Consider the following 72089-nt stretch of genomic DNA (forward strand, 5'->3'; position numbering starts at 1 on the left):
TATTCTCACAAAAGATATTCACAGAGGCCGTCAATTATTCACGGCGTAGACTGTAAGAAATTACTGAATTCGATGAAGTTAGTTGGTGCGAATAAAACTTCTCAAGTGAATACTAAATCCGTTGATTTTTCGACAATCTAGATCAAAATACCCCTGAAAGTTGTACTTGTATTATCACTTCTACCTGGATTGTATGGTATGTATTCATTGAGAGAGACAATATGTTTGCTGTTACAATGTTTTGATATGTTTAGATTTTGAAATAAAGACGTTTCATTAAAAGGGAGCGTGTTGCATTTTTAGAAATATATTCACAATCGAAAATAACATTTACAAAATAAAAATAATTAAAAAATGCATCTAGTCAATACTTAACCTAAAATTTTCTTTGAAAATACGTTTATAATCTTATTTAAACGGCGCCCTAGAAGTTCGTTTTTGCTGAAACTTTTGCTCCACCCAATCAATTTCATTATTTTTGGACAGCTCAAAGTATTCACTTATGCAGTAAACGCATATAGTGTATTTTTATGGCTTTTCACGATCACACACGATCTCAGAGAGTGACGTCCTGGCCTGGTTTAAGAGCTGTATTTTTAAAAGACAATGATCTGACAATAAATCTAAATTCTTAGCATCTATGAGGTTGGTTCGAAAATTAAGGTTGACCAGTTTTGAGTCATTTAAAAAATTTATTTTAAATTAAAACTATTGGGTGAAAAAGTTCACGGCAATCTGTGATCGCTCATCCGAACAAACTGTGGGCACTGAAAAACTATATTCATTTCAGGATTTGTAGTTAGGATTCTAGAAGTAGAACAAAAACGATCCTGTCCGCAATTCATTAAATAAAGTTAGGCCAGCTGAAAAACAATGTCCAGCATCATCAATTTGACGCAAACATATTTTGAATATTTTCCACTAAAAGGTACGTGAAGCAATCAAAAGACAATATAACGACAAAACCGGGTAACACGACAAAATAATCTGGGAGCTGTTACTCTGACAGCCCTGCTATCTATATCACGTGACATCCTATATCACGTGACATAGTAGAGGCTCTTACGGGCATTTACGGGCATTGTCTGCTCGATACGTTAGGGACCCCAGATACACCTTACTAGACGTATTTTTGACCGTAGAATCGATTGAAAGTGGTTTCAAGATGATTGGACTGATTGTTCTGGGGTAAAATCGCAAAAAACCGATTTTTGGGCCAAAAATAGGCCAAAAAACCATGTTTTTTGATATTTTGAGCAAGTTAATTTTGTTGGCATGTCGGCAAAACTTGCATAAAGATAGCTAAAAGACAGCCGCACAAGATTGTATAAAAATAAAACAAATCCCTCTATTTGTTCTGAGGTAAAAATCCAAAAAAGTGGTAAAAATTTTGACTTTTTTGCTTGAAGTTTGAATAATTTTTTGCAGTTGTATTAAATCAACCCAAAAATAGTCACATCGTGTTTGCCTAAATTTTTCCTTTCCGAGAAGTACCCACTTCATATACTTTATCGAAGTTTGAATATTGTCACTCCGCAAGCGTTTTTGCCAAATTTTCGACGCGCACTACGCGCAAAAGCATTTAGTTGTTATCAATTGGCACCCGCGCGTTCATCATAAATTTCAAACAGCTATAACTCAGCGAGATTATGTCCGTTCTAGCTCATATTTTCACACTAAATAGAAAATAATGTGATCTTATTGCTGACAAAATATGAATATAATTACTTTATTTGCCTTAGAGTAATAGACTGTCAAAGTTTAAAACGCGCATTGGTATAGCACGTGACTAATAAGGCCAAATTTATACTTCTTAACATATTATCGATCCTTAGACATCATACTATTGTGTCCAATTAGCGGTTAGGTCTCTAAACTCGTAGCAGAAAACTCGTCTTTTTGCCCGTAAGAGCCTCTACTAACATCCAATATCACGTGACATCCTATGTCACGTGACATCCAATATCACGTGACATCCAATATCACGTGACATCCAATATCACGTGACATCCTATATCACGTGACATCCTATATCACGTGACATCCTATATCACGTGACATCCAATATCACGTGACATCCTATGTCACGTGACATCCAATATCACGTGACATCCTATATCACGTGACATCCAATATCACGTGACATCCTATGTCACGTGACATCCAATATCACGTGACATCCAATATCACGTGACATCCTATGTCACGTGACATCCTATATCACGTGACATCCTATATCACGTGATATCACATTGCGAGGTTTGAGTTGCACGTGTAAAACTGCAACTAACCGATCAACGGGGGAGGTTTTCATCCCACATATAACTTAGAAATTTTCATCAAATATAACTATTAGCAATTGTTAAGAAGCAGATCAAATACAAGGTAATTGTCAGTTCTCTTCTGCGGGTTGCTCACTTTAGAGTGAGGTCACGTGAGCACATGCTCACTTTAGAGTGAGGTCACGTGGGTACATGCTCACTTTAGAGTGAGGTCACGTGGGTACATGCTCACTTTAGAGTGAGGTCACGTGAGCAGTGTCGTCAGAAGCTTTTTCTTGGACTATTCGGCTGCTTTATAGTCAGCGACACGTGACACGGTGTCATCAGGTTGAGTAAGATGGGAACCAGCAATCCCCGGGCTCGGGGACTAGGATTATGTGGCCGGCAGTTTTACTGGCTCCGGTTCGGGATGTCTCTCCGGTTCGGGATGTCTCTCCTTGGAGTTCATGGTTTTAGAGTTTAGGTTTCTCTTCTTGGAATGGCGTTGACGTTGGTCGGTGACGATGGACTTGGACGGTCCCCCGATAACGGCATACTTTTCGAACACGTCTCGTCGAACACACCTGAAATTGGATGTCTGTTAACCGAAGTGAGTCTGTTTGTGAGCTGTTCAGAGCTACGTTGGGTCAGATGGAGGACCTGTTACGGATACTCTAAACAAAAGGTCACTGACCCGGAAACTTTACAAATACTAAGCATTCGGAATTTTATTTATAGATAATAAGATTAAACGTGGTTCTTGCTTCTCGTTCATATCAGCTAAATAATATAAATTGACGATGTCAAAGTAGCCCTCGTACCATTATAGCAGTAAAACAGACACCCAATAGTCTGACGGCTGAAAGCAGTATTGGTCGATGGCACGTCTAAAGTCGTAACTTCACATACAAGTTTAAAATTTCCGAGTGCTAGTTATAGATAATGGAAATTAAATGTTTGTCCTTCTAGTCCGTCCGTAATCAGAGCTATAATGAGTATTTAAACAATGACCGCACTGTCCGTCAATGCTCGAATTTTCACAGCAATCAGGGCATTTTTGTACATATCTAGTGAAAAATTATTCTAAATTTAGCACTGCAAATACTTTTAGTAGCTGTGATCCCGCTGTGATCCTGCGACATAACAGACAAATCTCCTGCTCCTCGTCTTACGAAAAATTTAATTGACGGCTGACAAATTGCTGAATTTGTCCTTTTACTGACGGTCTTGATTGATAAGCAGATAAGAGGCAACAGATCCGGAGCTGTTCATCACAAGTGCTCTTGTGAGTTGCTAATTATCGGATTGCAACCAACGTATTCTGACAAATCAAAGCCGTCCAGAGAGAATTAATCAAGGTTTCTAAGGCTGGACTTATTTAATATCCTACAAATAATGTGGGAGCTGTTACTCTAACAGTCCTGGAGTTGTACTCTGTTCTTTGTAATATCAAAGGAGATTTTATTATCTTTCTAAAGAAAAAGGCAAAAACCGCATTCTTATGGATTTGTACCGGATATTTGGATAGACTACAAAAGTATAAATGCCGAGACTTGCTCCCCCACCTAAGGATGGAATCCAGCTAACGGAAGAAAGGGACTAAGGTGTAATATGTTGGCTGATGAAGTTATTATACCCAACTGTTAAAGTTACATACTCAAAGCAGCATGCTGGTTATCCCCAGCATCACTGTACAGTTCCGTGACAGCCTAACTTCCTTATATGGTAGTGTTACCATGGCGATATTACCGTATATGGTAGTTTAACTTGAGGCACAAAGCATGCTGATTATCCCGAGCATTACTGTATCGTTCCGCGACAGGCTAAGAGAGATTACCAAGCACTCAAGACCGAGAACGTTACCCATTATCGTATATCAAATATCAACATCATGGGTTGATAATGAGTTGGATAAGGGAGCTAAAGTACGAGCTGGATTAAGTTCCGTGACATTAAGTTCGAATTTTGCTCATAAATAAATGTTGTATTGGGTAAGAGATAATGATGTTATGGTTCGAGAATAGTCGCCGTGTAGGTTTGTCAGTTGCCAAAAAAGGGGAAAACAGAGGTCATCAACCAACACTCCTCCGATCTGTTTTAAAAAGCTTTCTCACCAGCAAACTAAAGATAAAACCAGTAAAGTCAAGATAAAACAGAAAATAATGTTTAATATCTTACCCGCAATCGCTGGCAATGGCCACATTGTGATATTGAAGTGATTCTTGATGGTTGGTGTGGTCCGTACACAGCATCAGCGTAGGGTGCATCTCCCAAGAAACCTGTAACATTTAGTCTCATTTAAATAATCTGTAATTTACTGTGGCAAACTTTTGAATTTTTTCAATAATCTCAGATTCATTATGGAATTAGATTTATCATTAATTTAATTATCAGTAATATCAAAATCACTGGTAATCGTTTAGATGGGTGGGTACCAGGTTCGAAAATAATAGGCCTCCCTGTTTTCTTAGGCTCAGGGCTGATGACTTAAGGCATGTTAAAATGTAAGTTTTTTTCCGATTTGAGGGCGGGATATACTTTAATATACTATAATATGGTCAGCCTCACCAGGATTAAAGGATAATAGCAATATTAGCACAAGAGAAACAGCTGTGAAATCAAATGCTCTTGTGGCCCAATATACTAATTCACTCTCTAAATGTTGTAATAATCATTGCGATTACGATATAGAGATTATATCAATTGATTTATCATTAACTTTAATATCAAAATCACTGGTTATCGTTTAGATAGGAGGGTACCCCGTACCGGGTTCGAAAATAATAGGCCTCCCCGTTTTCTCAGGCTCAGGGCTGGTGACTCTTGAGGCCCAATATACTAATTCAATCTCTAAATGCTGTAACAATTATTGCCATTACGATAAAGAGATTATATCAATTTACTTATCATTAACTTTAATATCAAAATCTCTGGGCCATTTAGTGGATGAATTGAGTAGTTGTAAAAGTGTAAATAATAAATATCAGATGCACTTGTGTCCCGTCTAATGTCTTATTACTGCAATAATTATAGCAATTATTGTGATTAAATTATCAGAATGTGAGCATAGAACATTGTAAACGAGGTAAATTTAGGATATTTTACAAAATAGGGGCTATTTTACAAATTAGTGGAGTCTAAATCAGGTCCCTTGAGGTGTTAAACTCGTATTTTTGACCATGTGATAAATTCCAGTCAAACTAATGAAATCAGTTTCGTTTTGACATCAGTTCAAGATTGAATACCCGGAATTCCTATTTATCGAAGCTACATATTTTTGGTTTATAATATTTAGTGGGAAGCACACAGCTAATACTAAAGAACCTACAAAATATGCAAGTTGTGGGAGTGTCCTATAACTACTACTACCAGAAGAAGAGATATGTGGGTTTAGATATCGTGAAAGCGCAAAAAAAGGGCGTGGTAAATTGCGCAAAACTGCCCCATACCCAAGCCAAATTGGTTTCTGAGGGGTCCCTTGAGCCGTTCCAGGGCTCAAACCTCGGGGCGGAAGACGTTTTCTACGGGAATATTCTCAGATCCTTGATTATAACTACTAAAACTATATATTTGGGAGTGTCCTATAACTACTACTACATATCTATAACTGTAAATGTTTATTTAACTTTACTTTCTTCTTTAACAACTCCCCTCTAACATCAGCCCCTAATATCAACTCTTCTAGCACAATCTGAGGCTACCAGTTACAGCTGTCAGAACTTTAACTTATGGTTACTTTATGCTATTTAGCGTGTCATGGCTTCTAAATTGCCGCATTCTTAGCTTATTTTGGTAGAAACCTACGACATAATGAAATTCCTCAGAAATGGAGGTGAATTACGTAAAAAGTAACTGCTGTCTGTCAAGAAGAGAAGAAGGAAGGAAATATCAGTATCAACAACCCTTCTCAGCTCTATACCACGTGCGAATTGTGCGACTAACTTAGTACACCCCCCCCATATACACATATCTTATATACGTTATCCAATAAAATACACAGTTTTCAGGGCCGGCAATTTTCATTGAACCTGGTGGATAATCTGTGGAATTATTTTACCATCCAGTAGAATTACAATTCTGATAACCAGTATCCGGTTACTGGTAACTATTTGCTAGTTACTGGTGACTGGTAACTGGTCATCAGTGACCAGTTACCAGTTACCAGTGACCAGTTACCATTTACCAGTTACCAGTGACCAGTTACCAGTTACCAGTAACCAGTCACCAGTCACCAGTTACCAGTTACCAGTCACCAGTCACCAGTTACCAGTTACCAGTTACCAGTTACCAGTTACCAGTCACCAGTGACCAGTCACCTGTCATCAGTCACCAGTCACCAGTCACCAGTCACCAGTCACCAGTCACCAGTCACCAGTCACCAGTCACCAGTCACCAGTCACCAGTCACCAGTCACCTGTCACCAGTCACCAGTCACCAGTCACCAGTCACCAGTCACCAGTCACCAGTCACCAGTCACCAGTCACCAGTCACCAGTCACCAGTCACCAGTCACCAGTCACCAGTCACCAGTCACCAGTCACCAGTCACCAGTCACCAGTCACCAGTCACCAGTCACCAGTCACCAGTCACCAGTCATCAGTGACCAGTCACCAGTCACCAGTCACCAGTCACCAGTCACCAGTCACCAGTCACCAGTCACCAGTCACCAGTCACCAGTCACCAGTCACCAGTGACCAGTGACCAGTGACCAGTCACCAGTCACCAGTCACCAGTCACCAGTCACCAGTCACCAGTCACCAGTCACCAGTCACCAGTCACCAGTCACCAGTCATCAGTCACCAGTCACCAGTCACCAGTCACCAGTCACCAGTCATCAGTCACCAGTCACCAGTCACCAGTGACCAGTGACCAGTGACCAGTTACCAGTTACCAGTTACCAGTCACCAGTCACCAGTCACCAGTCACCAGTCACCAGTCACCAGTCACCTGTTACCAGTGACCAGTTACCAGTGACCAGTGACCAGTTACCAGTTACCAGTTACCAGTCACCAGTGACCAGTTACCAGTGACCAGTGACCAGTTACCAGTTACCAGTTACCAGTCACCAGTTACCAGTCACCAGTCACCAGTCACCTGTTACCAGTGACCAGTTACCAGTGACCAGTGACCAGTTACCAGTCACCAGTCACCAGTCACCAGTTACCAGTCACCAGTCACCAGTCACCAGTTACCAGTTACCAGTCAATTATTTACTCGTGGTTACTTACTGCTGTGTTGATTTCAGCCACTGGGTCGTCACACTGCTTAGTACACCATGGGACTTCCACGAGTTCCATGGATTTACAGTTGTTGATACTGATAGGCTGGAACTGGAACTGAAGTAGAGTATTATTAGTTAATTTTACTGAATTTAAAGGATGTTCATATTGGTAAAGTGTTTATTATTGGTATGTGTGGCTGGTATTGGTATGTGTGGCTGGTATTGGTATGTGTGGCTGGTATTGGTATGTGTGGCTGGTATTGGTATGTGTGGCTGGTATTGGTATGTGTGGCTGGTATTGGTATGTGTGGCTGGTATTGGTATGTGTGGCTGGTATTGGTATGTGTGGCTGGTATTGGTATGTGTGGCTGGTATTGGTATGTGTGGCTGGTATTGGTATGTGTGGCTGGTATTGGTATGTGTGGCTGGTATTGGTATGTGTGGCTGGTATTGGTATGTGTGGCTGGTATTGGTATGTGTGGCTGGTATTGGTATGTGTGGCTGGTATTGGTATGTGTGGCTGGTATTGGTATGTGCTTAAGTGGAATATGTCATGTGACAGGTAAAGCCTAACAAGTTGAGCTATACTGCACTGTCATGATTGAAAGTTATCAGATTCCAGGCTAATCCTCAGATCCGTGCTTTGAACTTGTGGAAATCCCTGCCAGACAGTGATATCTGACTTGTGGCAATGTGATCGCTGGCAAATCCGTCACTCTGCATCATTCCATAAAAAAATCGCAAAAATGCAACGGAGAAATTAAAAATAATAATAATAAAAAAACTTTATCGGCCCTTATTTCGACGACCCCTATTTGAAAAATAGGGCAGTCCCAATTAAAAAATTGTAAAAACAATAATAATAATAAAAGTAGAGCAGTAAAAATAATACTCCAACCCTTCTGGCAAATTCTGACACATTCTACGTTCGGCACATTTCATACCATATCAGCAGTTACCCTCGATACCGTAAAGGTAGGTTTAAGATAAATGTTAGACGAGTGTTAAAAGTGAAAGTTTAAGAATCCCAAGTTATGTCTGAGGTATGTCTCCAGAGGTATGTCTCCAGAGGTATGTCTGTATACTCACTTTGGTTTTAGAGTCCCTGCTGCCCTGGTCGCACGGGGCATGTTGGCAGACTGCCAGCTGATGGAGGTTACTTTTATCCTCCTGGTGTCGGGGGTAAATCCTCTCCATCGTGCCTCCTCCACATTTAGTTGTGCAGGACGACCACGGAGACCAAACATCTGGAAAATAGAGATTGTGAGGGGGATACTGAAAATACTTAAATACAGAGCTCGTCCTACTCATCCTACATTTCAAATTCAGCTCGTGCTACTCAGCCTCCAACAGACAGACAGGCCGGGAAGGGATGTCTACCACCCTCCAACAGACAGACAGGCCGGGAAGGGATGTCTAGCAGCCTCCAACAGACAGACAGGCCGGGAAGGGATGTCTAGCAGCCTCCAACAGACAGACAGGCCGGGACGGGATGTCTAGCAGCCTCCAACAGACAGACAGGCCGGGACGGGATGACTATCAGCCCCCAACAGACATACAGGTTGGGAAGCAGCCTCCAACAGACAGACAGGCCGGGACGGGATGTCTAGCAGCCTCCAACAGACACACAGGCCGGGAAGGGATGTCTATCAGCCTCCAACAGACAGATAGGCCGGGACGGGATGTCTAGCAGCCTCCAACAGACAAACAGGCCGGGACGGGATGTCTAGCAGCCTCCAACAGACAGACAGGCCGGGAAGCAGCCTCCAACAGACAGACAGGCCGGGAAGGGATGTCTAGTAGCCTCCAACAGACAGACAGGCCGGGAAGGGATGTCTAGCAGCCTCCAACAGACAGACAGGCCGGGAAGGGATGTCTAGCAGCCTCCAACAGACAGACAGGCCGGGAAGGGATGACTAGCAGCCTCCAACAGACAGACAGGCCGGAAAGGGATGTCTAGCAGCCTCCAACAGACAGACAGGCCGGGACGGGATGACTAGCAGCCTCCAACAGACAGACAGGCCGGGACGGGATGACTAGCAGCCCCCAACAGACAGACAGGTTGGGAAGCAGCCTCCAACAGACAGACAGGCCGGGACGGGATGACTAGCAGCCCCCAACAGACAGACAGGTTGGGAAGCAGCCTCCAACAGACAGACAGGCCGGGAAGGGATGTCTAGCAGCCTCCAACAGACAGACAGGCCGGGAAGGGATGTCTAGTAGCATCCAACAGACAGACAGGCCGGGACGGGATGTCTAGCAGCCTCCAACAGACAGACAGGCCGGAAAGGGATGTCTAGTAGCCTCCAACAGACAGACAGGTTGGGAAGCATCCTCCAACAGACAGACAGGCCGGGAAGGGATGTCTAGCAGCCTCCAACAGCCAGACAGGCCGGGAAGAAGGGATGTCTAGCAGCCTCCAACAGACAGACAGGCCGGGAAGGGATGTCTAGTAGCATCCAACAGACAGACAGGCCGGGACGGGATGTCTAGCAGCCTCCAACAGACAGACAGGCCGGGAAGGGATGTCTAGTAGCCTCCAACAGACAGACAGGCCGGGACGGGATGACTAGCAGCCTCCAACAGACAGACAGGCCGGAAAGGGATGTCTAGTAGCCTCCAACAGACAGACAGGTTGGGAAGCAGCCTCCAACAGACAGACAGGCCGGGATGGGATGTCTATCAGCCTCCAACAGACAGACAGGTTGGGACGGGATGTCTAGCAGCCTCCAACAGACAGACAGGCCGGGAAGGGATGTCTAGTAGCATCCAACAGACAGACAGGCCGGGACGGGATGTCTAGTAGCCTCCAACAGACAGACAGGTTGGGACGGGATGTCTAGTAGCCTCCAACAGACAGACAGGTTGGGATGGGATGTCTATCAGCCTCCAACAGACAGACAGGTTGGGACGGGATGTCTAGTAGCCTCCAACAGACAGACAGGTTGGGACGGGATGTCTAGCAGCCTCCAACAGACAGACAGGCCGGGAAGGGATGTCTAGTAGCATCCAACAGACAGACAGGCCGGGACGGGATGTCTAGCAGACTCCAACAGACAGACAGGTTGGGACGGGATGTCTAGCAGCCTCCAACAGACAGACAGGTTGGGAAGCAGCCTCCAACAGACAAACAGGCCGGGACGGGATGACTAGCAGCCCTCTCCCCCCTAGCAGCACCACCTCATCACCACTACATCATCATCCTCTAACCGCGCTAACTCAACCAATTAAAATTGTTTATGTAATTCAAGGTACAGTGACAATCTGAAAGTGCTAAAGTAGACATTTGTCTGTCACCATATCCTCCCAGAGCCCTAACAATTGGATCCGTGCGAGGCAAATAGTTCTCATTCTCCGTTAAATAGTACTTATTCTCCGGTTTAATGGTTTGAGGTGCTGATCAGAGGGGAGAGGTCTGGAGTGATCACAGGAGAGAGAGTCATGTCTAGAGTGATCAGACGTATATGGAGATATACCAAGCACCTGCTGATCCAGCCGGCCTGACCCCTGAATTATCCCAGATAATCATGATTCGTGACACGATTACTCATTCACAGGCTAAATACCTAAGCTCGTAACTCAATCACCCATGAGGTAGAGGCTGTTCAAGTTAGATTAAGGGACCGAGAATTAGCTGAAACCTCGTCTCCCTATGTCACGACTAAAATAAAAAGAACATGGTTCATTTGATTCCATATATGGAAACATTGACAGTGCAGTGCAGCATGATATTTTCACATTCCCCAATGTTAATGCAACAACTATAATTTAATCAATAAACTTGTGCAAGCCCAAGATCGAGCATCTTTTGAAGGGATTTGTTGGGTACTGAAGACCGGCCCTTTTTTATACAGTTGTGTAGTATCCGGTGTAGTGTAAGGAGTACTAAAATGTCTTTACTCCTCTGGACAATAGATCACAGTAACCACTGCATCCGGTTTAACATGAGGTTAAAGTAGCTAGGTACAATCTTTATGAATTATAATGAGAACCCACGTACTGTGCTGCAGCATGTATACAATTGCTCCCTGCTGGATTTTACCCGGAATACTTACTGTAACAATGTCCGACAGGATTGTATTCCGTGATATTAACTGTAAGCTCTATAATACTTACTGTAACAATGTCCGACAGGATTGTATTCCGTGATATTAACTGTAAGCTCTATAATACTTACTGTAACAATGTCCGACAGGATTGTATTCCGTGATATTAACTGTAAGCTCTATAATACTTACTGTAACAATGTCCGACAGGATTGTATTCCGTGATATTAACTGTAAGCTCTATAAGTCGCTCCAGAGATGTTACGTCCATTTCTGGAACTGGAATAGGTGCTTGGAGGGATCTGAAAACGAAGCACAAAATTAGGGTTAATTAGCGCGGGCGGCAGGTATAAGGCAAGTGGGGGGAGGTGAGCTATTATCTCTTGACACGTGACGGTGATCCACCAATCAAGCCGCAGCGTCGTCCAATCAGAGCTGTGGAGCTGTGTCACGTGTCAAAACAAATAGGTTCACATCCCGTCCATAGTCTAGTGTGGTTACTAGGTGTAACCCTAGTAACCACACTAGTAACCACTATGTATAACAGTGTCAAACAGTCTACAAATGTCTTATCGGCCCTAATAGCGCCGGCCATCGTCTGCAGTATTCATGGCCGACCTAAATCCCACAAAATAACACCAAAATTTACTGGTGTTTGATTGATTAAGTTATTTTTATAAATAACTTTAAAAAATAAATAAATTTTATAAAATTATCAGATTAGGGCCGATTAAGTACAAAAAAATATAGAAATCGTTTCAAATCTCATTGTCCGAACTGTCTGCAAGCGGTATGCAAGCAGCCATGCTAGATTAATCATAATCATTAGCGAAAAGAGAAGAGATCATAGAAGAAAAAAAGATAGATAAGAGCAGAATTAGAATTAAGTATAAGTGGGTCAAAGTCTCTAATCAATCTTTTTTTGAAATCAGTGAAGAAGCTTTCCTTTTTTCTATAAATTTTCCACATTAACATATGCAAAAAAAGGCATATTCTGGATTGTTGGTATTGAGGGCACACTTAAATGATAAGCATTTAAGGAAAGTTCAATTGTTTTTCGGTGCATAAGCAAGAGAACGCCCTTTATCGCTTCATGTAAAGAATTCATTTCTATTGCTTCAAATTTGGAAGCCTATGTGTATCTGGAGCATACAGCAATTAAACACATATTTTGAATTTTGGTATTACATTCATGGCCTAGAAGAATCATAATCTAATCATACAATTAATCAAAGATGATTTTATTTGCGTTCGTATTTTTGCATCAAAGGCAGTTTTAGCAATCAAGCTAGATTACAAGTTACGGGCATGCGAATTCCATGCTCTACAATTTTACCATATGCATCCATATATGATAGAAATTATGCCTGAAAACGTACATATATTTCTTTTTTTGTTGTGACCTGCAAGAAAAGTAATGATAGACTCATAGCAAAGAAAGAATTAAAGGGCAGGAAACAGCCGCAAAAAAGGTCCCTTACGTTTGTTATAAGCTACATAAAGGATTAAACGGCAAATCTCACTGTATGAAAGGGACTCACGCTCTCACACGTACATACCTTTATCGACCCTAATCTGGTATTTTTAACTTTCATTTTTAGAGGCATTTTAGAGGCATTTTAGAGGGATTTTAGAGGGATTTTAGAGGGATTTCGATCTTGTCAGTATAAGTTTTTAAACCATTTTTGTTTTCACATCCATTATCTTTACGTCCAAATGATAAAAAGTGAATTGCGTCTCTACTTCACGATCGAAATCAAATATTTCTTCAGTAAATTCTGATGTGGTAACATCAATTCAAGGCCAGTAATTTTGTGATTTTGAATTATATTTAATCTATATTAACTTATTTAATCTATATATGTGTACAAATTCACCTTAGCATGATGATCTGTAGGTTTTATTGTTTTTGACGGTTTCACAAGACTACATTGTAAGGGCACGATGAAACCGGGCCGATAAGGTTGAGTAAAAACAACAACACACTAACAAAACACACACTCACAAGACTAGCACGTGTAACGACAAAAACACACTGAACACATGTCACGTGATTAACTACACACTCTGAGGAGGGCTGCCCCACTTCACTATTAACGTTCATTAACAACATCCGAGACTTAATGATACCGTAAAACATTAAAATCGGGGGTTTTTAACACTGATCAGTATTAGAGCCATAAAATTGCTATTTTGGGTCCTTTGAGGAAGCCACTCTAGAGAGTTATAGCCATGATACCCGTAAATAAATAGGTAAATATCCGTAAATCGGGACAATTTCAAGAATTTTCTCTTCAAAGAAAGAGTCCTAAGCCAGTTAGAATTAAGGAGCCCTGAGCAGGTGAGAATTAGGGAGAACTAAGCCGGTGAGAATTAAGGAGTCCTAAGCCGGAGAGAATTAAGGAGTCCTAAGCCGGAGAGAATTGGGAAGCCCTGAGCCGGTGAGAATTAAGGAGCCCTGAGCCGGTGAGAATTAAGGAATCCTAAGCCGGTGAGAATTAAGGAGTCCTAAGCCGGTGAGAATTAAGGAGCCCGGAGCCGGTGAGATTTAGGGAGTCCTGAGCGGGTGAGAATTGGGAAGCCCTGAGCCGGTGAGAATTAAGGAGTCCTAAGCCGGTGAGAATTAAGGAGTCCTGGGCGGGTGAGAATTAGGAAGCCCCGAGCCGGTGATAATTAAGGAGTTCTGGGCCGGTGAGAATTAGGGAGTCCTGAGCCGGTGACAATTAGTAAGCCCTGAGCCGGTGAGAATTAAGGAATCCTAAGCCGGTGAGAATTAGGGAGAACTAATCTGGTGAGAATTAAGGAGTCCTAAGCCGGTGAGAATTAGGAAGCCCGGAGCCGGTGAGAATTAAGGAGTTCTGGGCCGGTGACAATTAGGGAGTCCTAAGCCGGTGAGAATTAGGGAGAACTAAGCCGGTGAGAATTAAGGAGTCCTAAGCCGGTGAGAATTAGGGAGTCCTAAGCCGGTGAGAATTAGGGAGTCCTAAGCCGTGAGAGTCCTAAGCCGGTGAGAATTAAGGAGTCCTAAGCCGGTGAGAATTAAGGAGTCCTAAGCCGGTGAGAATTAGGGAGTCCTGAGCGGGTGAGAATTGGGAAGCCCTGAGCCGGTGATAATTAAGGAGTCCTAAGCCGGTGAGAATTAGGAAGCCCTGAGCCGGTGATAATTAAGGAGTCCTAAGCCGGTGAGAATTAAAGAGTTCTGGGCCGGTGAGAATTAGGGAGTCCTAAGCCGGTGAGAATTAGGGAGTCCTGAGCGGGTGAGAATTAGTAAGCCTGAGCCGGCGAGAATTAGGAAGCCCTGAGCCGGTGAGAATCAAGGAGTCCTAAGCCGGTGAGAATTAAGGAGTTCTGAGCCGGTGAGAATTAAGGAGTTCTGAGCCGGTGAGAATTAAGGAGTTCTGAGCCGGTGACAATTAAGGAGTCCTGGCCGGCTGAGCTAGGCCCAGGGAATGCTCCCTGGTAAAGTCTACTAAAATAATTATAAACAGATGCTACTTATATATCATTAATGACATAGGACAAGCCAGCTGTATGTTTTGTTTACTGCGTGACAGCATGCGGTGCAAAATTTCCGGTATTTTACGAGAAAGCTCCGGTTATATACGTATTTACGTGTTACATTGCGTGCACAAGCAGGTTACACTCACCTACAAACGTACACACACACACACTCACTCACACACTCACACAGACACACTCACACAGACACACTCACAAACTCACACACACTCACACACACGCACACACAATGTTCTTAAATACGCTCAAATTTCGTCACACACGATCACATATATTATATACGTATCGTATTTTTTAAACTTATTCTACGAAAATTGGTATACTCACTTAAACAGTATCACACATGCAGACACACACATTTTACACATGTTACACATGTTACACATGTTACACATGTTACACATGTTACACATGTTACACATGTTACACATGTTACACATGTTACACACACATTTTACACATGTTACGAACAGGTAAACACATTCCACAGCACACGAATACCCAATCTTTACTTGCTGATCACACGTTCAGTCACATCGCACTATCAACCCCACATAAGGTGAATTAACTGGCCGCAGCAAATGTATTAAATCGATGGGAAATATAGCTATAATATAGCTATAATGTAGCTATAATAGTAAAGTATTATAGCTACAATATAGCTATAATATAAAACATGCTGATCGGATCACTGGGACTTACATTCGGGTAAAGTCGGAGGCACTGTTCTTTTTCTTCTTCCGTCGTCTCCTGTGAAACATTTCAACTGTTACAACCCTAAACCTGTCTAAAAGTATTAATAAATCCCGAAAAACGCCAAATCTGTGAAGATTTAAGGCCTCGTTGCACTTGGATGTGTTAAACGAGGGTTGTACGGGTGCATAGGGAGTCGTGCACAACTGACCGGTACGTGCACAACTGACCGGTACGTGCACAACTGACCGGTACCTGCACAACTGACCGGTACCTGCACAACTGACCGGTACCTGCACAACTGACCGGTACCTGCACAAATGACCGGTAAGTGCACAAATGACCGGTACGTGCACAACTGACCGGTACGTGCACAACTGACCGGTACGTGCACAACTGACCGGTACGTGCACAACTGACCGGTACGTGCACAACTGACCGGTACGTGCACAACTGACCGGTACGTGCACAACTGACCGGTACGTGCACAACTGACCGGTACGTGCACAACTGACCGGTACGTGCACAACTGACCGGTACGTGCACAACTGACCGGTACGTGCACAACTGACCGGTACCTGCACAACTGACCGGTACCTGCACAACTGACCGGTACGTGCACAACTGACCGGTACGTGCACAACTGACCGGTACGTGCACAACTGACCGGTACCTGCACAAATGACCGGTAAGTGCACAACTGACCGGTAAGTGCACAAATGACCGGTACGACGTACGTGCACAACTGACCGGTAAGTGCACAAATGACCGGTACCTGCACAACTGACCGGTACGTGCACAACTGACCGGTACCTGCACAAATGACCGGTACCTGCACAAATGACCGGTAAGTGCACAAATGACCGGTACGACGTACGTGCACAACTGACCGGTAAGTGCACAAATGACCGGTACCTGCACAAATGACCGGTACCTGCACAAATGACCGGTAAGTGCACAAATGACCGGTACGACGTACGTGCACAAATGACCGGTACGTGCACAACTGACCGGTACGTGCACAACTGACCGGTACCTGCACAACTGACCGGTACCTGCACAAATGACCGGTAAGTGCACAAATGACCGGTACGACGTACGTGCACAACTGACCGGTAAGTGCACAAATGACCGGTACCTGCACAACTGACCGGTACGTGCACAACTGACCGGTACCTGCACAAATGACCGGTACCTGCACAAATGACCGGTAAGTGCACAAATGACCGGTACGACGTACGTGCACAACTGACCGGTAAGTGCACAAATGACCGGTACCTGCACAACTGACCGGTACCTGCACAACTGACCGGTACCTGCACAACTGACCGGTACCTGCACAAATGACCGGTACGTGCACAACTGACCGGTACGTGCACAACTGACCGGTACCTGCACAACTGACCGGTACCTGCACAACTGACCGGTAAGTGCACAACTGACCGGTAAGTGCACAACTGACCGGTACGTGCACAAATGACCGGTACGTGCACAAATGACCGGTACGTGCACAACTGACCGGTACCTGCACAAATGACCGGTACCTCCACAACTGACCGGTACCTGCACAACTGACCGGTACGTGCACAACTGACCGGTACCTGCACAAATGACCGGTACCTGCACAACTGCCCGGTACCTGCACAAATGACCGGTACCTGCACAACTGACCGGTACCTGCACTACCGCCCTGAAATCATCCACAGTACCTGTCTGGTGGATGTAGACAGTCAGGGCGGTAATAAGCCTAATTGCACTTCCCGACAACTATTTTAAAAGAGTCCCCCCCCCCCCCCCACTTTTAACAGATCTTCTGTGGCAATACAGACGAGCAGTGGAACCATGGCTAATTGAGAGGCCACTTGTACCAGACCACAGGTCTCTTGTTTGAAGCCAACAACTGGGCAGTAGCCCGACATGTGTTCGGGAACACATGTCGGGCTACTTGGATACTGCCAACAACTGCGGGGTCTCCGGCCCCATTGTCAGGGTCTTCGACCTGACTCTTGTTAGGCTTGGGATTACATGGAGCGTATCGAGGGTAAGGTACGGACACTTAGCTAACTCCATTCTTAGACAGGTCACGTAAACGGGAATACAAGAGATATGGGGTCGGGTCTGTGTTTAGTTGGTAGCGGGAAAAAAAGAAGCATCTCATTCTGGTAACCCATCGGCCATCCTATTGTGTAATTGTGTCGCAAAATAAAAATTTTGTTGGAGAATTTGAATGAAAACTAACTTGTTTTTTCTAGTCATGACTTTCTCCTCGAAAAAGAAGAAGTAATTCTGATTGGGCTTGAGGAGTGGCTCCCAACATCGTCTGTACTGCATTGTGAAGTTTATCTCCTGGACATAATTATTATCATGGTCAGTGATTTGCGAAACATATTTTCGTCATAAAGTTATGAAATCGACAGAAAAGTACCAAATAAATCAATTTCTGAAATGTTGATAAACTGAAAAGATCAGAAAGCTTGACGAAAAAGAGTGCATGATATCCTAAAACAAAACAAGATTTGTATACCTGATGGAGCATTGTTTCCCGTTTTTCCTTTGGGGCTTTGTATATACAGGTAACGAACAGTTTGACGGCTTGGTGGGTATTGTTTTGTTTCGTTGCTACCACCCTGCCCACTGAAAGTGTAAGAACTGGTTCAAATTCCGCTGTATTATCCACACTCTTGAACCTGCCACATCTTAAACTTTCATTACATTGTTATCATAGACTCCAGTTCATGGATGAATCAAGAAAACAGTCTCCACCGATAATTAATCGATTGACGTCCAAATCGGCAGTAATGTTAGCACTAATTTTGCCAGACAAAATTGGTAATTATACGTGACTAACGTGTGGGCATGGAAAATCACATACTCGGTTTATAGCGATGGTTTGCATGATAAGCAATATGCATAAGTTAAATTGTTTAAAGTACCGAGGTAAATAATTTGGCTGTAGTAATTTTCTTTCGGAAAGCGTTAAAATCAAATTACAGTTGATTCTTTGAGTGTGTTAGTGGTAAATTTGACGGAAGATGGTATCGGTGAGCGATTGTAGTTGTTACAAAATTTTTGTTACAGCCTTCATTACGGTTTTCATATTCATTGGCGGAATGTCGCGTTGCCAAGCCTTCTCAAATAAAATCAGAATAAAATAAGATCACTGCCTACTATTTAAAATATTTGAGAATTGATCACACGTATATATATATATATATATCCGAAAACGAGATCAATGATTTTAAAAATGTTCTCCAAATATTTGATTATTACTGCACCTATAATCAAATAATGAAATCTTGAATAACATAACTCAGAATATAATAGAATAACTTACAGCTAAAAATAGCGTTGTCAAATGAATTTTGCCTCTAAGATGATCGGCTGTTAACAAGACTAGTTGTATATAAGAGTGATCGATTTTCAGTAATTTCAGTGAACAAAATTCATTTTAAACCGCTTTAAACAACAACTTTAAGGATCAAATAGTTCCATAATTTGTTAAGGCTTTGTTATTAGAGAATTTATGTGATTCCGAGCTTCCGATTGGACGGTTACAATAATACACAAACATTAACAAAGGATTACTACTTTGACTTACACTCAACATTCGCCAGGCGACTAATAAATGAATTCAATAAAGTATAAAAGTAACACAACAAACAATATGATACAAGGGCAGGTCACTCCCGGTGTTGGAATGGCCTGAGGTGCTTATCTCCTTTACTGAGGTGCTTATCTCCTTTACAGTAACCCTAAGCCACTCCGTGCCGAGGCACTATAATACTAGCTGCAGGGGGGTTAGTCCTACGAGTAATACAACTAAAAGTAATGCAACTAAAAGTAATACAACTAAAGTAATGCAACTAAAAGTAATACAACTAAAATTAATACAACTAAAAGTAATACAACTAAAAGTAATACAACTGACCTAAAATGAAGGGGGCGTCGGCGTACTGTTCGATATGGTTTCGCAGACCGGACCGATAACTTGGCTCAAGGCACATTAAGGAGGCTTGTGGAACTAAGCTTACTAGTACAATTACACAGAAAACTCGACTATTCATTCTTATTACACCATCTTTAGTAGAGTTTAGAACCTGGAAAATAATTATAATTACTACAATTTAATTGATTAATTATAATTATAATTACTAATTATACTACAATTTAGAGTTTACATTATTATGGTAATAATTATAAGATAATTATAATTACTACAATTTAGAGTTTACATTATTATGGTGTTTACAAATAGTACTTACTAATTTTTTTCTGCAAGAATGAAACGTTTACGAATGGATATAAAAGAGTAAAGCCTATCAAAAAATTACGATAACCAGATAAATAAAAGAGGAAATAATTAATTTCAACATTTAATCCTACCCAGCCTCGCGCAGAAATGCATGAATATCTTGCTCCTCGCTTACACTTGTGTGAGCTTGGAGAAGCATCATGAGCGGGTGTTGCCAGGTAACTGGCTATCCCGCGAATGGAAGCTTAGATTAAACAAATATATGATCAGACTTACCTCCACTAAGACAAATAACTAGTAAACCGTATACAAGTTTAATAGTATTCGTTCCTCAAATGTGTGTTGCTGGAATACGTGGAATGGGGATTGGTGGAAGGATTACTTGCTGATATAGAATAAACTGTCATAATAACATGCCTAGTGAGGTTGGGGTGAGACAATTTAAAAGTAACAAATCACAAATATCTATTTTATTATTAGCATAAATAAAAGTAACAAATCACAAATATCTGTCTTATTATTAACATAATAACATAATTATTAGCATAAGTACTAAGGAGGCTTTAGTGAACACATACTGTCTAAAAGACAGGACAACAAAAGTAAAATTCATAGAACTATTTATGTGGCAGTCACACAACTAACTTATATCTTTATATAAGTTATATAACTAAGTTATAACTAAGTTATTACACCAATCTAGCTAAGCAAAGGGTAATAATATAGCACTGACAGGTGGCTGAGATGTACACTGACAAAACTGTATCGAAAGTCTGGCCCCTTAAGATTTCGGGACAAAAGATCTAGGGAATCTAGAGAATCTTAGAAGAGCGCAGGTATGAGACTGGGACAACACCCCTCCATTTAAGTTTTATTACAACAATCGGAAAATTATCCTAAAGTAGAGCCGAATCTAATACTGAAACGGGCCCGATCCTAGATAACTCACACCCTCCGGATCACACCTAATATTTCCGAGTCAACTTCACAGCGATATTAACATCAATTGTAACTGCAAAAAATTAATCATGTCGGGGAAAATAAGATTTAAATATTTCTAGTAGGACATTATTAATATAAAGTGTGATACAACCCAAGGGAAGGGCCAAGTATGTGTGAAGGAGGCTACCTCAGGACGTGATCTCCGTACGCGATGCCTTCACTAATAATCAGGTGCAGAATCCTGACTTTGATGGCAGTTTCTGTTCTTGTAGTGTCTAATATCATGGCATGTTGCCGTTTACTTTTCTAATTCTGGGGAATTGAGCACGATTTTTTTCTTTGATCAACCATCGGAGAGTCTAGTTTTAAATGAAAATGAGGTTGGAAAATAAAAACTAGGACATGGACGCAATCTGAAACGTGTCATATCTAAGATAAAATAATCTTTTCGTCCACCTTTTTTATGAAAGGAAAGTAGACAAACCACGTGTCAGTAGAAAAACCACAAGACTTTTCTGGACCACAGTTGTTAACAAAACAATTCACTGCAATCTACCTCAAGAAGGATCATTCAGTATAAAGAGAAAATTCAGTTAAAGAGAATTAGGTATAAACGTTTTAAAGGTTCATTGTAAAAGTATGTAATTATGAGAGAAGGAAGAGCAAATAGACAATAGATATTGGGCAGATTGCCAACATTAAAGGTTGTGGTAACGGCCAGGAATCGAATGCAGTAAAGAGCAAAAACTGACTCCAACACCAAAATGAGAACAATCAAGATTCGGGTGTAATGTTGATTAATCCAGACTAATGACTGGGCTTCAGGATGAATTGACTTCAATCCAGCAAATTGATAAAATTATAAACCCCTTAGCTTCAGGGGGACTACAAGCGGTAAGACGGCAGTTGACGTAGAATCAATTGATCGAACAAACCCCATTCAACTGGGTAATATGGATTAAATGAGATTAATGTAACCGAGCTTGGTACAAAATGCAACAATTAGTCGCCACTCACAGACAGGCTAAACTACAGCTATCTTCGACACAGTCCAGATAAAATCGTGTTTACAGGGTAAACTACTGATGAAAATCAATACAATCCGTGCGGATAAAATCATATTTACAAAGTTAACTATCGATGAAAAGAATTTGGTCAATACATAAAAGCTGGGTGATGATACAACTATACACATGAGAGGCTGGGTTTACCTTTTGTTTTGTGCAGATCATGAAACAATGGAGATTAAACGTCAAGAAGGCAGACACACTAATTAGAATGTCGGGACTAAACCCAGAATAGATTTCATAAAACAAGGCGGATCCGTTTAAGACAATTAATCCATAAGGTTAGGGTAAAAAATATAAAAATATCCAAGTCTACCTTCGGGAGACGAGAGTCGGAGAAAAGGAGAGTAACAATCTTACAATATGAGGCAAAGATTAGATTAAACAGAGGACTTGACAAAACCCGAGAGAAGGGGCCGTTCCTGTAGAGTGTAGGGCTTCAGTGCTGGAATCATCCTGAAACACCTCAGAAGACATATATCGCACAGCTCTAAGAATATATTAATGTGTGCTATTTAGAGTGCCAAAACACTAAAAAATGTCGCTGAAAATTTACTAAAAAGTGGGTTCTCGCGGTCATGACGACCACTCATTAAGTTTGGTCCTGAAATGAGACTATCATGTTGCTGAAGTGCCGTCGAGAGAGGGAAATTAGCTGGAAGTGGGGCATTAGTGTCGGGGCACTGGAGCATGTACCCTTGTAGATGTGAAGCTTAGAATCGAATTACTGGGGGTATGTCTGAGGAGGTGAGGATTATCAGAGGAGTGACCTCAAGCTCTGACGGGGTATGTGGTTTGAAATATGTGGATGAGTAATCGTGACGCTTTGTATGCTGATGTTACATTTGTTGATTGCAATTGTAAGTGAGGAAGCCCCACAAAGTTAGACTTCATACTTAACCAGGATAAAAGGGCCGGCTGAGTATGGAGTTTCGTTTGAACTAGTGCACTCCAAAAGTCTGGTTAGAAATCTAACTGGAAAGTATTTGCCGATCGTAAATGAATGGTGTCGGAAAGTTGCAAGATTTGAGCGGCTTAAATGAGAGCAGCAGCGTCTCTCCAGCGTGAGGAGCACACAGATCAAAAGAGCATTTGATTGGGAATTTATTCAAAAATGCAAATAATTCAGTATTTTTGACGCATCATGCTTCTAAGCAGACACACGCCTTAAAAGGTAACCGTCCAATGGGAGTCCCGGGAGGTGTGCACCTGACGAGCTGCTGACCAATAAGGGAACAGCGGCCGAGGGGAGGATATTATAAGGAAGACTTGTGGCGACCATGCCATGTACTTTAATCGGTCCTGATCACTTAAATATTTGACCTTTATAAGTTTAGAACGATTGTGTCGTAACATGGATTTAGAAGGGGAAGACTGTGCTCAAGACACGTTCCAATGCCATACAAGGTGATGATACCTGGTCCATCAGGGGCCTGCCCCGTCTTCAGGGGCCTGTCCCGTCATCAGGGGCCTGCCCCGTCTTCGGGGGGCTATGTGTTTGAATTAGGGTGTATCGTGCCGCTTTGTAGGGGTCATTGTTCGATTCATTGTCGAGGGCCCCCGTAGCTTATACTAACGGTAAGGGCCGTAGTATGGGTTCGTTTGAACTAGTGTCTCAGGGTCTGTCCTATTTAGGGCCTTTCCGTCTATCAGGGCTGTCAAAGTTTCAGTGGCGGCTGTCCCGTCTTCAGGGGGCCAGTCCAAGCTTTGATTGGGACTTTACAATCTATCAGGGCCTGCTCCCTCTTTCAAGGGCCTAGATCCGTCCAAGGGGCTGTCCCTTTGGGGTGTCCCGCATCAGGGCTGCTACCATAGGGACCGCCGTTAGGGGCGTATTATAGGGCTGCCGTACTTGGGCCTGCCCGTCTTCAAGGGCCTGCCCCGTCATATTAGAGGTGTCGTCATGGATCTTAGGGGCCTGTGCCAGCCGTCTTCAGGGCTGATCCGGGTCTTCAGGGGCCTGCCCCGTCTTCAGGGGCCTGTCCCGTCTTCAGGGGCCTGTCCCGTCTTCAGGGGCCTGTCCCGTCTTCAGGGGCCTGTCCCGTCTTCAGGGGCCTGTCCCGTCTTCAGGGGCCTGTCCCGTCTTCAGGGGCCTGCCCCGTCTTCAGGGGCCTGTCCCGTCTTCAGGGGCCTGCCCCGTCTTCAGGGGCCTGTCCCGTCTTCAGGGGCCTGCCCCGTCTTCAGGGGCCTGTCCCGTCTTCAGGGGCCTGTCCCGTCTTCAGGGGCCTGTCCCGTCTTCAGGGGCCTGTCCCGTCTTCAGGGGCCTGCCCCGTCTTCAGGGGCCTGTCCCGTCTTCAGGGGCCTGCCCCGTCTTCAGGGGCCTGCCCCGTCTTCAGGGGCCTGTCCCGTCTTCAGGGGCCTGCCCCGTCTTCAGGGGCCTGCCCCGTCTTCAGGGGCCTGTCCCGTCTTCAGGGGCCTGTCCCGTCTTCAGGGGCCTGTCCCGTCTTCAGGGGCCTGTCCCGTCTTCAGGGGCCTGTCCCGTCTTCAGGGGCCTGTCCCGTCTTCAGGGGCCTGTCCCGTCTTCAGGGGCCTGTCCCGTCTTCAGGGGCCTGCCCCGTCTTCAGGGGCCTGTCCCGTCTTCAGGGGCCTGCCCCGTCTTCAGGGGCCTGTCCCGTCTTCAGGGGCCTGTCCCGTCTTCAGGGGGCTGTCCCGTCTTCAGGGGCCTGTCCCGTCTTCAGGGGCCTGCCCCGTCTTCAGGGGCCTGTCCCGTCTTCAGGGGCCTGTCCCGTCTTCAGGGGCCTGTCCCGTCTTCAGGGGCCTGTCCCGTCTTCAGGGGCCTGTCCCGTCTTCAGGGGCCTGTCCCGTCTTCAGGGGCCTGCCCCGTCTTCAGGGGCCTGCCCCGTCTTCAGGGGCCTGTCCCGTCTTCAGGGGCCTGCCCCGTCTTTCACGGACATGTGACCACTACCGATTCTTCCAGCTGATTTTGGCATAAAATAACCATACACCAGCACTAAATACAACCTTGTAGTCCTAAACAAGTTGAATGCTATAACACTAGACACCCCCGCGAGCCGGAACAGTTGAAACCTACACTAGTTATCCTGCCAACTATCCGGCACAGTGTTCTAAGCTAATCAGTAACTAGTGGTAACAAGTGGTAACTAGTGGTAACTCGTGGTAACCAGTGGTAACCAGTGGTAACCAGTGGTAACCAGTGGTAACAGTTGAAACCTACACTAGTTATCCTGCCAACTATCGGGCACATTGTTCTAAGCTAATCAGTACCCCTCCCGTACAATCACCAAAGATCTTATAACAGTCCTCTGCGTGTATCTTAACGGGATAATTCGTGTGTCAAGCCCCGGCTGATAATCTGATAATATACTGATAAATGTGGATTGTGAGTGTGTAATGAAGTAATGATGGGAGCTAAAGCAAGAAAGTAGGATATTATATGTGTTTTGTTCTTGTAACCTAGAGGGTTGAAGGTTTTAACATCTCAGAGAGGGGGGGGGGGGTCTGGTTGGTAGCTTGGTTCCACGCTATTGAAGTTGGAGAAATGACAGTGTTTTCCTGTGTCAGTATAAACTTACCAAGATGAAAGGTCGGGGATGCCGAAAGGGGGCGGAAGAGGGCGGGCTATCCCGGATATTAAATACCTTCTTAGAATGCAACTAGTGGTAACTAGTGGTAACAAGTGGTAACTAGTGGTAACAAGTGGTAACTAGTGGTAACAAGTGGTAACTAGTGGTAACCAGTGGTAACTAGTGGTAACTTGTGGTAACTAGTAGTAACTAATGGTAACTAGTGGTAACTAGTAGTAACTAGTGGTAACTAAAAAGGGCGGGCCAGCCCGGATATTAAATACTTTCTTAGAATGTAACTAAAATAAAAGTATTTAATTTATCTCAGGCTCCTAACATATAATCTGCTTACAAAGGAATAGGTAGGGCGTGCCACCTTTTACTAGGGTTTGTAATAGTATAAAGGAATCAACTTAATACATTCATTATCATCAGTATATTTAGTACGGAATGCAAATCACGCACACCCATCGGATAAGCGGGATTCATTATCATGACGGGTTATATTTCATATCGGGATTCAGGGGATTGACAAACCCGTACAAGCCAATTAAAGGTGATTAATTAGAAAAGACTAACACAGAGTTAAACGAGACTGTGAGGAACGCAGAGGAGGGGACCGGGGGGGGGGGGGGGGGTGGTTACAAAACACGAAACATAGCCTAGTACTACTAGAAACATAACCTAGTACTACTAGAAACATAGCCTAGTACTACTAGAAACAGAGCCTAGTGCTACTAGAAACAGAGCATAGTACTACTAGAAACATAGCCTAGTAATACTAGAAACAGAGCCTAGTAATACTAGAAACATAGCCTAGTACTACTAGAAACATAGCCTAGTAATACTAGAAACAGAGCCTAGTAATATTAGAAACAGAGCCTAGTGGTACTAGAAACAGAGCCTAGTAATACTAGAAACAGAGCCTAGTAATACTAGAAACAGAGCCTAGTAATACTAGAAACAGAGCCTAGTACTACTAGAAACATAGCCTAGTAATACTAGAAACAGAGCCTAGTGCTACTAGAAACATAGCATAGTACTACTAGAAACAGAGCCTAGTAATACTAGAAACAGAGCCTAGTAATACTAGAAACAGAGCCTAGTACTACTAGAAACATAGCCTAGTAATACTAGAAACATAGCCTAGTACTACTAGAAACAGAGCCTAGTGCTACTAGAAACAGAGCCTAGTAATACTAGAAACAGAGCCTAGTACTACTAGAAACATAGCATAGTACTACTAGAAACATAGCCTATTACTACTAGAAATAGAGCCTAGTACTACTAGAAACATAGCCTAGTACTACTAGAAACAGAGCCTAGTAATACTTGAAACAGAGCCTGGTGCTACTAGAAACATAGCCTAGTAATACTAGAAACATAGCCTAGTACTACTAGAAACAGAGCATAGTACTACTAGAAACAGAGCCTAGTGCTACTAGAAACAGAGCCTAGTAATACTAGAAACAGAGCCTAGTACTACTAGAAACAGAGCCTAGTACTACTAGAAACATAGCCTAGTACTACTAGAAACAGAGCCTAGTACTACTAGAAACAGAGCCTAGTAATACTAGAAACATAGCCAAGTAATACTAGAAACAGAGCCTAGTGCTACTAGAAACATAGCCTTGTACTACTAGAAACAGAGCCTAGTAATACTAGAAACAGAGCCTAGTAATACTAGGAACAGAGCCTAGTACTACTAGAAACATAGCCTAGTCCTACTAGAAACAGAGCGTAGTGCTACTAGAAACAGAGCCTGGTACTACTAGAAACATAGCCTAGTACTACTAGAAACATAGCCTAGTGCTACTAGAAATATAGCTTAGTGCTACTAGAAACAGAGCTAAGTAATACTAGAAACAGAGCCTAGTACTACTAGAAACAGAGCCTAGTGCTACTAGAAACAGAGCCTAGTAATACTAGAAACAGAGCCTAGTACTACTAGAAACATAGCCAAGTAATACTAGAAACAGAGCCTAGTGCTACTAGAAACATAGCCTAGTACTACTAGAAACAGAGCCTAGTAATACTAGAAACAGAGCCTAGTAATACTAGAAACAGAGCCTAGTACTACTAGAAACATAGCCTAGTCCTACTAGAAACAGAGCCTAGTGCTACTAGAAACAGAGCCTGGTACTACTAGAAACATAGCCTAGTACTACTAGAAACATAGCCTAGTGCTACTAGAAACATAGCCTAGTAATACTAGAAACAGAGCCTAGTACTACTAGAAACATAGCCTAGTACTACTAGAAACAGAGCCTAGTGCTACTAGAAACAGAGCCTAGTACTACTAGAAACAGAGCCTAGTAATACTAGAAACATAGCCTAGTACTACTAGAAACAGAGCCTAGTAATACTAGAAACAGAGCCTGGTAATACTAGAAACAGAGCCTGGTGGTACTAGAAAACACTATTAAGCTATTATAACGTACTGTAACTAGGAAGATGGACTAAAAGCACTAAAGATCTGCAGGGGAAGCTGCAGGGAAGAGGTTTTGAGAGCCGGGACCAGGCACTCCGCTCCTCAAAACAGGACAGAGGTAATATACCTAGTGTTAATTACAGGAGTAGCAGTAAGTTACATGATGCTTGACGTGCTGTCACGTGATCAGGAGTCAGGGGATATACGTCTACCAGACTCTGTCACCAGCTGGTCTTTTGTCAAATAGTGTCTGGTTTAGGATCGGTTCAGTTCACTAGCGAGGCAGGTAAACTTATCCTACTAATCGTTTTACGGGACAATTTGGCAATTTGTCCGAGATAACGAGGGTTTTACAGGCGACTAGATCTTGTTAGTGTTGAATCAACAAGCTGACACGATGTCCCAGACAGATGGGAAGGCAAAACAAAGACAGGGGGATGTTTAAATCATGATGAAACGTTAACCAATCTCCCGTGGAATTTAAGGTTGAAAAGACAAATTGTTAGGATGCCGTGGCAATGACGCAACAAACCTTGTAGAGGGTGATGTAAACATGACAACTTCAAAACTTTCCCTCTACACAACAAATAACTTTGCGGCGTGAAAAATTAGGGGGCGCAATGGTCTGGATCCTTGGGGATGAAATCGATCGAAACAAGCTCATCTAATGGTGAAGCTAAGCAGCATAATTTGGTGAGTAGTAACCAGCATGATTAAAATAACACAATATTTAGCACGCCCTAGGTAATACATGATCCAACAAATTGACGAAACCTCTACCGCAGGAAAAGGAGCATTCCACAAGGTCTAAGATAGACGAAGCGGAGTCTAAAGATATGGATTATGTTGGGTTACTGTTCCTGGAAAGTTCTGAGGCTTAATGCTTATCAGGGACAAAAGGAAATCGCGGCATGTACGGAATCGCGATTTTTCCCATTATTTGCGACAAATTTTATGTATAGTTTAATATACCGCGAAATGTAATTCGCGGTATCGCGATTTTTGGCCAAAATCGCCGCGAAATCCTTTTGTCCCTGATGCTTATGAACAGGGTACCTTTTGCAGTGTCAATATATTTGATGTAGAGGTCACGCTGCAGTGATGGTGTGATATATTTAGTTTGAGGAGTCCTCATGTCCAACAATGGCGTTTCTCTTGTCGTATAATATATATAAGTCAAACCTGCCCAAGCTAGAGAGCCATGGCAGGGTCAGCTCAGGTAAAGCCCGGACCAAACCACACTGAACCGACTAGGTGTTTTTTATCAACAAACTTTCAAATTGTTACACAAATACATCATTTTATTTCAAAGAAAATTCGCCAATGACCATACATGCCTTGACAAGTGACCGAGTGTAAACAAAATTAGGGACACCGGTACACCAGTTGACCAGTAAACTGGTCATAGAAATTACATCGGGCCCTAAATGCAACTATAAAAAATAACAATATGTAAACAATAGAAAATATAATAAAGGTATATAGATAATAGAAAGGAGGGACAAACCGGGGCCCCCTCCATAGTCTGATATCAGTATCACACACTGGAAATTACAACAATTGAAATGAAAATGGAGACCTATGATTACAATCGGAATCAAACACCCTTCTCATTCAGCGAAAGCCGCTGTCAACTTTTTATCTCACATTGTAAACAGTAATTGTATTGTTATAATAATTAATGCAGCATGTGAAAAGGTAACCGATCAAATCACTGCTCGGGATTATACAACAACGACTCCCGCGGAAAATTGAGGAACGAAATATGCTGAAAAGTTGAAAGGCACACACAAAACGTGGCGATGATAAAAACGGGCAGTGTAACGCCGTCAGCTGGATCACCAGGCTTACCAAGTACCTTGGAGTCAGAAAATACGATCGAAGCCAACAATTGATCATTGTTACCAGGGGAGGTGGGGAGATGCTCGCCCTTGTAACTGTGCTGACTCGGGGAGATCTTTAGTCCACGATCTCCGGGGTACCTTCCGGTATGTGAACTTGTCTGACAGCAGGTAATCCCACGTGATCACTGGTTACTGGTCATGTGATCACTGGTTACTGGTCATGTGATAGGCAACATTTTTTGTCGTCACGGAAGACAGAGACAGGGTTGGCTGTAAAACTTGGGGAAAGCAGGTAATGTCTGGTTATAGAGGTAGATTTACAGACTTTCAACTCTGATTAAGTTTTTAGGATGTCATGTTTGAACCGAATTGACGGCAAGATAGATATAACCTAGATAAAAATATTGATCTGTAAAGTCTATTCCCCCAGTCCAACAAGCCTCTCAAGGAATTGTTCAATGAGTCTCGACTCTGGCCCTTAGTCTATTAATCGCTTGACTGAAAACTAGGGCGGAATCTCACTATTGTGAATATGAAATAAAGTATTCGGCGGACACTACAATCAATAATATAGATTGGAAACCGCTAAGTCGTTTAGGCAAATTGTTGAAACGTATCGGGAAAATTTCACGGACAATCCATCAAAGCGAGACCACAGACGAGCCTGAAATGAGCCGTATGGCCCGGGTTTCATGATGCGAGATGCCATAATTTGTTCACTTGTGGTTTAAAAAACCACAAGGGTACAGTTAAAAAACCACAAGCGTACACTACCGTCCGATTTGAACGCGGCTACTTCAAATTATCAATCATCCCACGAGGGAAACAGGAAGCGAAGTATCAAAAACCACATCAAACTGGAGTCTTAAGAGCGGAACAGGACAGTACTACAAAGTCCTGCCCCTTTCCCAGGAATTCAAGGACCGGTCCCACGTGATCACGTGATGACGAGATCACGTGACACATGACGAGATCACGTGGCCGCTTCTTAAATCTCGTGGTGATTAGCAGGTTGTTGGGAGCTATTAACACTAGCAGTGTAAAACCTCTTTAACAACCCTCAGCCAGGAAGGTAGGATGCCATTGGTGGTTTACTGATCACCTGAACCATATCCGGGCTTCTCATTGGAGGGTCACTTTGGTATCATTTTTGGTATCATTTGACGGGAGCTTTTTTAATATGACAGTAGACCGAGGGACCCGTTTGTGGGCCAACTGGAGGAACGTTCAATCATTAAATACTTACCATCATTCAGATATAAGACGTGAACTTAAACGGGAGTACCGCCCTTCTTCCAACGAACAATGGGCGAGAAAGTGTCAAATCTGCAAAAAATCCAGCCCCAATTATATCCCAATTCCAATTCCAATGACAAGAATTCGTTTTCAAATCAGCAAAGGTAGAAGTAAATTACATTAATTCTCAGAATTGTCACTGTTGGGGACAAAAATAAATAGAAGACAAAAATAAATGGGTATTTGGTGTCGTGAAAACGATTTCAAAGTTTAGCGAGTGAACGCAAAAGTAAGGCATCAGAAATGGCAAAATTAAAGCTAAACTGTTCACTGCGGGACGCATATATAAGGCAAAGATCAGTCGCCGAAACCTATAGAACTAAACTTGAAATGTACCTTTAAACGAAATCTTGGTTAATCGGTCCAAGAAGCAAGGATCAGAAACCTATAGAATTAAACTTGAAATGTCCGTAGCAATGAAATATCGGTTAATCGGGTAAATTGTATGCCGCAATGTCCACATCGGATTAGTCACTATTCGGAGGAACTATATATTTTAATAAATGCGACCGCAAAGTAAAATCTTAAGATAATGTATGTAGAGTGTGCTATGGATGGTAAAAATAATTAAATTATTTTGAAATTCAAGAATGGGAAATACCTTCATAATTGAATTCTTATAGGATATAACATATATATTTAGTTAATTTAGTTAATATATATTTAGTTATATATGATATGTAGTTTGAGTACCAATGAACAGTTACCCTGTCTGATAATTTAGCAGCTGAAACGAATGATACTGTCTAAAGTAGTGCTCAAGACTGGACATGATTCCGGAAGATGCTAGAAAGGATGTGACTAGTGATTTTCCGATATTCAAACTAAATGATCGTCATCGGGGGATCTACAGATGCTAAGGAAACAAATATGTGATATGATATCCGGATAACGTATTATATCAAGAACATGTGTTGTTTGACTCGTAAAACAAAACATAATTCCCGGCGTGTTGCTTGTCTGGTTATCAATATCAGTGAAATAGTGAAATAGTGAAATGGTGAAATGATTTTACGAGCAAAGTGCCACCTGTCACGTGTCACCTGTCACGTGTCACCCTGGTGATCATACACCTACACACACTCTGCGAACATTACGTAGTGTTCCTGAAATATGCCATTAACCGTCGCGAGAAGAATCTCAAGTATGTGACGATAAGGGTTATACTGTTATATACCTGCGGGCTCGTTACTGATCACTTTTGACACGCCCACCTCCCTCTCTCTACTGTTAATCTGCATGCAAGCTATAAGATATAAGGAATATTATGGAGATAAAGAGGGCGTGGCACGCCACATCCACTGTGATTAACAAAATTGCATGAAACTTTCTGGGAATCTTAGTTTAACCCACATCTGTAACCCCTGATGTTTTAGAGATATTCGCATAAAAATTAGGTGAGTTAATTAAGTAACCCCCTAGCAGGAACCCGTCTAACCCTAAAGTGGTGTCAAGACTCGAGAGACTAAAATAATTATTACCTATTTAATTGATGTTTTAGAGATATTCGCATAAAAATTAGGTGAGTTAATTAAGTAACCCCTGATGTTTTAGAGATATTCGCATAAAAATTAGGTGAGTTAATTAAGGATAACGCAGTTACTTGTGCCCACCGTGTGTAATACAGTATAAATACAGTGTATATACTTACATAATATATTCATAATATGAGATATGCAGTGACACGGTGCACTTATTTAACACAGCCGTCACGACCAGCAGGCAATATGGGGGCTGGGTCTCGTATTTAACATAAACCTGGCATCCAGGAGCAAGATTTAACTTCAAACTTTCATACGATAACGTGGGGACCCAACCCTGGTCCGGTTCAAGCTGCATTCTTGAGTTGGACTGGAATGAAGTGCAGACAGTTCCGTCTTGGCTCCTCTACTCGGAGATTAAACAACCTGTACGAGGCAGGGAGCTATTTAACAAAAGTATTTCCGTAGGAGCACATGCCAGGAGAAGAGGAAGTTCTTGTTTCTTCAGAATAAACTGAGCGACAGTAGGAATTTCCTTCTTACTTGAATTATTGTGTATTCGTGGTTGCTTTAAAGTAGTGGTTCGTGTAGCTGCAAGGATTTGACGGAACAAACATTAACAATAATTAGGCGGAATTGATGAAAACTTAAGTGCTTTTTACAATATATATGAGGAGGCAAATAAATTAACCATTAAGCCGTGCGAGACAGTGGTTTACACGTGGTATTACACGTGATATTACACGTGATATTACACGTGATATTACACGTGATATTACACATGATATTACACGTGATATTACACGTGATATTACACGTGATATTACACATGATATTACACATGATATTACACATAATATTACACATGATATTACACATGATATTACACGTGATATTACACGTGATATTACACGTGATATTACACATGATATTACACGTAACATTACACATGATATTACACGTGATATTACACGTGATATTACACGTGATATTACACATGATATTACACGTGATATTACACATAATATTACACATGATATTACACATGATATTACACGTGATATTACACGTGATATTAAACCGAGACAGTGGTTTCACAACCGGTGTAACAAAACTAGTCGTTTCTTAAAATTACATCGCAAATAACCTAATATAATATACAGTATTCATGAGTGAGTATGAGCCGCAGATTAAAGTCGAGTTAAAATCAACAAAAAAAGTGTCGTGTCAGGATGTTTTTGAAAATTTATCTTGTAATAAATCTCCTCCTGTTTAAAAAAGCATGTGTTGGAATCATATAAATACTCCGTGGCGAGACGTCTTTTTAACCTTAACTAAGTTTATGCGTCTGTAACTTTTCTAAGAAAATAGTGCTATATGTAAGAAAATATGTAAACAGGTTACGACAAGTACGAAATTTATAACTCTGATCTGTATTAACTTATTAACTGTTATCACTCGCTTAGAAGGCAGAATCTTACATTTTCAGCCCTTAAAATCTTATGAAAATTAAGAGATGGTTAAATTCAATAATTGTATTATCGGCAGTTTACATTTTTTACCCGCTTAAAATCATAGGCCTTCTCATTTTTTAGACTAAAACCCTTGTTCTAAGGGACAATATCCAGAAATATTTACCATTGAATGAATATTTTATATCACTTATTGCTTCCAACAGGTCCTTTAAGGTCTAAACCATAATTTACACCGTTGCAATGAATGGAGAAGCTCTATAAGAACACAGATTGGCTTAGACCTGCAAATTATTAACGTTACCGATTTTATCATTTCACAATTCTCGAGAATAAACCTTTGGAAAACGCCCTGCTGAGTTCTCCAAACGGCAAAAGATTCTTAAATGGAATATTTAGAAAAAAAAAGGTTTAAACGAAGGCGTATCCTTGCTTTTAGGTGCAAATCGCTTTAAATATAGTCTTAAAATTGAACTGTTAATACGGTATTGACCTTCAATTATTACTCCAAACGTATACCTATCAAACATAAACGAGGAGCTGCAGAAATCTGAAAAATTTGTAACCTTTTTAATCGATTGTAGGACAGAAAATCCTAGAAAATTGAAACATTAGAGCAATTAAAGAATCATCAGGGAAATTAAAGAATTAATAAATCACTTAATATTACTTAATGCTGGGTTAACAAAAGATAAAAAGCCCCGCTTACATTACAAATTGAAATCATTTTGTGCATAACTTAATATCAACAGTGTGCCTGGTGCATCGTACGCTGTATCGCAATGGTTATTTATAATATAACTTTAAGGGATTATGAAACTTCTGGACGAGTTTATAGTTGGTAGACATATCGGTGATGATCTGGCAGCTAAGTTGTTACAGCTGGGTGCTCGGCAAAATATTTTCTTCTCCCCTCTTTAATTGTTTTCCAGATCTTTCAGTTTGAGTTCAGAGTTTATCCTCCTCCTCCTGCTGTCCTCCTTGAGCTCCAGCTCACTCAGTGTAAGTGACAGTCTGTCTTACTTGTGGTGATATAACACGTGATATAACACGTGATATAACACGTGATATAACACGTGATATTATATGTGATATTACACGTGATATAACACGTGATATTACACGTGATATTACACGTGATATTACACGTGATATTACACGTGATATTACACGTGATATTACACGTGATATTACACGTGATATTACACGTGATATTACCAGTGATATTACACGTGATATTACACGTGATATTACACGTGATATTACACGTGATATAACACGTGATATTACACGTGATATTACACGTGATATTACACGTGATATTACACGTGATATTACACGTGATATTACACGTGATATTACACGTGATATTACCAGTGATATTACACGTGATATTACACGTGATATTACACGTGATATTACACGTGATATTACACGTGATATTACCAGTGATATTACACGTGATATTACACGTGATATTACACGTGATATTACACGTGATATTAAACGTGATATTACACGTGATATTACTTGTGGTGCAGGCTGGCATGGGAGGAGGTTTGTAACGAATATTTTAAAAATGGTTCACAGAACTCGTTCCCAAAATAGAAAAATGAGACTATTCAATGTCTGAGTGCGATCACTCGATCTAACGAACCAAAATAAGCAAATACAGGGTGGTCTGTTCAAAAACAATTCATTTCAGTATTATAGTAAACGACAACGTAAACTAAAACAACATCTATTTACACGTAGTATAATCCAGGGATTAAACAACGGAGAAAACCACAGCGGAACCCCAGCTGTAGCTGTCTGTACCACACTGCAATCATCACTGACTAATCAGCGAACAGTATTAACATCACGTGACTTAAATGGACCAATCAGCATGGAGGATTTGGCGGTATCCTGTTAGATAGGTTACTGGTTAGCCAAAATAAACAAGCACGTTTAGCTTGAAACGCTTTTTGAGCAGACAACGGTAGGGAAACTGATTGTAGTAGGTTTATACTTTATATGCCTAACACATGGTCACGTGTAAAATAACACATGGTCACGTGTAAAATAACACATGGTCACGTGTAAAATAATACATGGTCACGTGTAAAATAATACTTTGTCACGTGTAAAATAATACATGGTCACGTGTAAAATAATACATGGTCACGTGTAAAATAACACAGGGTCATTGGTCACGTGTTAAATCAGCTCATAATATATGAGAGATACTTTTTAATATTGATAAAATAAGAAAATCGTACAAATAAATGGGAATTAAGAGGGATATATCATACCGTATAATATACACCTGACTTGTCTAGGTTGATATGGCGATTGAAATCATCCAAGGGGATGAAATATTTTAATATTCGATTCTTAGTAAACTATTCAACTATTTGATGCTAAGTATTATATAATATAAACTACTATTTCTTTATTAGTAAGCCACGTAACACCAAGTCATTCCACCTAGCCCACATAGCCCGTATTACAGCGATTGCCGCAGAACGTATACAAGATCAAGACGTCAACGGTTAATAAAATAGACGGCATAAATATCGATCATTTATCAAAAACTGTCTCTTAAAGATAGAAGGGGCCCTCTAGTGCCTCGTGTTATCGGGCTAAAATTGAAAGGAATCAAATGGTCACCGCGAGTATCTACACAGACTTGGTTTGTCCCCTGGTCTACCTGTCCAGAACAGACTGGGATGAGGTAAACCTAACTGGAGTTGTCTCTACAGAAACAATCAAAATTCAATCAAAGCACTTCAGAGGATTTATCAAACTAGACAGACTGTACAGCGTGTGTTACGTATAGGGTCCGCTCTGGTTAAAATTAGAAATTCTTTATTGGAAAATAGTCTGGCACCCCTGTACTGGGGTCCCCGTTATAAGATCTACACTAGTATTGCCGGGCTTTTCCTGTCACCAATTCTGGAGACTGAGTAGAGAACTAATGATGGGGAACTACTACTATGTCGGAGCTAAGTCCGATCTACGCCAGAAAACCCCCTCCATATATCCCTGTCCCGCAGCAGGGTTCGCATAAGGGTTCACAGTACGCAATGATGGGGAAGTACTGACAATAAAACTCATCCCTGGCCAATCAGCGAGCTGGATATGTATCACGTGACTTGTAGAGTTTAGTGAAAACAGGAATTAGCTTGGAGTAAGGGGCTGTGTTTTATGGGGAAACGCTTGCGGAGGATGGACAGGGCCGTTTCCTGGGGAACACTACACGACAGATGCTGCCTTTATTCTATCTCATGATCCGTAATGTAACGGTAGTAACGCGGCGGTTAACCTTACGGTCGTATTCTATTACATTCCCCAAATGTCCGTTGAAATAATGGGAAATATAAGGGACTAAGAAGTACCTGTTAATGGGAGAAAAATGCGAAACTGCTCGCACGGATTATCGGAGCTTGAAAGACTTTGTACCTTAATGAAATTTGGAGTTAAGCTCAGCATGAGGCCGAGCAATTTCAGGAGGAAAGTTGGCAGGTTTACAATAACTGGCGGAGAATTACAGTTGATGTGAAGGGTCCGGGGAGGGAGGGTGCCAACTGGGGGTGACCAGGTGGTAGCCAGGTGGCAGGTAAAGTATAGGGCTGACCCTGCTGAGAGACCACTAGCAGAGGGGGGGGCCACTCCTTATTATAATACAGTAATTCAAATAAATTATACTAATCCCATAAAATAAATCAAATTTGGGAACCACGGACGTGAGCGATGGAGCTGAATTGGTGGGAGATTAAGATGGATGAATTAAAAGGAGTGCCGTGATTTAATACTGAATACTTTATTGATAGAATATTTAAATATACGGTTCATAATACCGAAATAGAGATACCGTCAGAGGTGCTCATACAACACAAGATAATCCAAAAGGGCGGAAATAACATAAAACTTACAAATAACGTAAGTAAAACTTACAGCACAGAAAGTCCCTCAAACAAGGAACTCCCAGTACCACGATCAATCACAAAGTTACAGTTACTGTAATTATTGGAAACACGTTATTTGAGGGTATTTAGGCAGCCATATACCAACAATCTTGACAGATCCCACTGCATTAATGATTGACGCTTGTGATTAGAAAAAAGGTGAACTTTGTATGAAGGGGTTAGGGCGGATAGGACGGCATATTGCGGAGGTACGTTCGTACGTGTTAATAGATGATAGGTTATTGTAGAGTAGTCGGAGCAATGAATAGCAGGAATCTTACGAAATACAGGATATTGGAGGATTGTAAGCCATTTATTATACCTCAGATATGCAGTAACATGCAGTAATCCCCCTGTAACAAGATAGAAAATACTATGTGTCAAAACTAGCAGGACAATTGAGCAATGTCGGTAATCAAATTCTACAAAATTGATATCTGATGAAAAATGTTTAGTCTTATCTATAATTTCAATAAGTCCAAATTGCGATTAGTCTTCCAGAAAATAAACCAAGTGCACTTAGTGTATCACTGTACTAATACAATATGTAGAAACTGGAAGTACAATAAAGAATGAGAACAAATATGAGCAGCGGTACGAGGTTTAGTAAAGATAAAGTAAAGGTGTAGCAAGTAGAAAGCATTTGAGCTCCACTATTTAATGATGGACGCTGTGTCACCCAACCATGGTAATATGGTGGATGTTATCATCGCAAGACAAACGAGCAATAGAGGCATTCTCTCTCTCTCTCTCTCTCCTTACTTGATTCTCACACAGTTTCCAACGGTAAAACAAGGCCTGATCCACAGTTTCCGACCATGCGGGTTTGTACAGAACAAGAGTTCAGAATGAACAATGACCCTTACAGACCAAGAAGAAATAAAGTGGCGTATGATTAACAGTAACACGATTACTATTGGTAGTAGATTATGAGAATTTAGTGACTGTTCAATATAGCTGGCAAGTGGCAACCAACACTGACTGGTCAGAATGAAGGAGAGCCTACTCACTCTACACGATAAGAGAGTGGAGAGACAGGAGATCATGTGTAAAGCCCGTCATGCGGGATAGTTAAAGGACAATGACAGGTGCAGATTGTAAGGTCACGTGACTAGACTACTGATCACGTGACCAACTAACTGCTTCCTGCAGCTTGATCTGGTAGAGCATCCTTCACATTTACTCGCCTAATTTGAGAGCGAGGTACCTACTACTAATACTGTTATACTAATACTCAGACACGTTTATATTTACCGATATTTACCGATGGTATTACTGAAATTGACGAGCTAAATTGAGCTTTGCTTCCTGTAAATGACGTATTGTAAAGGTGGGAGCCGGGACAAACCTCCTTTCTTGCATGACCCATACTAGTTTACTGAATAATATAACTGTGATAACCTTGTGTTGTAAATAAAGTTGGTTTATTCATCTACGTGCTCTAAGTTCTTACTGACGGTGGTAGGAGAGTTACAACTTAAAGTAAGAGTACAAACTAAATAATGATGCTAAGAACTTACATACAATTTACATAATATTTAGTTCTACCTCTCTCTACTCTATAAAAGTATAAAGAAGGGAGCCGAAGAAAGTATGATTCCAAACATACCAATTACCAGTTCTCTCTCTCCAACTAAGACATCGATAGAGAAGATCCAGGGCTGCCCCAGCATAAATGTGGCTGCCCCAGACAGAAGTATCAAGGCGGCTGCCCCAGACAGCCAGGGGAGAAGTATCAAGGCGGCTGCCCCAGACAGCGAGAGAGAAGTATCAAGGCGGCTGCCCCAGACAGCGAGAGAGAAGTATCAAGGCGGCTGCCCCAGACAGTGAGAGAGAAGTATCAAGGCGGCTGCCCCAGACAGCGAGGGAGAAGTATCAAGGCGGCTGCCCCAGACAGTGAGAGAGAAGTATCAAGGCGGCTGCCCCAGACAGCGAGGGGAGAAGTATCAAGGCGGTTGTCCCAGACAGCGAGGGAGAAGTATCAAGGCGGCTGCCCCAGACAGTGAGAGAGAAGTATCAAGGCGGTTGTCCCAGACAGCGAGGGAGAAGTATCAAGGCGGTTGTCCCAGACAGCGAGGGAGAAGTATCAAGGCGGCTGCCCCAGACAGTGAGAGAGAAGTATCAAGGCGGCTGCCCCAGATAGCGAGAGAGAAGTATCAAGGCGGCTGCCCCAGACAGCGAGAGAGAAGTATCAAGGCGGCTGCCCCAGACAGTGAGAGAGAAGTATCAAGGCGGCTGCCCCAGACAGCGAGGGAGAAGTATCAAGGCGGCTGCCCCAGACAGCGAGAGAGAAGTATCAAGGCGGCTGCCCCAGACAGTGAGAGAGAAGTATCAAGGCGGCTGCCCCAGACAGCGAGGGAGAAGTATCAAGGCGGCTGCCCCAGACAGCGAGGGAGAAGTATCAAGGCGGCTGCCCCAGACAGCGAGGGAGAAGTATCAAGGCGGCTGGCCCAGCACGCGGTGTTATTCAACTTCTCTCCTAGGGCTGCTGAAAAGTGGCAGTGTTTAAATGCACGGGGACAGCAGCTGTGGAGACTCTCGCTCTCTCTCTCACACTCTCTCTCACACTCTCTCTCTCTCTCTCTCTCTCTCTCTCTCTCTCTCTCTCTCTCTCTCTCTCTCTCTCTCTCTCTCTCTCTCTCTCTCTCTCTCTCTCTCTCTCTCTCTCTCTCTCTCTCACACAGGACTACGTCTGGGTAGAGCTAGACTTCAGCTAAACCGACACTTTTTAACACACAGAGGGAGAGGAAAGCCTAACAAGACAGCATAACTATCAGGGGCCAGATATATCGTGTTGTTCACAGCTTTTATGTTGCATGTGATTTAGCTGATATGTCCTCGAATGGGCGGGAATATCAATAAGATCAAATACCTCCGTCATTGACAGCTGGTAATAGAACAACAAGGATATGTATCTGGGGGTTGGGCAACGAGACAATAATCAGTGATTATCCAAAAACTGAGCTGATCATCAAATCTAATCCTATTACAAGATAAGAATGTGAATATAGCAGTACAACTAGCTCTGACGTTAAAGTACTTGGTACTTAGTACCAGCGGACTCCTTTCTTCCCTGGGTCTAACTGCTCAACAGAGAACGAGATTTATATAAGAACTATTGAATTACGTAAAATCAGACATTTGATGGATAAGACAGGGTAAGCTGTGTGCTGTAGGTGTCTCTCTCTCTCTCTCTCTCTCTCTCTCTCTCTCTCTCTCTCTCTCTCTCTCTCTCTCTCTCTCTCTCTCTCTCTCTGTAGGTGTCGTATTAATACTTTAATAGGTCATAGGATCGCAGGAATCTAATAGATTTTACTGCGAATCTCTCAAGGGGGCGTGATAGTATTATAAAATGAGTTAAAATGAATGAAAAGGATACTTTTCTAGTATCGATACTAGTCTATGATGATGATTCGCTACAATGTACCGATCCGCCCTATGAATTTCCAAAATTCCTCAAAGTATAATCTCATAGCTTAGTCGGTACAACACAGGCAAGGCAGAAAGTTATAAACTTACACGAATTAGACAACTATATACGGCAAAACAATTGCAAAGCAATCATCAGCTCACTTTGCGATAATGAAGCTTATACTCTGCCGAATAACTGCTAATATATAAATATTCATAACTCGGAATATAAAGTTTTGCCAAGAAAACAGTGCAGTTTAACACAGGATAAGTGACGGTAAACGCGGAACACTCCGTATCTGTGGCCTCCCCCCTCCTCTAACCCACGGCTTCGTGGTCGACAGCACACTTGGAGGAAACCTCTCCAGGTATTTACAACATTCCACCACCCTCGGTACCTTTGTAAATAAAGGGATCTCTGGGAGCAATGTGCGCTGATTCGTGCTATGCGCACTCCAATTCACGGACTCTCTCTCTCTCTCTATATCTCTCCCTCTCTCCCCCTCTCTCTCTCTCTCTCTCTCTCTCTCTCTCTCTCTCTCTCTCTCTCTCTCTCTCTCTCTCTCTCTCTCTCTCTCTCTCTCTCTCTCTCTCTCTCTCTCTCTCTCTCTCTCTCTCTCTCCCCCTCTCTCTCCCCCCCTCTCTCTCTCTCTCTCTCTCTTCTCTGGGAGAGGGGAAGCACTTTGGTGTTTAACAAGTGTAACAGGGAATGTGCACCTCATACTATCTCCATACTCCGTGGGGCGTATCAGATCCGGGGGTCAGTTTACTAAAGACCAGAGAGAGAGGGAGAGAGAGAGAGAATACAAACAGGGGGTGAGTTTACTAAGGAGCAGAGTACAAACAGCTTTATGTTTAACCTCCTGTCAGTCAGCACTTCCAGGGAAGCTAGAGGAGGAGGAAGAGGAGGAAGAGGAGGAGGAGGAGGAGGAGGAGGAGGAGGAGGAGGAGGAAGAGGAGGAAGAGGAGGAAGAGGAGGAAGAGGAGGAAGAGGAGGAAGAGGAGGAAGAGGAGGAAGAGGAGGAGGAAGAGGAGGAAGAGGAGGAAGAGGAGGCCAGGGTAAACTGTGAGATAGTGAGATGAGGGACGACTTTTCGCGCGAGACTGATAGAGACGGAACAACTGGATATGCGATATCAGAAACACAGCTCTGTCGTTACAAGCTAGCTCTATAAACACTGATAAGAATTTGGAGTATGTGTAAGCAGTGTGGGGAGTGTTAGTAAACTGACCCCCCTGAGTCTGAACTCCTTGACCAGAGTCTAGACTTGTTAATGATAGGTAGAACTAGGGGTCCGGCCTCAGGAGGTCGCGTATCATGCGCCAACCGGCCTGCTAACACGCTTCATCTAGGCAGCAAATCACATTCCTGGCATATTCCCTGAGTCCTTCACCACCTTTTACTTAATTTGGTGGTGGGAAGATTAAATTTGAAGTTGGAAATCGTAAGAAGTTAATTGTAAATAAAGTTGACCTTGTTATGTGCCGTTGTGGGTCAATGGGGTTGCTGTGGTGTTCATGACCCAAAAAACGGGATATAGTCTAAATGCAGATCTGAATCGTTTTATGCTTTTATAGCAGCGTATTACAACACGCCACGTGCCACTAACTAACCAATCAAAACGCAGCATTAGCACCACGTGACACACAAAACTCGAGATGGTATCCACGTGTAATCTCCACCCCAGCTTTATCAGCACGTGTTTAATAAAAGTTACCACGGCAACTACCGCACCTACTGCTAATTGATACCGACATTAAATAAACTGTGACGTCACACCCCGCCTGTGACGTCACACCCCGGGGACACCACCCGACTCTTCCTCCGAGATCTGTGCTCTCAGTTTACAATTTCACTACAATATATACTGTCGGCTGCAATTATGTAATTTAGTAATTACTATGGACGAAGTTGGGAGCTAAATCTCTAAATGTTGGATAAGTGGATTGTCGGTATTGGCGGGAACTACTGGTTATATTACTGCTATATTGGAACCACCTTGTAACGAATACCAGCGCTCCTTAGCCTGTACCACAGCTTAATAACGACACTCTACATACCCTCATTTTTAGCATATTTTAAGGAATGGTGGTGCCCTGACACCTCTAGCATTACAGTTGATGAAATCTAGGGGCAGGTAAATTGGGACAAAGTGAACTTACAGCGCCCCCGACAGTACACCTCATTAATAGCATATGTAGCAAACTAACAAATTCTATTAATATTTGTAACCAGGTTAGGATTGTGAACACGAGTTTCAAAATGATCACACAGTGTGACTATACTATAGATCACACAGTGTGACTATACTATAGATCACACAGTGTGACTATACTATAGATCACACAGTGTGACTATAGTTAGCCCGTTGTTGCAAGACTCAAGACACACTGCTGCAAGACTGCTACTGGAGATGGTCGGAGAGACTATAAAGAGACTATAACGATATTATAAAGAGACTATTAAGAGACTATTAATAGACTATTAATAGACTGTAAAGAGACTTTTAAGAGACAATAGCGAGACTATAAAAATACTATAAAGAGACTACAAAGAGACTACAAAGAGACTACAAAGAGACTACAAAGGGGACTTACTAATGAGGTGTGGCAGCAGTACCAGCTGTACTACTACTACTACTACTAGTTGTTATAGTGCGCTGCTGACATCATATGTCTGCTCCTCTTCAAATTCCTATCATCTGAGAAAGGAATGTCAGAAAGAGCCATGAGCACTGGGTCGGGGAATGTAAGAGGGGGGTTAGCTCAGAGGTGAATGTCATTGTCCTCTGTACCCTCACAGCTGGGTTCTAAAGTAAGTGTTGTAATAGTAGGTGGTTACTGGTTAATGTACAGCTAGTACAACTAGTACAGCTAGTATTATAGTGCCTTGACACTGAGTGACTTATGGTTAATGAAAAGCACCTCTGTTCGTCCCAACACCGGGAGTGACCTAGCCTTGCATCTTGTATCTTGTATCTTTATACTGGTTAATGGTAGCGTGATACAGCAAGTGGTCACTAGTGGTCACTAGTGGTCACTAGTGGTCACTAGTGCTGATTGCTGCAGTAGCTAACTTATTGTTAAGTAATGATTCTAAGCTCACACTGAGTTGGGAGATTGTAATTTCCTCATTTCATTAATTAAATATAGCGCGAATGATAAAAAGTGTAAAGCTAAAGACTAGTACTGAAGAGGTCTAAGAATCGAACTGCTACACCACTGTCCACTACTACACTACTGATACACCGCTGCTACACCACTGCTGCACTACTATCAAACTACTATCAAACTACAATCAAACTACTATTACACTAATATTACTACACTAGGTAGTTACCGAGTCCTTCGCTTCAATATTAAATCCCGCCCCTATTGCCGCGGTAGAATTTAAAATGACTCTTCTTGCTTGCAAATTACCAAGAAATACCTTGTCTTAACTCTTAAATTGAACATCATGGATTTTTAAAAAGATGTTTGGTCGATATACTAAATATCAAATAGTGGTCGTGTGAAAATTCACCTTAACACACATAACACAAGTTAGCAAATCAAACGTCCCATACCTTCAGCAGCAGTAGTTTCTCCAACCTACCTCCACAAACTAAAGCGGGCAGAAACTTTATTACAAGGTAGGGACTATAACTGCATGGACTTTATTTAAAGGCTCCTTCATTCCTTACATTATATTTTCCCGCCAAGTATGTAGATATCACCGACAACAGGACGGGCCCGACCAGGGTTCCAAAATGAAGGCTCCAGACACCACAAAGACTTGCCTGGACCTGATCAGCAGTACTGAGGCGAGTAAAGCAAGGCTGGTTACCTGGACCTGATCAGCAGTACTGAGGCGAGTAAAGCAAGGCTGGTTACCTGGACCTGATCAGCAGTACTGAGGCGAGTAAAGCAAGGCTGGTTACCTGGACCTGATCAGCAGTACTGAGGCGAGTAAAGCAAGGCTGGTTGCCTGGACCTGATCAGCAGTACTGAGGCGAGTAAAGCAAGGCTGGTTACCTGGACCTGATCAGCAGTACTGAGGCGAGTAAAGCAAGGCTGGTTGCCTGGACCTGATCAGCAGTACTGAGGCGAGTAAAGCAAGGCTGGTTGCCTGGACCTGATCAGCAGTACTGAGGCGAGTAAAGCAAGGCTGGTTACCTGGACCTGATCAGCAGTACTGAGGCGAGTAAAGCAAGGCTGGTTGCCTGGACCTGATCAGCAGTACTGAGGCAAGTAAAGCAAGGCTGGTTACCTGGACCTGATCAGCAGTACTGAGGCGAGTAAAGCAAGGCTGGTTGCCTGGACCTGATCAGCAGTACTGAGGCGAGTAAAGCAAGGCTGGTTGCCTGGACCTGATCAGCAGTACTGAGGCGAGTAAAGCAAGGCTGGTTGCCTGGACCTGATCAGCAGTACTGAGGCGAGTAAAGCAAGGCTGGTTGCCTGGACCTGATCAGCAGTACTGAGGCGAGTAAAGCAAGGCTGGTTGCCTGGACCTGATCAGCAGTACTGAGGCGAGTAAAGCAAGGCTGGTTGCCTGGACCTGATCAGCAGTACTGAGGCGAGTAAAGCAAGGCTGGTTGCCTGGACCTGATCAGCAGTACTGAGGCGAGTAAAGCAAGGCTGGTTGCCTGGACCTGATCAGCAGTACTGAGGCGAGTAAAGCAAGGCTGGTTGCCTGGACCTGATCAGCAGTATTGAGGCGAGTAAAGCAAGGCTGGTTACCTGGACCTGGTCAGCAGTACTGAGGCGAGTAAAGCAAGGCTGGTTGCCTGGACCTGATCAGCAGTACTGAGGCAAGTAAAGCAAGGCTGGTTACCTGGACCTGATCAGCAGTACTGAGGCGAGTAAAGCAAGGCTGGTTACCTGGACCTGATCAGCAGTACTGAGGCGAGTAAAGCAAGGCTGGTTACCTGGACCTGATCAGCAGTACTGAGGCGAGTAAAGCAAGGCTGGTTACCTGGACCTGATCAGCAGTACTGAGGCGAGTAAAGCAAGGCTGGTTACCTGGACCTGATCAGCAGTACTGAGGCGAGTAAAGCAAGGCCGGTTACCTGGACCTGATCAGCAGTACTGAGGCGAGTAAAGCAAGGCTGGTTACCTGGACCTGATCAGCAGTACTGAGGCGAGTAAAGCAAGGCTGGTTGCCTGGACCCGATCAGCAGTACTGAGGCGAGTAAAGCAAGGCTGGTTACCTGGACCTGATCAGCAGTACTGAGGCGAGTAAAGCAAGGCTGGTTACCTGGACCTGATCAGCAGTACTGAGGCGAGTAAAGCAAGGCCGGTTACCTGGACCTGATCAGCAGTACTGAGGCGAGTAAAGCAAGGCTGGTTACCTGGACCTGATCAGCAGTACTGAGGCGAGTAAAGCAAGGCTGGTTACCTGGACCCGATCAGCAGTACTGAGGCGAGTAAAGCAAGGCTGGTTACCTGGACCTGATCAGCAGTACTGAGGCGAGTAAAGCAAGGCTGGTTACCTGAACCTGATCAGCAGTACTGAGGCGAGTAAAGCAAGGCTGGTTACCTGGACCTGATCAGCAGTACTGAGGCGAGTAAAGCAAGGCTGGTTTCCTTCTCCTTAGGAGAAGGAAAAAAGAGTTCCACCAGGACTTCATTGATTAATTGGCATGTTTCCATACGGATGAAAAAGTTTCACATAGTGTTAAAATATAACTTCACAACAGCATTTTTACGTTATTAATACTACAGAATATGCATTAATAAGTGATAGCACTCCAAACTTCACACTAAAGTTAACAATATAGCCGATACCTAATTAACCTTTGCTGCCCAACCCTGGGCCACGTGTCTAACAAAACCCTAAAACCACACTTTCAGATAATAGGTTACAGTAACTCTATAACTGGGCAACACGGAACTAACTTCAAAGGAAAACAACTGCTAAGGCTTACATATCAGGGGATTGTTAATGTAAATGAGCAGGGGATGTCCCCTGCAAATAAACGGGTTTGTAATTCACCAGTAGAAGTTATGTTAACATAACCCCAGAAACATGGGGTTTGTAATTCACCAGTAGAAGTCATGTTAACATAACCCCAGAAACATGGGGTTTGTAATTCACCAGTAGAAGTCATGTTAACATAACCCCATAAACATGGGGTTTGTAATTCACCAGTAGAAGTCATGTTAACATAACCCCAGAAACATGGGGTTTGTAATTCACCAGTAGAAGTCATGTTAACATAACCCCAGAAACATGGGGTTTGTAATTCACCAGTAGAAGTCATGTTAACATAACCCCAGAAACATGGGGTTTGTAATTCACCAGTAGAAGTCATGTTAACATAACCCCAGAAACATGGGGTTTGTAATTCACCAGTAGAAGTCATGTTAACATAACCCCAGAAACATGGGGTTTGTAATTCACCAGTAGAAGTCATGTTAACATAACCCCAGAAACATGGGGTTTGTAATTCACCAGTAGAAGTCATGTTAACATAACCCCAGAAACATGGGGTTTGTAATTCACCAGTAGAAGTCATGTTAACATAACCCCAGAAACATGGGGTTTGTAATTCACCAGTAGAAGTCATGTTAACATAACCCCAGAAACATGGGGTTTGTAATTCACCAGTTGAAGTCATGTTAACATAACCCCAGAAACATGGGGTTTGTAATTCACCAGTAGAAGTCATGTTAACATAACCCCAGAAACATGGGGTTTGTAATTCACCAGTAGAAGTCATGTTAACATAACCCCAGAAACATGGGGTTTGTAATTCACCAGTAGAAGTCATGTTAACATAACCCCAGAAACATGGGGTTTGTAATTCACCAGTAGAAGTCATGTTAACATAACCCCAGAAACATGGGGTTTGTAATTCACCAGTAGAAGTCATGTTAACATAACCCCAGAAACATGGGGTTTGTAATTCACCAGTAGAAGTCATGTTAACATAACCCCAGAAACATGGGGTTTGTCATTCACCAGTAGAAATCATGTTAACATAACCCCAGAAACATGGGGTTTGTAATTCACCAGTAGAAGTCATGTTAACATAACCCCAGAAACATGGGGTTTGTAATTCACCAGTAGAAGTCATGTTAACATAACCCCAGAAACATGGGGTTTGTAATTCACCAGTAGAAGTCATGTTAACATAACCCCAGAAACATGGGGTTTGTAATTCACCAGTAGAAGTCATGTTAACATAACCCCAGAAACATGGGGTTTGTAATTCACCAGTAGAAGTCATGTTAACACAACCCCAAAAACATGGGGTTTGTAATTCACCAGTAGAAGTCATGTTAACACAACCCCAGAAACATGGGGTTTGTAATTCACCAGTAGAAGTCATGTTAACATAACCCCAGAAACATGGGGTTTGTAATTCACCAGTAGAAGTCATGTTAACATAACCCCAGAAACATGGGGTTTGTAATTCACCAGTGGAAGTCATGTTAACATAACCCCAGAAACATGGGGTTTGTAATTCACCAGTGGAAGTCATGTTAACATAACCCCAGAAACATGGGGTTTGTAATTCACCAGTGGAAGTCATGTTAACATAACCCCAGAAACATGGGGTTTGTAATTCACCAGTAGAAGTCATGTTAACATAACCCCAGAAACATGGGGTTTGTAATTCACCAGTAGAAGTCATGTTAACATAACCCCAGAAACATGGGGTTTGTAATTCACCAGTAGAAGTCATGTTAACATAACCCCAGAAACATGGGGTTTGTAATTCACCAGTAGAAGTCATGTTAACATAACCCCAGAAACATGGGGTTTGTAATTCACCAGTAGAAGTCATGTTAACATAACCCCAGAAACATGGGGTTTGTAATTCACCAGTAGAAGTCATGTTAACATAACCCCAGAAACATGGGGTTTGTAATTCACCAGTAGAAGTCATGTTAACATAACCCCAGAAACATGGGGTTTGTAATTCACCAGTAGAAGTCATGTTAACATAACCCCAGAAACATGGGGTTTGTAATTCACCAGTAGAAGTCATGTTAACACAACCCCAGAAACATGGGGTTTGTAATTCACCAGTAGAAGTCATGTTAACATAACCCCAGAAACATGGGGTTTGTAATTCACCAGTAGAAGTCATGTTAACATAACCCCAGAAACATGGGGTTTGTAATTCACCAGTAGAAGTCATGTTAACATAACCCCAGAAACATGGGGTTTGTAATTCACCAGTAGAAGTCATGTTAACATAACCCCAGAAACATCCTTCTCCCTCCTTCTACCGTACTATTTAACTAGTTACACAAATATTCGCATTGTCAACAGATCCCACGTCAAACACTAACTCTATACCTGGAGAGAAAACATTCGGCACCTGGAGAGAAAACATTCGGCACCTGGAGAGAAAACATTCGGCACCTGCCCATTCAATGATAAATAAAGCAGCACTACCGATCAGAAACGCAGCGGGAAGGCAACAACAACGGAACAGGAACAAGTTAGCCGTCTGTATTCCGGCAGAGAATACGAACCTGTCCCGGAAGTTTCCGGCAGATTATACCAAGCCGTCCAGCGAGCTTCAATCCGGATTATTTAGAAGTCATTTAGTAAAAGTAAAATGCAGGGATTGTGACCATTACTTCAGGACACAACAGCTCGATCTATCATGCAACTCAGCGATAAATAGTACGGACGTTTACAAATTTACACCAGAATAAATAAATAGGCAAAATATATGGGGATCATCCTAAGATGTTAACTATCGCATGAGAAAAAGTACTGTAAACGACATTTTTTGATTTTCAGTGCCCTCCGCCGAGAGACAAGTTTTAAAAATTGCTGAGTTTTAACAACAGCGAGCTTTAAAATTTTACATACTTACTTGATACTCACTGAGAATACCATGAGAGTGTTCTCAGTGAGATCAGACCTATTAACAATATTACTACCATCATCATCCGCTAGGTCTTTGTGGCTGACACCGCAAAGAGAGATTACAAACTGCGAGCTGTGTCTCCTAAAAACTTAAAAAGAGCAGTAAACCCACGTACATGTTGTGAGGAGGACTAACGGCTAGTTTCAGCGATAATCCAATAACCTGTATTGAAGTATTGACTTGATTAAGAATCCTTTAATGGGCACATGTAAGGGTTTGGGAATCCGTACTTCCCTCTGTTAAATAATATGTTATGTCATCACAAGAATTAGGTTGGAGATCGACCGAGCGTTCAAATATTATAACCAAGATCAAAGTCGAGGCTACACTCTACAGTGGGTAATATACTTTAATACTCGATAATGTTGAGGTGCTAAAAAGGATGATCCTAAAATCTAATATGACGGGTCCCTCATGACAAGATAAGAGAGTCAAGGAGATTGTTATAGTTCGTACCTTGCTCCCAACAGATAAAACATAGAGAAGACAAGAAGACGAGGAAGCTAAGTGATGTACCGAGAAAGCAAGACGCGGCAAAAAAGAGGGCTGAGGCTGCTGGCGGCTGGTAGAGAAAACCAACCCCGGCCCCTTGTAACAAGAGAAAACAAACCCCGTGTTTTAATAGCCAACATACCGCCAAACAAGCCGACCAAATGGAGAGAACTCGTTCAATCAGTCAAAACTGTAAACATTTATTTTGGTGAGCCAATAACATGCTTTATCTAGCTTCTTAATGGACCGGATCTCGATTGAAAACGATTTGTCGAGGGAATGATGTAAAACGACGGGTGGTCCACGAATAAAAGGGGGGCAGGGGGGGGGGGCAACTGATTATAACTATTATTATTATGTGATATCCTTTTTCACAAGTATTTAACACACGTTACAAATCGTACTTAGTTGCCAACGACCATGATAATTGAACATTTTCCGACATTCAAGGGACAAGACTAATTTACGATAATTTTTTCACAGTCAAAACAAGCCGTTTTTTTTGCACTTAAAAAATTAGTCACTGCATCTCCCCCTGAACCCAGATCAAGGATCATGAGGATCAATAGGACCAGGGCAACAATCACTATTGTCGCAGAGAAAACGAGACTGAGTCCAGACCACACTACGTTATAGTGCTTGCGGAGGAACGCTAAACTACGTTATAAACTCAAGCTTGGTGGGGTGTAGAGAACCACTGACAAATTGCAGTGTTATAAAGCTATTACAAACTCGTTGGAGGAGCATGAGTAGTACAGATATTCTTGTTATCCCAGGAATGGTGTTCCGTGTTTCCCCAAACTTCATGTAATAAATGCCACGATTAGTCGACCTAATGAAGACGATATGAAACACCGGACAGGTGCTGCCACAAGACGCACCCAGAGCTGAGAATGCTTGCGGAGGAGCACCATGGAATTCGCTAGTTTGTTTACTGTATATTCGTCATAGTTTAATGCAACACTAAGTTCGGGGCTAACCCAAGATATGCTCCTTCTTCAGGGGATGTGTTCCAAATGAGTTGGAGAATAAAAGAAAAGAATCCCAGTAAACGCGCTGGACAGTGACAAATTGTGTAAAAATCAGACTGTACACATAGGAGTGCAAACAATACGCCCGATACGACTCTAGGACACAAAGGGTTGCCCCGCTCTCCTCTCTCTCTCCTCCACTATTTCAACTATTTGACCTGTTCACATATGTAACCCGGCTACTTGTAATCAACCACCACGTCACTGTGACACACTCTCAGAGGGCATTGTAATCCCCTTTCCAGAGGGTATCCCTCTCCAAAAGAGGGTGGAAATCAGTTTTAAAAGACACAATTGTACGGTTAGACGATCACACTACAGCTGTTGTATCCTCCCCCAATCAGGGAGCTAGGTCGAGACCACGTGACAAGTACTATATCACGTGACAAGTACTATACCACGTGACAAGTACTATATCACGTGATAGTTTTAAAAGACACAACGGTTAGTAAATGAGGACGCCGTGCTACTAGGTTTCAACAGACATTGCAAGGTCTATAATAAGGGGGGCGGGTTATCCAACAAGGTATCCCATAATTAGCCCCCTGCTAGGGGTGGGGAGTGCGGCACCTCATGCGCGGCACCTCTTAACAAGCTTGCGTCATGTCATACGTAACGAGGACAATTAATGAAGAAATGCGAGCCAAGTGAACATGTGATGGTGGGGACTAATGGCGTGAATAAGGAATGAATATAGGAATAACGAGGAGACGGGCAAGGAACACACGCAGTTTGTACCAACCTACTGTTTACTGTAATCCCAGGTACCCACGTGCTCTGCAGGTGCCCACGTGCTCTGCAAGTGCCCACGTGCTCTACAGGTGCCCACGTGGTCTACCCTCCACCAATAAGGGAGCTAGGATGATAAAACGTGACATACACTGGCCCAAGCAGGAGTGAGCACCATATCACGTGATGTTGAGTTGGTCCGTGCTCCAAATGACACTGCAGTTATTGTAAATTCCTCACAGCACGTCATTAGTGGTAAAATTAAATTACTATTCGGAGTCCAGTCAACTCTGTGCTAATAATAGTTTGGAAAGAAAGAGAAAAACCAGCAAGTATGTGATACATTTCACCTTCCTAGTGTCCACTAGTTTGAAGTGCAGTGGTATTCAAATTAGACACACTACGCTGAATAGCACATAATCATAACTGCACGTGTGGTAACTATGGTAACTAGGTGGTAACTAGGTGGTAACTAGGTGGTAACTAGGTGGTAACTAGGTGGTAACTGTGTCATAACTGCACGTGTGGTAACTATGGTAACTAGGTGGTAACTAGGTGGTAACTATGGTAACTAGGTGGTAACTAGGTGGTAACTGTGTCACGACTGCACGTGTGAAGTCATACGTACATTGTACGGCAAGGTTATTGGCGAAAGAAAAGGTTTCACTGTAGCTACTAGTGACCTAACATTTTCTAATGTATTTTGAAGACAAACACAGAATTTGAGATCTTTGAAGTACTCATCATTATATACCTTAACGTTAATTTAGGATCGAGCTGATATAAAACCAAACACCAAAAGGTAAGGACCAATTATTGCACCCTTTATATTCTAATGGTACACGTGCCTATTTTGACGTTCTCCCCATTTGGATAGACTTCTCTAGCAGTCTGATAACAATGTTCTGATAAGTGATAAGGTTGATCAAGTTTGATTTCACATCCCCCCAACCATGATGATGTGTGCACTACAAAACTTATCGCTCTTCTGAAATTGTGCGACACCACAGTTAAACCAGAGTAACCAAATGAATAACGGGTTCTGGGTTTGAATATTTACGTGAAGGAACTAGGTAGGATGTAGGATGTAGGAGGGTAGGATGCCTGAATTAAACTCTGTTTGTGGGAAAATAATTTAAATTCCATTGAACGGGTACCGGGAAATGTATCACATGTGTGGTCCCTGTTAAAACTTCCTCGCTATCATAATTAATGCTAAAATTATCATGACAACATGCATGTTTGCAGCTTAGCAAAAATTACTTTAATATTTATTTAATGCTGAAAAAGGAATTTTCTAAGAATTTTTCTGTGAAACTTGACTAAAATGTGTTCGCAATTCTGCAGAACATGTGCAAGCCGAAATAAAAAGGAAAAATTTGACGAAACCGAAGAAAAATTCTCACATTCCATGATGACAAGGAGGTTATTATTAGTAAAATATATTGAAATAAAACAGCTTCAAACTATACCTTAAGGCAGGAAAACGGGGCAGCTCACGTGGAAAAACGGTCGACCCTAATTGCTGCATGTCAGAAGATGTTAACATCGCATGAGAATAGTGAGTTCGATCTAAAAGGACTGAATAAGATTCAAAGCAGTTCCATCCTGAAGGACGATGTTTGTCGGTAGCCATTAAAAGATTAAAGAATAATAATTAAAAGATTATTTTTTACAGTGGGGCCCCGGGGATGACGAGAGGTGGTCATTCCAAGAAACATGGTCGAGTTTATTTATGAAGGAACGACAAGAAAAACTTGAATCGTGCTCATGGAATTGGATACACCAAATCTTCCCACTCAGCAAAAAGATCACCAGAAATTATCCAAAAATATTCAGTTAGAAATTATTTGTTGTTCAACTAAGATGTAAAGTTTAATGAAAACAGTTGAATGCTAGTGGATCAGAATTCAATTAAAATTTACTATTATTATAACGTGATTCCCATGTATAACCTTACCTTTAAAAATTGTAGTGGGTCCCAAAAATGCTTTTGGAAGGTATGCGGTTGCTTTTGGGCAAAATTTTTCATCCTTTTTCGGAAGGGAATATAATAATATAATAATAATAACGCTTTATTTGTATACCGCTTAGGCCGTATAATATCTTTAATAACTTATCCTCGTCAGTTGGAATGAAATGATATCATGTAATTTCGTTCATATGATGCTCTTTCAGCTTCAATATTATACGTCAGATCCCACCCTCCCCCCTCCCCCCCCCCCCCCCCCCCCCCCCCCCCGGCCCCCCTTCATGACGCGGTTCCCCAGTATAACGCATTTATTTCACGACGATTCATGCATTCCAAAATTGCGTTTTAGATGGGGAATGCAATACATATATTATTATAATTGTGGTGTATATCTAAAAATATGTTTCTAGAGAGATACGAAACATTTTTTGCAAATTTCGAACAACATCAAAAAAGCTGAGGTCAAGAATAGCAGCAAGTTCGACATGGTGGCTAACCTTAAACCAAGTACTAAAATAGCGCAATTTTTATAAAAGAATGAAATCACTCATCAGGGCATCTTTACAGTGTTGAAGCCTATAAAGTTTAGCGCAAAAATAATATCAAATAGCGAAAAGAATGTTTGCAGAACACACCTTTGACTTTACAACAAATATGCTGACATGGGAACAGGAACCATTTGTCTTATTGGCTACGGCTACAGCTCTTCGGCTCGCAGAATAAACTAGATACAAATTACAATCTCAACAAATAATCTAAATAGTTTTGAGCATTTTGATAAAAGGCGTGTAGAGCCGTCGCATGCAGTCAAAGACGAAAAATCATGAATTAATTCGTTCATGATTATTCATTATAATATCTTTTTACAAAGCCACTGCAAAAATTATTCTTGACTCTCACAAAAATTCCTGCCGCATATCGCTGACGTAGCTTATACCGGAAAGAAATCAACAATTTTAACATAAAGCTTCAATTTTATAGTAGGTAAAAGCAAAGTTACACATTGTATTTCAGTACCAAATGATTCCGATGATGTAACAAGTTATTTATACACATAAAGGCTTGCAAGCTCCTTATGTAATATAAATATATAATATATATATTTATAAAGGAGCAAATTTATAAAAAGTGCAGTTCAGGAGGAGTATTATAGAGCAACTTTTAGGGTTTTTAAAGCGAGTTTATTGGCAGCTCGCCAGCTAACGCAAATGTGTCATGTTAGAGATGTTGGGTTCTTTTCTTTCATACCTGACTCTGTGATCTAGTTAGCCAAAACACTTTGCAACGTTTAATCCAAAGCAAAAGAGTAAAAGGGGAAAACTGTAAAGTATAACTGCTAAAACAAACTTTTCGTATCACTTATATGTTTTAAACAAATCCCCTCCAGATGTAAAGTATAAGTAAATTCAATTTTTGAAGGATATATATGTCGCTCATTTATAAATATATATATGTCGGTATATTGCGCTCCACTCGGCTTAAGTGGTGCTTATAACACTCTGACCAATCTTCTACTTTTGCTTTTCCGCTATATTTCTCATACTTCAAGATTTTTACCTCTATCTACAGCGCGTTTCGTAAAATCGTTCCAAATTTTGAAATAGACTTCCCTACCTACCGATAACACTATTTGAAAAGTGTGATTTAAATACCGGGACATTATATGAAATAAATACCTTTGTCACGTATGAAACATCAAGGTGAATAGCAACAATAAAACAATCGACCCCACTTGGACTATAGTTCATATCGTACCCAAATAACATTAACTTTAAACACAGACGACAAATCGTATTTGAACGAATCACTTCAAGAAAGGGCTAAAGGTATTTGTCAGGATTTGATTGCTCTATATGCTTCACTAAAGGCTTTAGGCTATCATTAACCACAAAAGAAGTTAACATTGCATAAAAATAGCGAGGTTAATATAAAATTCCTTAAAGGTGCTCGATTAAAATGAGTTTAAGTTGTTAACACTTAAAAGAATAGTTTTGAATGTATATTATTTTATGTCTAGATGAAAATGCAATGCCTGTAAAAGATTGGGTTTCACAGAAAGTTAAAATCAGTACCTGGGCACGCAGGCAGTAATTTCGACCTCCAAAATTCAAAAATAGCTTTCAGTTATTACGTTAATTCAAAATTCTAAAAATTAGAATGCCGGCCTAGCTCCAGTTCACGAAAATATAGTTGCCTAGTTTTTACATAATATTATGATGCAAGTAAACCCTTTTTCTGACACAACCAATCAATTTCAGTTAACTTCAGGTTGTCACCACACCAGCCAGCTTCAGGTCAATCTGTACCCACAGTCTATAGAAACACAAGTGACCTCAAAACTGGAGGGAGATGATTAGACAAAAACGGGAGTTCATCGGTGCAGGCCACTCGAATGATTGAGGACTGAGGAGACCTTATCAAGTACAAGTACAGGTAAGTAAGTAAGTAGAAACACATGTTCGCGAACACTTGTTCGTGTACAACTGTTCGTGTACACTTGTTCGTGTACAACTGTTCGTGTACAACTGTTCGTGTACACTTGCTCGTGTACAACTGTTCGTGTACACTTGTTCGTGTACAACTGTTCGTGTACACTTGTTCGTGTACACTTGTTCGTGTACAACTGTTCGTGTACACTTGTTCGTGTACAACTGTTCGCGAACACTTGTTCGTGTACAACTGTTCGTGAACACGTGTCGGGCTATCTGGATACTGTCCCCTATCTCTCTTTGAACACGAACGAATAGCAAACGAATAGCAAAACGCAAATACATAATCACGATATTATGACAATGATGTAGAATAACTCAATGTGCCATTCTAAAGGAATCAGTAGTCAGTACAGTCTAAACATAGCTAAAACATTACAAGATTACAGTCTAAACAGTAAACGTGCTATAAGTAAACGTTAGTAAAAATTAGCCCAAGTCTAATCTTTCCCTAAAACAAATAACCAAATATCAAAACTTCATTGTAATTTCTGCCAATATTTCTTGTCATAAGCTAAATTACGGAGATAATACAGACCAGAAATATTATTCATAGAAAGATTTCTAAACAGTAAACGTGCTATAACAGCATAACTGAGTACTGACACGGTACTGCAGTAGCAGTGAAATAGTAATGATCACCACTTACGGGAGACAAAAGTCAGAACTGATCACTCAATTTAAGGTACAGGTCAGTAAACTGAGTCTATGACCGGGTAAAGACTAGCTATCAGACAATTTAAGAGTGAATAACGGGGAAATATTGATCTGTGCAGAATCACAACTATGTAAATAATAAATAATTAATAGTAATACTCTAATAATACCTGGCCGAGCATGATTAGGTTCAGATGAGAGTGTTGATATATTATAAGCTATTAACAAACATTTCGCTGGTCACACTGAGAGTCGGCAATCCCCTGAATTAAACCAACTGTTGCAAAACTAAAAGTTGGCTTAAAGATTAAACATGTTAGACTAAACGATCAAGTTATCAAATATATACAGTGGATACAAGTGCTAAAACCAAGCTGTGGTGGATAAACATTACAAAATATCCAAGTTTTCAGCCGAATAGAACTGCCACCAACTCACCAACTCTCCATCTTGTTAAACAGATACTGACGATTGTTGACAGAAACGAATTTCGAAATACTGAAGATTGAGGATAGACAGTACTCGAAGCGTGTGTTAAACTGTCTAAATCAACCTTATCGACAGTAGATTTATGCAACGTGCTAACAGATAAAGAGCATACAACTACAAGGCGTACCAGCAGGTTCCAACCAGTGTAGATAACGTATGGGATAGGTTGATAACGTGGGATAAATGTATCTAGTATCCTTTGTTACTTACCTTTTAATATGACAATTACGTATAGGTACTGAAAGTCCTGAAGTGTAACTGATAAGTTGCAATTAATATCAACTTTCGATCGAGCTCAACAAAGCACACAAAACCAAGGCAATCTATGTAAGTTTGAGTGTAGGTACAGATTATAAATAGGATCGGAGTAGCGCGCAGTAAAATAGGCTGATCAGATTGGTCCATGACAGAATCACGTGATCAAATAATAAACCCTTATTGGTCGTTCGTATTATCACGTGGCCATCTTTGCGCGCTGTAATTGGCTTGTCAGAGGGAACATCTGAGAGAGCGCGCTCGAAATACTGCTATTCTTATCCTGGGCAGGTCAAAAGCCATGTGAGCGTAAACAATTAATCCTCATTTCAGTAGGACACTTAATTGTATGGGGCAGCAATTACATAATTACATAATAAGAACACATAATTACACACTTGCACTGATAGTTAACGGTGGTATTAGCGGGGTCGTCACATGGTTAGATTATTATTGTGGCTGTAGTTGCATTAAGCAGATCCACCACCAAGCTATCATTCCCAGTAGAACATCATTTGTAGGTGTTCAAAGCCCTAAACAGTCCTATCACTCGGTAAACAGACCCGCCCCAGCCTTTGTTCCCCTCAATAGCCTTTAAGGTTTGTAACCGTGATATAAAGGTTTTGCCGACATAATTTTAATGTTTTCCAAGATAGCATCTAAAAGAATTTGCAGCATCTGGCACTGGCGTTATCTTTGAAGGAAGCCTCTTTTGGCTAATAATTCGTTTTAAAATGTTAGTCTTAATGCGCCCTCATGGCCAATTTTAGCGCTAAATATTATGTCCCAGCATGGTAGTTGGTATAAATAATGAACCTCTGACTTAGCTGTGCAATGCAGTCTAAATCTGGCTAACAATCTACCAATAGATAACAAGTACCAAGTCTCTTTCCTAAGTGATCCCATTTCTTCTTCTAAAAAACTAAAACTATAGTTTAAATGATCTCAATCCTCCTCGCATCCAAAATCAGAGAGACGCTTCTTTTCTATTTCATAAATTTTTGAAGCTCATTCTTCGATATTTATGTGCTGCATTAAACTTTCCACTACATCTTTAAGGGCAATACGAAATTTCAAGCAAAACAGTCAAAGTGAAAAATATGAATATCATCCGATAGGATCTTAAAGGATCCCAACTGCACCTGCATGATTCAAGTACGATACAAATTTCATTTGCACGATACATGAACATCCTACTAGTACTTGACATATTGGTCAAAGAAATTCATTGCCATTTACTAGAAATGCAGCCAGATATGTTTAAACTTCGATCTTGCAATGTTTCGTAATGACAAATCATACACAACCAAATGAAATCATGAGAAGAAGCATAACAACGGAGCTAAAAAAGGAAATGATTTCCAAAAATAAAAAGATTTTCCTGATAAATAACAAGTTGGTGACATGTGCATTTCTACCCAAATACATCAGTAACAGTAACTCATCTGCAATTGATATCAAAATACACATATATTTATATAAATACACATATAAATAAGTTTAAAGTTGAATTAATTAGGTGGTTAGTTAAAAGAAATCATAATAATGATAATTTTAAGGCATCTCTAGTGGGGATTGTCAAGATTTGTTCGCCGCTGTGACGCTGTTTTACTGCTCTTTAGCAGATTTTATCCCCTCAACCGGTTCCCATAACATAGGGTTCTATTTATTTAATTAGTCAACTGTTGATATAAGAAAGAAGAAGCACGGAACTAAAGCGAAACTTGTTATCTTTAAAACGCCGCACCGCGACAGCAGACAGCTCATTGATTCCATGATGTCAATGAGAAATACGTGTCGTATTTCTCGATTATTTGAATTGCTCACCCAAAGAAAAGAAACCCATTAGGAGAGGAATGGATTTCTACCCTTTTGACTAGTGTGTGCTAATGTTTGTGGTTTATGTCATTATTGCCTGTGGTTTGCAATTTGCATTGCTTTTCATTGTAATCAGTTAAGTGCAGGCCCAGTTACCTCTGCTCCCTTCATCCAAACTAATTTTTTGAAGTTTTTTGTCGCGGTCATCCGATGGCGGTCCGGTGATGACTTCATTGATAAATATAATTTCACCCGTGGCTGACCACATTTATATGAGATATTATTAGCTTATAATTAGATTATAATTGTATTTTTGAAAGGCACCTTACCTGCGAAAACTTGAGTAAAAGAGAAAAGAATTCGTATAGAAGAAAATTATAAAAGTACAAAGTTGGCGAGCTGCTGAAGACCAAGAAACGAGAATCTAAAATCATATCATGTTTAAAAACGAACTTAAGCTGTAGCCTGTCATATAAAGCGGCCTGTCATTCCGCCATATCTTCAATCTTATGAACACAAAAGCTTGAAGTTGAGGTCAAGTGAAAGTTTAGAACTTTTGACAAACTCAGCAAATCACTAGATAGATTACACGTTCAATGCTTTGACGGCTGCGGTTTTCCAGTATTATGTCCTTGTAATTTTCCTATGCCGTTTTAATCGGACTCTTCACCACAAATATAATATTCTTAACTAATTTTTTGCTTTCATCATTACATTATCAGTCAAAATTGTGGGGTAATTTGGGATCTTCATTTAAACAATCACATTTTTGTCGTGATTTAGGGCGTAAGCTATAATTATTATAGTCACATAAGCAGGCTAATACACATTGCTAGGATTAAAACGTGACTTTAACTACTTTTGCAAAATAAACAAAACAAATTCTTTTAAAACATGCTCCCCCCACCCTCTTATTTCAACCCCATATACAAAATTCGGCATAAATGTCTTGCCGACTAAGTAGTAGCACACGTTTAGTAGAGGATCAGTCACGTTGAGAAGGTAAACTTCTCCGTCACCTTCATCTGTCGCTGCTTTCAACGGTAATATCAATCTCAGCTTTGTTGGCAACATTTATTATACCTATACGATAAAACTTTATTGTTTTATTTACTAATGCATCACATACTTAAATGAAGTTTAGAAATACCCACACCGAGAAAAAGTCACTCGAACGAACCCATGAAATTGCTCCTTTATGGATACTATAATTGTTACAAATAGACACAATTTTTCTATTTTTCGTGTCTGATAGTACCTAAATCTCAAAGGTGTCGGAGGAGAATCCAAAACGTCTGGAATGTGGTAGGAATTTGTTCCAATAGTGGGCAGAATTATATGGTAAATATAATTTATGATTTTGACCCTTTGCCGACTAATATTTATCCGATTAGCGACCACAGGATTAAACTGGATTAAACATTTCGAAGTCTTGTTGCAGCAATTGTAATATGTCAGATTGAAAATCAGTGAGTTATTAGGAAATAGGAGAGTTTTATGAGAAAGAATAATAAATTGACGGAAATTCCCGAATCCCGAGGCAAAGTTGAAATGTTTATTTTCTTATCATTCTTTTCTAACCTTAAGGTTTAAAACCACACAGACATGATCTGGTTAATATAATCAAGAGGCTTGCATATGAACATAATGTCATAATAATTTTTAAATGATTTCATCGCGTTTTTTTTTTGTTTTTTGCAAGTGCAGAGTCGACTATAAACTACTCAGTAGGATATTAGGGATTCGGGAATCATATTTGGAAAAATCAAAAAGGCACCTTTCAATCAAGCATGATTTTAAAGTTTTTACAAGTGGATGTGATTACCATTTCACATTAATTGGCTGCACTCCGATCACCAGAACAAAACAGTTTACCTCATTTTACTTCATATGTGGAAGATTCTCCATCGGCATCACCATACCAGCAACGACATTGACGTGCAGTTTGTCTCCAGGCAACGTTTTGGAAACATAGGTAGGTGACCTACTATACAGGGAGTACATTATACATTCTGAACAAATATCGTATCATATGACCCTCATGAGGCTTTCTCCTTAGACAACACTGACATGTTACACTATATTTACAGGTCTCATTCATTTGTTGTACACAGATGTACAATTGTAAAATTTACCGTCTATAATTTGCTTGAACACTTTTTGCTAGAGTGCCTACTTTCTTAGACTCCGAGAGTCACTCTCTATTCTCTATTCGTGCACTCTGAGTAGAGTAGTATGGCGGGAGGTTTGGTAAAGAAGCTAGGAATCGCTGCAGCTGGATGGGCGGCCCTATTCAGTCTTATTTCAACTTGTATATTGTTTCATCCGGACGCTTGGGCTACCGAAATGGTAAAATATCCCATGGCTCATATCTCACAAGCCACATGATCAAATCCCACAAGTCAGATGATATTTTATTCTTAAACGACATTATATTCCAGGCTGTGGCAGTGGAGCGCAAAATGTCTATTCTTCAAAATTATATTTTTCGAATGATTAAAACAGTTATATTTCTTTTAAAAATATTTGTATACAGAACATACAATGTATTTAATTGGATATAATATAAAATACTAAAAATAACAATATCCTCCGCAGACGTTACTCGCGTGCTTGTTTACAGGTCTGAGCGGAGCTATCCGACTAGTTGATCACCTGAACGATATCAGTAAGTACGATATCAGTAAGTAGGATATCATTAAGTACGATATCAGTAAGTACGATATCAGTAAGAACGATATCAGTATTCAGTAAATATGATATCAGTAAGTACGATATCAGTAAGTACGATGTCAGTAAGTACGGTATCAGTAAGTACGGTATCAGTAAGTACGGTATCAGTAAGTACGGTATCAGTAAATACGGTATCAGTAAGTACGGTATCAGTAAGTAAGATATCAGTAAGTACGGTATCAGTAAGCACGGTATCAGTAAGTACGGTATCAGTAAGTACGGTATCAGTAAGTACGATGTCAGTAAGTACGGTATCAGTAAGTAGGATATCAGTAAGTACGGTATCAGTAAGTAAGATATCAGTAAGTACGGTATCAGTAAGTACGGTATCAGTAAGTACGGTATCAGTAAGTACGGTATCAGTAAGTACGGTATCAGTAAGTACGGTATCAGTAAGTACGGTATCAGTAAGTAAGATATCAGTAAGTACGGTATCAGTAAGCACGGTATCAGTAAGTACGGTATCAGTAAGTACGGTATCAGTAAGTACGATGTCAGTAAGTACGGTATCAGTAAGTAGGATATCAGTAAGTACGGTATCAGTAAGTAAGATATCAGTAAGTACGGTATCAGTAAGTACGGTATCAGTAAGTAAGATATCAGTAAGTACGGTATCAGTAAGTAGGATATCAGTAAGTACGGTATCAGTAAGTAGGATATCAGTAAGTACGGTATCAGTAAGTACGGTATCAGTAAGTACGATATCAGTAAGTACGATGTCAGTAAGTACAGTATCAGTAAGTAGGATATCACTAAGTACGGTATCAGTAAGTAGGATATCAGTAAGTACGATATCAGTAAGTACGGTATCAGTAAGTACGGTGTCAGTAAGTACGGTATCAGTAAGTAAGATATCAGTAAGTACGGTATCAGTAAGTAGGATATCAGTAAGTACTGTATCAGTAAGTACGGTATCAGTAAGTAAGATATCAGTAATTCAGTAAGTACGGTATCAGTAAGTAGGATATCAGTAAGTACGGTATCAGTAAGTACAATATCAGTAAGTACGATATCAGTAAGTACGATGTCAGTAAGTACGGTATCAGTAAGTAAGATATCATTAAGTACGATATCAGTAAGTACGATGTCAGTAAGTACGGTATCAGTAAGTACGATGTCAGTAAGTACGGTATCAGTAAGTACGGTATCAGTAAGTACGGTATCAGTAAGTAAGATATCAGTAAGTACGGTATCAGTAAGTACGGTATCAATAAGTACGGTATCAGTAAGTAAGATATCAGTAAGTACGGTATCATTAAGTACGATATCAGTAAGTACGGTATCAGTAAGTACGATATCAGTAAGTACGGTATCAGTAAGTACGGTATCAGTAAGTACGATATCAGTAAGTACGGTATCAGTAAGTAGGATATCAGTAAGTACGGTATCAGTAAGTACGGTATCAGTAAGTAAGATATCATTAAGTACGATATCAGTTAGTACGATGTCAGTAAGTACGGTATCAGTAAGTACGATGTCAGTAAGTACGGTATCAATAAGTACGGTATCAGTAAGTACGGTATCAGTAAGTAAGATATCAGTAAGTACGGTATCAGTAAATACGGTATCAGTAAGTAAGATATCAGTAAGTACGGTATCATTAAGTACGATATCAGTAAGTAAGATATCAGTAAGTACGGTATCAGTAAGTACGGTATCAGTAAGTACGGTATCAGTAAGTAAGATATCAGTAAGTACGATATCAGTAAGTAAGATATCAGTAAGTAAGATATCAGTAAGTACGGTATCAGTAAGTACGGTATCAGTAAGTAAGATATCAGTAAGTAGGATATCAGTAAGTACGATATCAGTAAGTACGATGTCAGTAAGTACGATATCAGTAAATACGATGTCAGTAAGTACGATATCAGTAAGTACGGTATCAGTAAGTAGGATATCAGTAAGTACGGTATCAGTAAGTACGATATCAGTAAGTACGGTATCAGTAAGTACGGTATCAGTAAGTACGATATCAGTAAGTACGGTATCAGTAAGTAGGATATCAGTAAGTACAGTATCAGTAAGTACGGTATCAGTAAGTACGATATCAGTAAGTACGATGTCAGTAAGTACGGTATCAGTAAGTAAGATATCATTAAGTAAGATATCAGTAAGTAGGATATCAGTAAGTACGGTATCAGTAAGTACGGTATCAGTAAGTACGATGTCAGAAAGTAGGATATCAGTAAGTACGGTATCAGTAAGTAAGATATCAGTAAGTATGGTATCAGAAAGTACGATATCAGTAAGTACGGTATCAGTAAGTACGATATCAGTAAGTACGGTATCAGTAAGTACGGTATCAGTAAGTACGATATCAGTAAGTACGGTATCAGTAAGTACGATGTCAGTAAGTACGGTATCAGTAAGTACGATGTCAGTAAGTACGGTATCAGTAAGTACGGTATCAGTAAGTACGATATCAGTAAGTACGGTATCAGTAAGTAAGATATCAGTAAGTATGGTATCAGTAAGTACGATGTCAGTAAGTACGGTATCAGTAAGTAAGATATTATCAAGTACGGTATCAGTAAGTACGGTATCAGTAAGTACGCGTACGGTATCAGTAAGTACGGTATCAGTAAGTAAGATATCAGTAAGTACGGTATCAGTAAGTACGATGTCAGTAAGTACGGTATCAGTAAGTAAGATATTATCAAGTACGGTATCAGTAAGTACGGTATCAGTAAGTACGGTGTCAGTAAGTACGGTATCAGTAAGTAAGATATCAGTAAGTATGGTATCAGAAAGTACGATATCAGTAAGTACGGTATCAGTAAGTACGATATCAGTAAGTACGATGTCAGTAAGTACGGTATCAGTAAGTAAGATATCATTAAGTACGATATCAGTAAGTACGGTATCAGTAAGTACGGTATCAGTAAGTACGGTATCAGTAAGTACGGTATCAGTAAGTAAGATATCAGTAAGTACGGTATCAGTAAGTAGGATATCAGTAAGTACGGTATCAGTAAGTACGATGTCAGTAAGTAGGATATCAGTAAGTACGGTATCAGTAAGTAAGATATCAGTAAGTACGGTATCAGTAAGTACGGTATCAGTAAGTAAGATATCAGTAAGTACGGTATCATTAAGTACGATATCAGTGAGTTAGATATCAGTAAGTACGGTATCAGTAAGTACGGTATCAGTAAGTACGGTATCAGTAAGTAAGATATCAGTAAGTACGATATCAGTAAGTAAGATATCAGTAAGTAAGATATCAGTAAGTACGGTATCAGTAAGTACGGTATCAGTTAGTAAGATATCAGTAAGTACGATATCAGTAAATACGGTATCAGTAAGTACGATATCAGTAAGTACGATGTCAGTAAGTACGATATCAGTAAGTACGATGTCAGTAAGTACGATATCAGTAAGTACGGTATCAGTAAGTACGATGTCAGTAAGTACGATGTCAGTAAGTACGATATCAGTAAGTAAGATATCAGTAAGTAAGATATCAGTAAGTACGGTATCAGTAAGTACGGTATCAGTAAGTAAGATATCAGTAAGTACGATATCAGTAAGTACGGTATCAGTAAGTACGGTATCAGTAAGTACGGTATCAGTAAGTACGATATCAGTAAGTACGATGTCAGTAAGTACGGTATCAGTAAGTACGGTATCAGTAAGTACGGTATCAGTAAGTACGGTATCAGTAAGTACGGTATCAGTAAGTACGATATCAGTAAGTACGGTATCAGTAAGTACGGTATCAGTAAGCAATATATCAGTAAGTACGGTATCAGTAAGTACGATGTCAGTAAGTAGGATACCATTGAGTACGGTATCAGTAAGTACGATGTCAGTAAGTACGATGTCAGTAAGTACGATATCAGTAAGTACGATGTCAGTAAGTACGATATCAGTAAGTATTCGAATTTCCAACATTTTATTGGAAACTATGTATATTACGTAACTTAAAAGTTTATATTTATTCTAATAAGGCGGACTTGGCAATTGGCCAAAAAGCTTTTGACTGCGAACAAATATTGGATGTGATTAATATTCGAACACGAATAACAATGTTTTCCCTTGCAGATAAAATCACGCTTGATATTCTTAGAAACAGTGAGTGAAACAATTACTTTTGGATTTAAGATATAATACATTTCTTTAATTACATATTTTGTTGACTAAAACATACTTGACTACATAATATAACATTTCAATTTGTAAGAAATTTTAAATGAGTAACTAAATTTCGTTATTGAACTAGGTAAAAAGTGGGTGTTCAGACTAGTCTGTATTACAGCAATATCTGGAGGTAAGTCCCAACAATATCACGTGACCTCACCCCTGTATTACAGCAATATCTGGAGGTAAGTCCCAATAATATCACGTGACCTCACCCCTGTATTACAGCAATATCTGGAGGTAAGTCCCAACAATATCACGTGACCTCACCCCTGTATTACAGCAATATCTGGAGGTAAGTCCCAACAATATCACGTGACCTCACCCCTGTATTACAGCAATATCTGGAGGTAAGTCCCAATAATATCACGTGACCTCACCCCTGTATTACAGCAATATCTGGAGGTAAGTCCCAATAATATCACGTGACCTCACCCCTGTATTACAGCAATATCTGGAGGTAAGTCCCAATAATATCACGTGACCTCACCCCTGTATTACAGCAATATCTGGAGGTAAGTCCCAATAATATCACGTGACCTCACCCCTGTATTACAGCAATATCTGGAGGTAAGTCCCAATAATATCACGTGACCTCACCCCTGTATTACAGCAATATCTGGAGGTAAGTCCCAATAATATCACGTGACCTCACCCCTGTATTACAGCAATATCTGGAGGTAAGTCCCAATAATATCACGTGACCTCACCCCTGTATTACAGCAATATCTGGAGGTAAGTCCCAATAATATCACGTGACCTCACCCCTGTATTACAGCAATATCTGGAGGTAAGTCCCAATAATAATATCACGTGACCTCACCCCTGTATTACAGCAATATCTGGAGGTAAGTCCCAATAATATCACGTGACCTCACCCCTGTATTACAGCAATATCTGGAGGTAAGTCCCAATAATATCACGTGACCTCACCCCTGTATTACAGCAATATCTGGAGGTAAGTCCCAATAACAATATCACGTGACCTCACCCCTGTATTACAGCAATATCTGGAGGTAAGTCCCAATAATATCACGTGACCTCACCCCTGTATTACAGCAATATCTGGAGGTAAGTCCCAATAATATCACGTGACCTCACCCCTGTATTACAGCAATATCTGGAGGTAAGTCCCAATAATAATATCACGTGACCTCACCCCTGTATTACAGCAATATCTGGAGGTAAGTCCCAATAATATCACGTGACCTCACCCCTGTATTACAGCAATATCTGGAGGTAAGTCCCAATAATATCACGTGACCTCACCCCTGTATTACAGCAATATCTGGAGGTAAGTCCCAATAATATCACGTGACCTCACCAGTGGCGTAACGTTCCCTGTTGCCCCCCCCCCCCTGAAAAAGCGCCCCCATGTTAGCCCCCCCCCCCCCCCCCTGCGGGGTCGGCGCCACTGAACCTCACCCACAACTTGTAGCCTTTTATTAGCAAGTTAGAAACCGTAACTAAAACATCCGGAGAATAGGTTAATCTCCGGTTGGTATTATTCAATAACTGCAACATTTTTATGCAAGTACAGAAACCACGATTGTGGTTTAATTTGATAGTGTCACAATTCAATAATTCATTATTGTGCCCTGTTTTATTTCGATGACGAATTTATTTCCAGAACAATAATTTTCTCAGGAGTTGTTGCTCTTATCGGTTTTATCGGGTACACGGCAGAAATTTCCGACGACCCAACACTGATGAGTCACAGACGGATGGCTGCATCTTATACATGCCTGGCCATGTCACTGCCCGGCCATATCCAGAATATAGCCGTAGGTTTTATTCAGGTCAGAGCAATATGATTTACATCTTAAAGACATCCCGGCGACGATAGTCAGTTAATTTTTGAGTATTTTATTTAAGTTGTAAAGTGTGTTTTAGTGAGTTGTATGAAATTAAAGACTTGGCAAAGTGCAACAAGGGTTTACACAGTGTTAGGGTTTTTAATTTATTCATTTCTGTTGTATGATCTTGTTTGATGATATGATGGTTGGGCTGCTCCGAATATAACGAATAGTTATGGAGTCGCGTGTTGATTTAGCTTAGACTGATTTTAATTAATTTTAACAAGATGATATCTATTTTAAGTGAAGTGTAATGCGAATGAGCAAAGAAAAACAAACGATTTTTAAAAGATCTCCAATCTACACGTCATTATACTTATAGCAGCAATAAATCTGCAAACTTTCATTTGTAAAAATTACTTAAACTACTGTTCCAATTAAAAATTGTCCTTTATTTTATTGGGTGGGCGACAATTGACCCCCCAACAATTGACCCCCGACAATTGACCCCCCGAAAATTGACCCCCCGACAATTGACCCCCCGACAATTGACCCCCGACAATTGACCCCCCGACAATTGACCCCCCGACAATTGACCCCCCGACAATGTAATTTAATACAATTAACCCTGACCCTGACCCTGACCCTGACCCTGACCCTGACCCTGACCCTGACCCTGACCCTGACCCTGACCCTGACCCTGACCCTGACCCTGACCCTGACCCTGACCCTGACCCTGACCCTGACCCTGACCCTGACCCTGACCCTGACCCTGACCCTGACCCTGACCCTGACCCTGACCCTGACCCTGACCCTGACCCTGACCCTGACCCTGACCCTGACCCTGACCCTGACCCTGACCCTGACCCTGACCCTGACCCTGACCCTGACCCTGACCCTGACCCTGACCCTGACCCTGACCCTGACCCTGACCCTGACCCTGACCCTGACCCTGACCCTGACCCTGACCCTGACCCTGACCCTGACCCTGACCCTGACCCTGACCCTGACCCTGACCCTGACCCTGACCCTGACCCTGACCCTGACCCTGACCCTGACCCTGACCCTGACCCTGACCCTGACCCTGACCCTGACCCTGACCCTGACCCTGACCCTGACCCTGACCCTGACCCTGACCCTGACCCTGACCCTGACCCTGACCCTGACCCTGACCCTGACCCTGACCCTGACCCTGACCCTGACCCTGACCCTGACCCTGACCCTGACCCTGACCCTGACCCTGACCCTGACCCTGACCCTGACCCTGACCCTGACCCTGACCCTGACCCTGACCCTGACCCTGACCCTGACCCTGACCCTGACCCTGACCCTGACCCTGACCCTGACCCTGACCCAGGATCCAGGACCCAGGATCCAGGACCCAGGACCCAGGACCCAGGACCCAGGACCCAGGACCCAGGACCCAGGACCCAGGACCCAGGACCCAGGACCCAGGACCCAGGACCCAGGACCCAGGACCCAGGACCCAGGACCCAGGACCCAGGACCCAGGACCCAGGACCCAGGACCCAGTAACCAGGACCCAGGACCCAGGACCCAGGACCCAGGACCCAGGACCCAGGACCCAGGACCCAGGACCCAGGACCCAGGACCCAGGACCCAGGACCCAGGACCCAGGACCCAGGACCCAGGACCCAGGACCCAGGACCCAGGACCCAGGACCCTGACCCTCAGACCCTAACCCGATCAATTGACCCCAGTGTAATTACATGGGGGTCAATTGTCGGGGGGTCAATTGTCGGGGGTCAATTGTCGTAGTAAGTCTTAGATTTCGCGACAATTGACCCCAGTGTGATTACATAGGGTGTCAATTGTCGGGGGGTTAATTGTCGGAGGATCAATTTTGACCCTGACCCTGACCCTGACCCTGACCCTGACCCTGACCCTGACCCTGACCCTGACCCTGACCCTGACCCTGACCCTGACCCTGACCCTGACCCTGACCCTGACCCTGACCCTGACCCTGACCCTGACCCTGACCCTGACCCTGACCCTGACCCTGACCCTGACCCTGACCCTGACCCTGACCCTGACCCTGACCCTGACCCTGACCCTGACCCTGACCCTGACCCTGACCCTGACCCTGACCCTGACCCTGACCCTGACCCTGACCCTGACCCTGACCCTGACCCTGACCCTGACCCTGACCCTGACCCTGACCCTGACCCTGACCCTGACCCTGACCCTGACCCTGACCCTGACCCTGACCCTGACCCTGACCCTGACCCTGACCCTGACCCTGACCCTGACCCTGACCCTGACCCTGACCCAGGATCCAGGACCCAGGATCCAGGACCCAGGACCCAGGACCCAGGACCCAGGACCCAGGACCCAGGACCCAGGACCCAGGACCCAGGACCCAGGACCCAGGACCCAGGACCCAGGACCCAGGACCCAGGACCCAGGACCCAGGACCCAGGACCCAGGACCCAGGACCCAGGACCCAGGACCCAGTAACCAGGACCCAGGACCCAGGACCCAGGACCCAGGACCCAGGACCCAGGACCCAGGACCCAGGACCCAGTAACCAGGACCCAGGACCCAGGACCCAGGACCCAGGACCCAGGACCCAGGACCCAGGACCCAGGACCCAGGACCCAGGACCCAGGACCCAGGACCCAGGACCCAGGACCCAGGACCCAGGACCCAGGACCCAGGACCCAGGACCCAGGACCCTGACCCTCAGACCCTAACCCGATCAATTGACCCCAGTGTAATTACATGGGGGTCAATTGTCGGGGGGTCAATTGTCGGGGGTCAATTGTCGTAGTAAGTCTTAGATTTCGCGACAATTGACCCCAGTGTGATTACATAGGGTGTCAATTGTCGGGGGGTTAATTGTCGGAGGTTCAATTTTGACCCTGACCCTGACCCTGACCCTGACCCTGACCCTGACCCTGACCCTGACCCTGACCCTGACCCTGACCCTGACCCTGACCCTGACCCTGACCCTGACCCTGACCCTGACCCTGACCCTGACCCTGACCCTGACCCTGACCCTGACCCTGACCCTGACCCTGACCCTGACCCTGACCCTGACCCTGACCCTGACCCAGGATCCAGGACCCAGGATCCCTGACCCTGACCCAGGATCCAGGACCCAGGATCCAGGACCCAGGACCCAGGACCCAGGACCCAGGACCCAGGACCCAGGACCCAGGACCCAGGACCCAGGACCCAGGACCC

At 42.0% G+C, this 72089-nt stretch overlaps 2 protein-coding genes across 9 annotated transcripts; one reads left to right on the forward strand and one right to left on the reverse strand.

The window, feature by feature from the left end:
- Positions 1-277: 277 nt before the first annotated feature.
- LOC134824435 (uncharacterized) lies at positions 278-20410 on the reverse strand. Of its 7 annotated transcripts, none has more exons than XR_010161416.1 (12): positions 20268-20410; positions 19668-19836; positions 18264-18373; positions 17979-18085; positions 15749-15796; positions 12907-12930; positions 11537-11829; positions 8571-8728; positions 7489-7596; positions 4440-4540; positions 2038-2845; positions 278-1061 (listed from the first exon to the last, which is right to left on the reverse strand). XR_010161416.1 is itself a non-coding variant. In XM_063836344.1 (11 exons), exons 8-11 carry the CDS (start codon positions 8676-8678, stop codon positions 2656-2658), a joined length of 507 nt encoding a protein of 168 aa, XP_063692414.1. In that variant the 5' UTR covers positions 8679-8728; positions 11537-11829; positions 12907-12930; positions 15749-15796; positions 17979-18085; positions 18264-18373; positions 19668-19836; positions 20268-20410; the 3' UTR covers positions 1928-2655. The 7 variants fall into 6 exon arrangements, 1 of the variants encoding a protein (XP_063692414.1); XR_010161417.1 differs by having other exon boundaries at positions 278-1014; positions 2009-2845; XR_010161415.1 differs by having other exon boundaries at positions 1987-2845.
- Positions 20411-62208: 41798 nt separating this feature from the next.
- Positions 62209-69288, forward strand: LOC134824407 (uncharacterized). Of its 2 annotated transcripts, none has more exons than XM_063836310.1 (5): positions 62209-62563; positions 62813-62882; positions 66992-67021; positions 67170-67217; positions 68735-69288. In XM_063836310.1, the coding sequence occupies exons 1-5, from the start codon at positions 62450-62452 to the stop codon at positions 68899-68901; spliced, it is 429 nt and encodes a 142-aa protein (XP_063692380.1). In that variant the 5' UTR covers positions 62209-62449; the 3' UTR covers positions 68902-69288. The 2 variants fall into 2 exon arrangements, with proteins under 2 accessions (XP_063692380.1, XP_063692381.1); XM_063836311.1 differs by having other exon boundaries at positions 62838-62882.
- Positions 69289-72089: the final 2801 nt, after the last annotated feature.

The sequence above is a fragment of the Bolinopsis microptera genome, chromosome 12 (genome assembly GCF_026151205.1).
Source record: "Bolinopsis microptera isolate Bmic1 chromosome 12, MBARI_Bmic_1.0, whole genome shotgun sequence".
In the NCBI taxonomy this organism is placed as follows: Eukaryota; Metazoa; Ctenophora; class Tentaculata; order Lobata; family Bolinopsidae; genus Bolinopsis; species Bolinopsis microptera.

Bases quoted from the DNA above. Each gene is read 5' to 3' on its own strand.
- LOC134824435 (XM_063836344.1), bottom strand. From the start codon at position 8,678: ATGGAGAGGATTTACCCCCGACACCAGGAGGATAAAAGTAACCTCCAT. The intron at 7,597-8,570 runs GTGAGTATACAG...ACTCTACTTCAG, and splicing joins GCAGGGACTCTAAAACCAAA to TTCCAGTTCCAGCCTATCAG. The intron at 4,541-7,488 runs GTAAGTAACCAC...TAAATGTTACAG, and splicing joins TGGCTGAAATCAACACAGCA to GTTTCTTGGGAGATGCACCC.
- LOC134824407 (XM_063836310.1), top strand. From the start codon at position 62,450: ATGGCGGGAGGTTTGGTAAAGAAGCTAGGAATCGCTGCAGCTGGATGG. The intron at 62,564-62,812 runs GTAAAATATCCC...TATCCTCCGCAG, and splicing joins ACGCTTGGGCTACCGAAATG to ACGTTACTCGCGTGCTTGTT. The intron at 67,218-68,734 runs GTAAGTCCCAAC...TAATTTTCTCAG, and splicing joins TATTACAGCAATATCTGGAG to GAGTTGTTGCTCTTATCGGT.